The sequence below is a fragment of the Musa acuminata genome, chromosome BXJ1-1 (assembly GCF_036884655.1).
Source record: "Musa acuminata AAA Group cultivar baxijiao chromosome BXJ1-1, Cavendish_Baxijiao_AAA, whole genome shotgun sequence".
Classification (NCBI taxonomy): Eukaryota; Viridiplantae; Streptophyta; class Magnoliopsida; order Zingiberales; family Musaceae; genus Musa; species Musa acuminata.
In genome coordinates, this window is record NC_088327.1 from 33,488,041 (window position 1) to 33,550,000 (window position 61,960).

At 33.6% G+C, this 61,960-nt stretch overlaps 2 protein-coding genes and 1 long non-coding RNA gene across 4 annotated transcripts; 1 reads left to right on the forward strand and 2 right to left on the reverse strand.

Annotated features, from left to right (window-relative positions):
• Positions 1–24,651: 24,651 nt before the first annotated feature.
• Positions 24,652–31,985, reverse strand: LOC103972906 (protein DOUBLE-STRAND BREAK FORMATION). The gene is made up of 5 exons (XM_018821185.2): positions 31,923–31,985; positions 31,599–31,806; positions 30,579–30,722; positions 27,816–27,954; positions 24,652–25,180 (listed from the first exon to the last, which is right to left on the reverse strand). Exons 1-5 carry the CDS (start codon positions 31,979–31,981, stop codon positions 24,990–24,992), a joined length of 741 nt encoding a protein of 246 aa, XP_018676730.2. The 5' UTR covers positions 31,982–31,985; the 3' UTR covers positions 24,652–24,989.
• A 516-nt stretch (positions 31,986–32,501) lies between these two features.
• On the forward strand, positions 32,502–34,819 carry LOC135587622 (pyruvate decarboxylase 1-like). The gene is made up of 6 exons (XM_065079242.1): positions 32,502–33,094; positions 33,179–33,342; positions 33,462–34,112; positions 34,197–34,314; positions 34,394–34,582; positions 34,649–34,819. Exons 1-6 carry the CDS (start codon positions 32,576–32,578, stop codon positions 34,817–34,819), a joined length of 1,812 nt encoding a protein of 603 aa, XP_064935314.1. The 5' UTR covers positions 32,502–32,575.
• A 1,520-nt stretch (positions 34,820–36,339) lies between these two features.
• Positions 36,340–42,088, reverse strand: LOC135677868 (uncharacterized). 2 transcript variants are annotated; one of them, XR_010514764.1, is made up of 4 exons: positions 41,794–42,088; positions 37,062–37,125; positions 36,849–36,957; positions 36,340–36,676 (listed from the first exon to the last, which is right to left on the reverse strand). It is a non-coding gene; the product is annotated as an uncharacterized LOC135677868 (long non-coding RNA). The 2 variants fall into 2 exon arrangements; XR_010514762.1 differs by having other exon boundaries at positions 36,340–36,957.
• Between the last annotated feature and the right edge of the window lie 19,872 nt (positions 42,089–61,960).

Here is a 61,960-nt window from a genome sequence, read left to right on the forward strand (position 1 = left end):
TAATGCTATAAGATTATTTTATTATAGGTAACTTATAATGTATTGAAAGTTTCTTTTTATAGAAATATTTCGACTTGGTAAATGTTTGTGGCTTGAACTGAGAATTTGTTCATTTAACTAACAACTACGTTATTCATTATCAAAAACTAGTAGCTAATAATATAATTGTACTTTAATAGGGTTAGTGTTGTGTACATTAGTTTGCATTTGTAGAGGAAATTGAACATCTACCCTTATTACAAGAATTGTACATTTACAATAATAAACTATATATTAGAATAATATCGAAAAAAATATCCATCTTCTTGGAAAATTTCTGCAACATAATGATATAACTTGATTTTATGTGGTAATAGTGATGTCAAAACTTCTTTTCTTATAAACTTGGTCGTTTCTATTTCTAGAAATATAAAGATAGCATTCTTTGATATAATAATATTTGTCAAGATTGTAGACAATCTATAACCGCTCAAAATTGATATTTATAATTTCATTTGGGTCATTTTTTCCTCAAGTTGACATCTAACCATATCAATTTTATCGATAGTATTAGAGACTTTTATTTTATCATTTTTTATTCATCACATATTATGATAATGATAATGCATAATGCATTAAAATTTATTTTTTATGATATTAGAAAAAATTAGCTCAAGGAGATGTAAGGTGTACTAGATTATAAATGGGAGGTATGATTGAAGGTTTAATATCAATAGGTCTGATCTCATCCCCAACTATCGCCTCTTTGATAGCAATGGCTAAAAAATAAAAGTAATTCATGTTAGTAAAATATTTTGAAAGATGATCTAAATTTTAAAAATCATATGATATTATCTAAAATTTTGAATAATATAGCATAATTAGTTTTAAAAAAAAAGCTATCTTGATGGCATTAAAAAAAACTAGACAAATTTTCACAAACCACTTATTTTTATGGTCCATATTGAGGTGAACTTGGTGTTATTAATTATAAGTTTTAACATCGAAACATGCATAATGTGTGATCATATATTATTCCAAATATCTTAAGCAAGTGAAACTATATTATTACTAATATAAGATTTTATCCAACTATTCTAATTCTCAAGATGATGTTGGAGCAATCTCTTTATTTGCTAGTGCAAAAAATTTTAATGTCATTAAAATAAGGAAGATCGTTAGGCCAATAAGAAGTTGTCTTCGAAACGTGGTGGACTAACATTTTATTATTCGTAAAAAAAATAAATTTTGCATTATTGTAGTAATGTGTAGATGGATGAATTCTTCATCACAAGAGTGAGGTAATATAAAGATTAATATCAAATGAATTTTATGCATAGGCTATATTATTTTAACATTTTTCATGTAAATTGAAATCTCCATTGTATATAGCAAATTACGTATTATCTAATAATGTATAAAAAGGAAGAAGTTAAATGTATAAAAGTTAAATAAAGAATCTTGACATCATACAATTTATAACCTATGCTTGTTATATCCATAAAGTAAATATTTTATAAGAATATTATCATCTTTTGACATGATACTTATAGTTTATATAATACTATTAAGATTTAAATTTAAAAAAAAATTATTTCATATCTTTCAAATGCATAAAATTAACTAAAGCATGGAATTAAAGTTTACTTTGTGAATTACCAATAAATATCTCAGTAGTTTAATATGTTATTCTCTTCTTGAGATTAAGTTATATAAAGCATGGTGTAAAACTCTCTACGCATAGAATTCTTATTTGAAAAGAGACCCAGCTTAATTTTTTATGTTGTCAATTTAGTATTCTTATAATATGTAAAAATCTAAATGTGGATTGAAAATCCTCACTATTACAATTTTATATTTCAATAATATCTTGTTCACCTTGTTTAGGAATATAGTTGATGATCCTCTTCATACATGTTAAAAATATTAAAATACGGATGTATTGATTGTCAACTTGACTTGTTCGAGTCCTATGTTGATTATTTTATATCAGAAGAACTATTTTTTACAATAAACATCTATTATCTCATGATAATTTAAATCAAATTATGATGTTATCAATATTGTATTTATGGATAATAAACCTGAAAATATTTACAATTATTTATCTTTGCTTTTATGTTAATTATTATACTTAAATCCTAAAAAGATAAATTTTCATAATGTATTGTTAAAAGGAGTGAACTAAAAAGTCAAACATATTAAAAATTTAAAATGTCACAATTGTATAAAACTTTTACAAAACTTTAGTTTTGCCTACTCTAAGATTATAACTACTTAAATTCAAGATGAGTGTATTTTAATGGTCCAATGCTAGTTTATCATGGGCAACTAATAAGGTATTTATATTTTTTTTATAGCAATGTTTCAACTCATTACCAACTAGTGACTTGAAATTAAAATTTTTTCATTTAACTATCATGTAAGTTATTCATCATTCAAATATAAGAGCTTAGAATATTGTTATAATATAATGGAGTGAGGATTTTGTGTGTTGGTCTAATTTTGTAGTGGAAATTGGAACTCCAACCCACTCTCACGAATTGTTAATTTATGGCAATAGACTATATAATTAAATAATATTAAGAAACAATACATTATATTGGAATAATTATGTAATATAATGACATAACTATATTTTATGTGGTAATAATTATATCCAACCTTCTTTTCAAGAAATTATAGAACCGATTATTATAATAATGCTTTTCACAGATGAAAGTTAATATTTGAAATTTCATTTGAGTTATCTTTTCTACAAGCTCACATTTAACAATTTCAATTTTATCAATAATATTTGAGAGACACGTATTTTAATAATTTTTAGTTCATCTCGAAGTAAAATAATGACAACGCATAATGTATTACAGTTTATTGTTTATGATATTAAGACAATAAGCCTATAGATGTATAGGGACTATAGGATTATGTGGGGGAAGAATAATAAAAGATTTTATATCAAATGATTTGATGTCATCTCCAGCTATAGCCTCTTTGATAGCAATGACTAAAGAACAAAATTAATTCAATTAGTAAAATATTTTAAAAAAAGATTTAAATTTTAACAAGCATACGAAGCAATAAAAACTATTGTCGAATATAGCAAAATTAGTAAAAGAAACAAGCTTTTAGATTTACATGAAAAGAATTGAAGATAACTCTTCACGTAACATATTTCCTATATGGTCCACATTTAGTAGAACTTGGTGTTATTTATCATTAGTTTTAACATCAAAACTACAATAATGCTGGATCATACACTATTTCAAATACTATAAATAAATAAATATTAATTATTACTGACCTCTCTTCTAATGCTGAAGATGGTGTTGGAGCAAGCTCATCAAACGCTACTGGGAAAAATTGCATTGTCGTTAAGAGAAGGAAGACCATCAGGCTAATGAGAAGTTGTCTTAGAAATATGATAGGCCAACACTTGACTATTTGTAAAAAAAGTTTACAATATTGAAGTAATATATCTTGATGGATGGATTGTTCATTATAAGAGTGAGTTGCTTTAAAGATTAGGATCAATTAAACGTTAAGCATAAGGTTTTAATTTTTTGAAACTAACCATGGTCATCTAGAAATTGAAAACTTCATTGTATATTACAATTTTCTTTGTATGCAATAACATATCTCATGGTAGAAGTGAAATGTATAAAAATTAAATAAAGAATTGTGACCTATTACACTATGCTTGTTATATTTATTAATTAAATATTTTATAGAAATAATGTCATCTTTTAACATAATGCTTATACTTTATGTAACAATCTAAGATTATTGTATGGTAAGTTGACAAAAATCTATTCCATATCCTTTAAGGGCAAAAATATAATTGAGAGAGGTATAAGCATCTCTTTTGTAGATTGGCTAGTAATCCTTTGGTCATCCAATACTTTATGTTCCTATTGGGATCAAATACACGAGGCATGGTTCTAAACTCCAGAAATCTTATTTGAAAATAGTACCAACTTAATTTTTATGACGATCAACTTTCTTGTAATTTCTGAAAAACTAAACATGGTGCAAAAAATCTCAATCTTAGAAATTATGATTTGAATAATATTTAGTTCAACTTCTCCGTGAACCTAGTTGATGATCCTCTTTCATTTTGTGTTAATTTGTGTCCCTCATACTAAATAACAAAGATGAATTTTAATAATCAATTGTACAAAGGTGTGAACTAAAAAGTTAAATGTAATCAAAATCTAAGAAAACAAATTTGATATTTTATTAAAATATATTAAATATTTATTTTGCCAATATTGTCGTTATAATCACTTAACTTTCAAGATGAGCAAATAATAATGCTCTAAGATTATTTTATTATAGGTAACTTATAATGTATTGAGAGTTTCTTTTTATAGAAATGTTTCGGCTTGGTAAATCCTAATGACTTACCTAAGAATTTGTTCATTTAACTAACGACTATATTATTAATTATCAAAACCTAGTAGCTAATAATATAATTGTACTTTAATAGAGTTAGTATCGTGTACATTGGTTTGCATTTGTAGAGGAAATTGAAAATCTACCCCTATTACATGAATTACACATTTACAATAATAAACAATATAATTGAATAATATCAAAAAAAATATCCATCTTCTTGGAAAATTTCTGCAACATAATGATATAACTTGATTTCATGTGGTAATAGTGATGTCAAAACTTCTTTTCTTATAAACTTGGATATTTATATTTCTAGAAATAGAAAGATAGCATTCTTTGATATAATAATACTTGTCATTATTATGGACAATCTATAACTGCCCAAAATTGATATTTATAATTTTATTAGGGTCATTTTTTCCTCAAGTTGGCATCTAACCATATCAATTTTATCGATAGTATTAGAGACTTTTATTTTATCATTTTTTACTCATCACATATTATGATAATGATAATGCATAATGCATTAAAATTTATTTTTTTTATGATATTAGAAAAAATTAGCTTAAGGAGATGTAAGGTGTACTGGATTATAAAGGGGAGGTATGATTAAAGGTTTAATATTAATAGATCTGATCTCATCCCCAACTATCGTCTCTTTGATAGGAATGGCTAAAAAATAAAAGTAATTCATGTTAGTAAAATATTTTGAAAGAAGATCTAAATTTTAATAATCCTATGATATTATCTAAAATGTTGAATAATATAGCATAATTAGTTTTTTAAAAAAAAAGCTATCTTGATGGCATTAAAAAAATAGATAAATTTTCACAAACCACTTATTTTTATGGTCCATATTGAGGTGAACTTGGTGTTATTAATCATAAGTTTTAACATCGAAACATGCATAATGCGTGATCGTATAATATTCCAAATATCTTAAGCAAGTGAAACTATATTATTACTAATATAAGATTTTGGCCAAATATTCTAATTGTCAAGATGATGTTGGAGCAATCTCTTTATATGCTAGTGCAAAAAATTACATTGTCGTTAAAAAAGGAAGATCGTTTGGCCAATAAGAATTCATCTTCAAATCATGATGGACTAAAGAGATTGCTCTAGCATTTAAAGAGATTGCTCTAACATTATCTTGATAATTAGAATAGTTGCTGAAATCTTATATTAGTAATAATATAGTTTCACTTGCTTATGATATTTGGAATAATATACGATCAAGCATTATGCTTGTTTGAATATTAAAATCATATAACACCAAGTTCACCTCAATGTGGACCATACAGATAAGTGGTTTGTGAAAAATTTGTCTAGTTTTTCTAATGCCATCATGAAAGCTTTTTTTTTTTTACTAATTTTACTATATTATTCAACATTTTAGATAGTATCATATGATTGTTAAAATTTAGATCTTCTTTCAAAATATTTTACTAACATGAATTACTTTTATTTTTTAGCCATTGCTATCAAAGAGGTGATAGTTGGAAATGAGATCAGATCGATTGATATTAAACCTTTAATCATACCTCTCCTTTATAATCCAATACACATTATATCTCCATGTGCTAATTTTTCTAATATCATAAAAAATAAATTGTAACGCATTAGGCATTATCATTATCTTAATATGTGATGAATAAAAAATAATAAAATAAAAGTCTCTAGTACTATCGATAAAATTGATATGGTTCGATGTCAAATTTAGAAAAATATGACCTAAATGAAATTATAAATATCAACTTTAAGCAGTTATAGATTGTCAATAATCATGAGAAGTGTTATTATATCAAATAATGCTCTCTTTCGGTTTCTAGAAATAGAAACCTCCAAGTTTATAAGAAAAGAAGTTTTGACATTACTATTACCACATGAAATCAAGTTATATCATTTTGTTGCAGAAATATTCTAACAAGATGGATATTTTTTTCGATATATAGTTTATTATTTTAAATGTGCAATTCTTGAAATAAGGGTAGATTTTCAATTTCCTCTACAAATGCAAACCAATGTACATAACATTAACTCTATTAAAGTATAATTATATTATTACCTACCAGGTTTTGATAATGAATAACTAAGTAAAATAATCTTAGAGCATTAGAATTTGCTCATCTTGAAATTTAAGTGATTGTAATGTCAAAGTAGGCAAAATAAATATTTAAGATATTTTTAAAAAATATCAATTATGTCTTCTTAGATTTTTTATTATGTTTGACTTTTTTGTCCACTCCTTTATACAATTGATTATAAAAATCCATCTTTGTTATTTAGCATGAGGAAAACAAATTAACACAAAACGAAAGATTTTTTATACAAATATTTCTAACTTTGCCATGCTTGTATACAATCATGATAACATTATATTATGACTCAAATTATCATGACATTCTTGATGTTGATTGAAATGCTTTGTGCTTGTGATATAAAATAATGAACAAACATTTTGAATAAGTCAAATTGACAATAATTCCATCCACTTTTTAATATTTTTAACTTGTACGAAGAGGATCATCAACTAGGTTCATGAAGAATGTGAACTAGATATTATTCAAATCATAATTTCTATGAGTGAGAATTTTTGCACCATATTTAGATTTTTAGAAATTATAAGAGAGTTGATCGTCAAAAAAATTAAATTGGTTCTATTTTCAAATAAGATTTCTATATGTGGAGTTTAGAACCGTGCCTCGTGTAATTGATCCCAAAAAAAGCATAAAGTATTGGATGACTAAAGGATTACTAGCCAATTTACAAAAGAGATGCTTATTCCTCTCTCAATTATATTTATGCACTTGAAGGATATGGAATAGAATTTTTCCAACTTACCATACAACATCATCTTCAACATTAGAAGAGTTGGCAAAAATCTTAGATCAGTAACAATTATTATTTATTTGTTTATAGTTTTTGAAATAGCGTATGATCCAGCATTATGGTAGTTTTGATATTAAAACTAATGATAAATTACACTAAGTTTTACTAAATATGGACCATATAGGAAATATGTTATGTGAAGAGTTATCTTCAATTGTTTTCATGAAAATCTAAAAGCTTGTTTATTATTCTAATTTTGCTATATTAGACAATAGATTTTATTGCTTCGTATGCTTTTTAAAATTTAGATCTTGTTTCAAAATATTTTACTAACTTGAATTATTTGTGTTCGTTAGCCATTGCTATCAAAGAGGCTATAGTTGGAGATGACGTCAAATCATTCGATATAAAACCTTTTATCATTCCTCCTCTACATAATTCTATACACCCTATACATTTATATGATCATTGTCTTAATATCATAAACAATAAACGGTAATACATTATGCATTGTCATTATTTTACTTCGAGATTAACTAAAAATTATTAAAATACATGTCTCTCTAATATTATCGATAAAATTGAAATAGTTAAATGTGAACTTGTAGAAAAGATAACCCAAATGAAATTTCAAATACTAACTTTCATCCATGATAAGCATTATTATAACAATTGGTTCTATATTTTCTTGAAAAAAAAGTTGAATATAACTATTACCACATGAAATATAGTTATGTCATTATATTGTATAATTGTTCCAATATGATGTATTGTTCCTTAATATTATTTAATTATATAGTCTATTACCATAAATTGACAATTCGTGAGAGTGAGTTAGAGCTCCAATTTCCACTACAAAAGCAGAACAACACACAAAATCCTCACTCCAATATATTATAACAATATTCTAAGCTCTTATATTTTAATGATGAATAACTTACATGATATTTAAATGAAAAAATTTTAATTTCAAGTCATTAGTTGGTAATGAGTTGAAATATTGCTATAAAAAAAAGTATAAATACCTTATTATTTGCCCATGATAAACTAGCATTGGACCATTAAAATACACTCATCCTGAACTTTAAGTGTTTATAATCTTAGAGCAGGCAAAACTAAAGTTTTGTAAAATTTTTATACAATTGTGACATTTTAGATTTTTAATATGTTTGAATTTTTAGTTCACTCATTTTAACAATACATAATTAAAATTGATCTTTTTTAGGATATGAGTAAAAGAATTAACATAAAAGCAAAGATAAATAATTACAAATATTTTCAAGTTTACAATCCATAAATGCAATAATGATAACATCATATTTTGATTTAAATTATCATGTGATAAAAGATGTTTATTTTAAAATATTATTCTTGTGATATAAAATAATCAACAAAGGACTCGAACAAGTAAAGTCGACAATCAATACATCCATATTTTAATATTTTTAACTTGTACGAAGAGGATCATAAACTATATTCCTAGACAAGGTGAACAAAATATTATTCAAATATAAAATTTCAATAGTGAGAATTTTCAATCCACATTTAGATTTTTACATATTACAAGAATACTAAATTGACCACATAAAAAACTAAGTTGGGTCTCTTTTCAAATAAGAATTCTATGGGTGGACAGTTTTACACCATACTTTATATACTTAATCTCAAGAAGAACATAATATATTAAACTACTAAGGTATTAATTAGTAATTCACAAAGTAAACTCTAATTCCTCTCTTAGTTACTTTTATGCACTTGAAAGATATGAAATAATTTTTTTTTAATTTAAATTTTAATAATGTTATATAAACTATAAGTATTATGTCAAAAGATAATAATATTCTTATAAAATATTTATTTTATGGATATAACAAGCATAGTTTATAAATTGTATGATGTCATGATTTTTTATTCAATTTTTATACATTTCACCTCTTTCATTTTATACATTATTAGATACTATGGAAGATGCTATATACAATGAAAATTTCAGTTTGCATAAACAGTTTTAAAATAATATAGACTTATGCATAAAATTTAATTGACCCTAATCTTTATATTATCTCACTCTTATTATGAATAATTCATCCATCTAGACATTACTTTAGTAATGCAAAATTTATTTTTTCTACGAATAATCAAATGTTAGACCATCATTTTTCGAAGTCAACTTCTTATTGGCCTAATGATCTTCCTTCTTTTAACGACAATACAATTTTTTTCACTAGCATATAAAGAGATTGCTCCAACATCATCTTGAGAATTAGAATAGTTGGCTAAAATCTTATATTAGTAATATTATAGTTTCACTTGCTTAAGATATTTGGAATAATATACGATCACACTTTATGCATGTTTCAATGTTAAAACTTATGATTAATAATACTAAGTTTATATCAATGTGGACCATAAAAATAAGTGGTTTATGAAAATTTGTCTATTTTTTTAATGCCATCAAGATTGCCTTTTTTTTAATCTAATTATGCTATATCATTTAACATTTTAGATAATATCATATGATTATTAAAATTTAGATCTTCTTTCAAAATATTTTACTAACATGAATTACTTTTATTTTTTAGCCATTGCTATCAAAGAAGTGTTAGTTGGGGATAAGATCAGATCTATTGATATTAAACCATTAATCATACCATGCCTTTATTATCTAATACACCTTATATCTACTTGAGCTAATTTTTCTAATTTAATAAAAAAATAAATTATATTGCATTATACATTATCATTATCTTAATATGTGATGAATAAAAAATGATAAAATAAAAGCCTTTAATACTATTGATAAAATTGATATGGTTAGATGTCAACTTAAGGAAAAAATGACCTAAATGAAATTATAAATATAAATTTTGAATAGTTATAGATTATCCATAATCATGACAAGTATTATTATAAAAAAGAATGTTGTCTTTCTATTTCTCGAAATAGAAACATCCAAGTTTATAAGAAAAGAAGTTTCGACATCACTATTTGTAACATCCCTCATTTCTGAATTTTCGTATAAGTTTCTAGTTATAATGTAAGTATCTATTTTAAATTTGATAAAAGAGCCAAAGTATGAACCTGAGAACTTATTCATAAGATTTGGGGGATTTGTTCAAAAAAAAATATCTGAGGACCTATATGTAAACTCTGAGGACCTAATCATAAATATAATAATACAAGGACTAAACTGCAAAATATATAAAATTACAAATCCCACCATTTAAGCCTCTCTGCCTTCGTTCTTAAGAAACCAGAGAAGGCAGCTGCGTGGAAGAACAAAGAAAGAAAGAAAGAAGAAGAGAAAAAAAAGGGGGAAGAAGAAGAAGAAAAAAATTGGGGCTTTGAGGTTTCTTACTCAAATCTTCTCAATTGGGGTCATAATTCTCAAAGGCAAGTGTTTCGATCCTTTCTATTGCAAGTGTTTCGATCCTTTCTATTGCAAGTGTTCCGATCCTTTCTATTGCAAGCTTTATAATCTTTTCTTTTGCAAGTGTTCCGATCCTTCCTATTGCAAGCTTTCTAATCTTTCCTATTGCAAGTGTCCTGATCTTTCATTACTGTAATTTTATCTCTACATTTGCTTTGAATATAAGGAACTTTGAATTGTTCTAGCCTTGCATTTGATATATCTCCTGTTTAGACGTAACGATTTGAATCTGTGCAACTTCTGAGATTATGATCTTTCTACTCTGTTATGGTTATAACTTCATGTATTGACCTCTGATTTGGACAAAGCTTATTTGATCAAAATATAGACTCATAAGCATTTCTTTTGATAGCTTATTTTAAGAATTCGGAGTAAGTTTGCCTACCCAAACTTCTGTTTCAAATGAGCATACAGATTCTGCAAAACAGGGATCGTAATTTCTGACATTTTGATACTGAACTGCCTATAAGTCCCTGTTAGAAATGTTAATTTATTCAAAGCTTATTTCATTGGAAACTAGACTCGTAGATCTTTCTTTGATACCTGGATTGAAAGATTTAGAGTCTAAATGCCTGCCCAGTTTTCTGTTGAAATCGACCCTGTGAATTTTGTAAAATTGAGATTTGTTCTTTGATCTTGGGTTACTAAATCTATTGCAACTCTTTGTTGGAAACTTCGATTCATATGAGACTTATTTTATCTGAAAATAGATTGAAATATCTTTCCATAATAGTTTTCTTGAGTATATTGGAGCATGATTGATAGTTTGAATCATTTATTCAATGTGCCTCTTGAATTCTGCCAGAAATCGAGCTTTAGTCGATTTTGCATATTCTGGTTTCATTCCTTTGGAAATTGATATCCTTTAGCTTTCTTATTCAATTGAACTTTATATTACTGCTTTGAATTCTTGTATGCTCTTGTCCTTCAAATTATTTGCATTCTTGAAAACTATTATGTAACGTTTATGCTATATCGTATTGACTCATAGGCACATGTATATCCCATTGTTCTGTATTTGCTTTCGATATTTGCCTATTTCAGTTTCATTCCTTTGGATATTGAATTCATCTAACCTTCTTATTTGAATTGAGTTTTATGTGATTGCTTGGAATCCTTGAATGCTCTTGCTTTCATTTCCTTTCAAATCTGAATACAATTGTGAAATATTATTGCTTACTTCATATTGACTCGTAAAGGCACATGTATATTTTATTGTTCCGCGTGTGCTTCCGATATATGTTATTCATTATTCATACTATCCTTTTGTACTATAGTGTTTGTGAGATATTGTGAACCTTTGCCAGAAATGGTGAAGTGAGTTATGCATAGAGCCTGTGATGCTCTGCCGGCCCTTATGACTTCACTCAGACATGGGTGGATGAAGCTCCCAGACGTGGGAGACTTATATTTGGTGGTCATTCAGAAATGGTTGTACCATATTATGTTATGGTCCCACTTCACCTTCTGTATGTTTGATATGATATTCAGAGCTTTGGTTATGTGTTTCTATACATGCTTTGGATAAGAATGATATGAATGTAACATCAAATTCGACGTTTGAGCTTCTATTTCGTATTCGTTCTTTGATATGCTCCGAAATGGTCCATATGCCATTGATATGTTTCAAAATGTCCCATTTATCATTGATATGCTCTGAAACATTCCATATGCCTTTGATATGCTCCGAAATGTTTCATTTACTATTGTTATGCTTTGAAATGTTTCATATGTAGTTGATATGCTCCAGAACATTTCATACACTATTGATATGCTCCAATTACTCTATGCTCCATTTGTTATGAACCAAATATGTTATGAATGAAATGACATTTGCGATTCTGTATCTAATGAGATGATATCCTTGAATCTCTTGGATTCTGTCTTGCATTATGATATATTGTTTGTTTGAAACTGTCCTTTCTCGTGCTAGATATGCTTTATCACTTGCTGAGCTATTTTTAGCTCACTCCATTGTTATATAAATCTTTCAGGTCAGCTTGTCACTCTTTGAGATGTTTGAATTGGGCTGAGGCAGTGGAGAGCTATTCAGAATTATGGGCAAGTCTTGCTGGTTATTATGTTATTATTGTATAAGTATATTTTGTATATAATAAAATGTTGTCGATGAATCAATATGGATATACCGTGTAAAAGTGTTAGAAGATCTCTCTTATTTAGAATTTTGGAATGTTAAGTCTAGTTATGATGATATGAACTTGTGGTAAATGGTTGGAGTTATGATTGTATAAATTACTTAGCTTGTGGATTTATAAATATTATTCATGTTTGTTAAGTTGGCTTGGGTTATCATAAATATGAATTATCAAGTGACGTGATATATGATTATAAACTGCACAGGTTTTATAGATGTGAATTTGATAGAATGTTTTTTAGTGTCCTCAAATGTTAGTTTGGATCTTGGATTGGTTTGTGATGAAAATTTTAATATTATCGATATTTTTTTAGGGGCGTGACACTATTACCACATGAAATCAAGTTATATCATTATGTTGCAGAAATTTTCCAATAAGATGGATATTTTTTTTTTATTATTCAATTATATAGTTTATTATTATAAATGTGCAATTCTTGTAATAGGGGTAGATTTTCAATTTCCTCTACAAATGCAAACCAATGTACATAACACTAACTCTATTAAAGTATAATTATATTATTAGCTACTAGGTTTTGATAATGAATAACTTAGTCGCTAGTTAAATGAATAAATTCTTAGTTTAAGTCACCTAGCACGTACCAAGTCGAAACATTTCTATAAAAAGAAACTATCAATACATTATAAGTTACCTATAATAAAATAATTTTAGAGCATTAGAATTTGCTCATCTTAAAATTTAAGTGATTGTAATGTCAATGTTGGCAAAACAAATATTTAAGATATTTTAATAAAATATCAAATTTGTCTTCTTAGATTTTGATTATGTTTGACTTTTTAGTTCACACCTTTATATAATTGATTATTAAAATTCATCTTTGTTATTTAGCATTAGGGGAATAAATTAACACAAAATGAAAGATATTTTATTACAAATATTTCTAACTTTGCCATACTTGTTTAAAATCATGATAACAACATATTATGACTCAAATTATCATGATATACTTGATGTTTATTGAAATGTTTAGTGCTTTTGATATAAAATAATGAACAAACATCTCCAATAAGTCAAATTGATAATAATTTCATCTATATTTTGATATTTTTAACTTGTACGAAGAGGATTATCAACTAGGTTCATGGAGAAGGTGAACTTGTAAGAATTCTATATGTAGAGAGTTTTACACCATGCTTTATATACTTCATCTCAAGAAGAGCATAACATATTAAACTACTAAGGTATTAATTAGTAATTCATAAAGTAAATTTTAATTCCTCTCTTAGTTACTTTTATGCACTTGAAAGATATAAAATAATTTTTTTTAAATTTAAATCTTAATAGTGTTATATAAACTATAAGTATCATGTCAAAAGATGATAATATTCTTATTAAATATTTACTTTATGGATATAACAAGCATAGTTTATAAATTGAATGATGTCATAATTCTTTATTCAATTTTTATATATTTCATTTCTACCATTTTATACATTATTAGATACTAAGGAAGTTGCTATATACAATGAAATTTTCAATTTGTATGGAAAGTTTTAAAATAATAGAGCACTATGTATAAATTTTAATTGACCCTAATCTTTATATTACCTCACTCTTGTGATTAATAATTCATCCATCTAGACATTACTTCAATAATGCAAAATTTATTTTTTCTACGAATAATCAAATGTTAGTCCATCACGTTTCGAAGTCAATTTCTTATTAGCCTAACGATCTTCCTTCCCTTAATGACAATGTAATTTTTTGCACTAGCATATAAAGAGATTGCTCCAACATCGTCTTGAGAATTAGAATAGTTGGCTAAAATCTTATATTACTATTACCGCATGAAATCAAGTTATATCATTTTGTTGCAGAAATTTTCCAATAAGATGGATTTTTTTTATATTATTCAATTATATAGGTTATTATTGTAAATGTGCAATTCTTGTAATAGGGATAGATTTTCAATTTCCTCTACAAATGCAAACGAATGTACATAAACTAACTCTATTAAAGTATAATTATATTATTAGCTACTAGGTTTTGATAATGAATAACTTAGTTGCTAATTAAATTAACAAATTCTCGGTACAAGGAACTAGCATGTACCAAGTAGAAACATTTCTATAAAAAGAAACTATCAATACATTATAAGTTACCTATAATAAAATAATCTTAGAGCATTAGAATTTGCTCATCTTGAAATTTAAATGATTGTAATGTCAAAGTAGACAAAATAAATATTTAAGATATTTTAATAAAATATCAATTTTGTCTTCTTAGATTTTGATTATGTTTGACTTTTTAGTTCACTCCTTTATACAATTGTTTATTAAAATTCATCTTTGTTATTTAGCATGAGGGAAACAAATTAACACAAAACAAAAGATTTTTTTTTACAAATATTTCTAACTTTGCCATGCTTGTATACAATTATGATAACATCATATTATGACTCAAATTATCATGACACACTTGATGTTTATTGAAATGTTTTGTGCTTTTGATATAAAATAATGAACAAACATCTCAAATAATTCAAATTGACAATAATTTCATCCACATTTTGATATTTTTAACTTGTATGAGGAGGATCATCAACTAGGTTAATGGAGAAGGTGAACTAGATATTATTCAAATCATAATTTCTAAGAATGAGAATTTTTGCACTATATTTAGATTTTCAGAAATTACAAAAAAGTTGATCGTCAAAAAAATTAAGTTGGTTCTATTTTCAAATAAGATTTCTATGTGTGGAGTTTAGAACCATTCCTCGTATACTTGATCCCAAAAAGAGTATAAAGTATTGGATGACTAAAGGATTACTAGCCAATTTACAAAAGAGATACTTATTCCTCGCTCAATTATATTTATGCACTTGAAGGATATGGAATAGATTTTTTCCAACTTAACATACAATAATCTTAGAGTGTTACATAAAGTATAAGCATTATGTTAAAAGATGACATTATTTCTATAAAATATTTAATTAATAAATATAACAAGCATAATGTATAAGGTCACAATTCTTTATTTAATTTATGTACATTTCACTTCTACCATGAGATATGTTATTGCATATAAAGAAAGTTATAATATACAATGAAGATTTCAGTTTTTAGACGATCATGGTCAATTTCAAAAAACTAAAACCTTATGCATCAAACTCACTCTTGTGATGAACAATTCGTTCATCAAGATATATTACTTCAATATTATAAATTTTTTTACATTTAATCAAGTGTTAGACCATCATGTTTCTAAGACAACTTCTCATTTGCCTGATGGCCTTCATCCTCTTAACGATAATGTAATTTTTCCCGATAGCATCTGATGAGTTTACTCCAATATCATCTTCATTAGAAGAGTTGGTAAAAATCTAAGGTCAGTAATAATTATTATTTATTTATTTATAATATTTGAAATAGCATATAATCAAGTATTATGGTAGTTTTGATATTAAAACTAATGATAAATAACACCAAGTTCTACTAAATGTGGACCATATAGGAAATATGTAACGTAAAGAGTTATCTTCAATTCTTTTCATGCAAATATAAAAATTTGTTTCTTTTACTAATTTTGCTATATTAGACAATAGTTTTTATTGCTTCATATGCTTGTTAAAATTTAGATCATGTTTCAAAATATTTTATTAACTTTAATTAATTTTGTTCTTTAGATATTACTATCAAAGAGGTTATAGTTGGAGATGACATCAAATCATTTGATATAAAACCTTTTATCATTCCTCATTTACATAATCTTGTACACCCTACACACCTATAGGCTCATTGTCTTAATATCATAAATAATAAACTATAATGCATTATGCGTTGTTATTATTTTACTTTGAGATGAACTAAAAATTATTAAAATACATGTCTCTCTATTATTATCGATAAAATTGAAATGGTTAAATGTGAAATTATAGAAAAGTTAACCCAAATGAAATTTCAAATATTAACTTTCATCCGTGATAAGCATTATTATAATAATTGATTTGATGTTTTCTTTAAAAGAATGTTGGATATAACTATTAACACATGAAATATAGTTATGTCTTTATATTGCATAATTTTCCAATATGATGTATTATTTCTTAATATTATTTAATTATATAGTCTATTACCATAAATTGATAATTCGTGACAGTAGGTTAAAGTTCCAATTTCCACTACAAAAGCAGACCAACACACAAAATCCTCACTCCATTATATTATAATAATATTCTTATCTCTTATATTTTAATGATGAATAACTTACATGATAGTTAAATGAAAAAATTTTAATTTTAAGTCACTAGTTGGTAATGAGTTCAAACATTCCTATAAAAAGAAAGTATAAATTCCTTATTAGTTGCTCATGATAAACTAACATTGGACTATTAAAATACACTCATCCTAAACTTTAAGTGGTTATAATCTTAGAGTAGGCAAAACTAAAGTTTTGTAAATTTTTATACAATTGTGACATTTTAGATTTTTAATATGTTTGACTTTTTAATTCACTCCTTTTAACAATCCATTATTAAAATTTATCTTTTTTAGAATATGAGTAAAAGAATTAACATAAAAGCAAAGATAAATAATTACAAATATTTTCAGGTTTTCTATCCATAAATACAATAATGATAACATTGTATTTTGATTTAAATTACCATGAGATAATATATGTTTATTGTAAAATATTATTTTTCTGATATAAAATAATCAACAAAGGACTCGAATAAGTCAAGCTGACAATCAATACATCTAATTTTAATATGTTTAATTTGTACAAAGAGGATCATCAACTATATTCCTAGACAATGTGAACAAGATATTATTCAAATAAAAAATTATAATAGTGAGAATTTTCAATCCACATTTAGATTTTTACATATTACAAGAATACTAAACTGTCCACATAAAAAACTAAGTTAGTTCTCTTTTTAAATAAAAATTCTATGCGTTGAGAGTTTTACACAATGCATTATATACTTCATAGTAAGTAGAGCATAATATATTAAACAACTAAGGTATTTCTTGGTAATCCATAAAGTAAGCTCTAATTCTTCTCTTAGTTACTTTTATGCACTTGAAAGATATGAAATAAATTTTTTTAAATTTAAATCTTAATAGTGTTATATAAAGTATAAGTATCATATTAAAAGATGATAATATTCTTATAAAATATTTACTTTATGGATATAACAAGTATAGTTTATAAATTGTATGATGTCATAATTCTTTATTCAACTTTTATACATTTCACTTCTACCATTTTATACATTATTAGATATTAAGGAAGTTGCTATATACAATGAAGATTTCAGTTTGCATGGATAGTTTTAAAATAATATAGCCCTATGCATAAAATTCAATTGACCTTAATCTTTATATTACCTCACTCTTGTGAATAATTCATCCATCTAGACATTACTTTAATAATACAAAATTTATTTTTTCTATGAATAATCAAATGTTAGTCTATCACGTTTCGAAGTCAACTTCTTATTGGCCTAACGATCTTCCTTTCTCTTAACAACAATGTAATTTTTTACACTGGTATATAAAGATATTGCTCCAATATCATCTTGAGAATTAGAATAGCTGGCTAAAATCTTATATTAGCAGTAATATTGTTTCACTTGCTTATGATATTTGAAATAATATATGATCAAGCATTATGCTTATTTCGATGTTAAAACTTATGATCAATAACACCAAGTTCACCTTAATGTGGACCATACAGATAAGTGGTTTGTGAAAATTTGTCTAGTTTTTTTAATGCCATCTAGATATCTTTTTTTTTTACTAATTTTTCTCTATTATTCAACATTTTAGATAGTATCGTATGATTATTAAAATTTAGATATTTTTTAAAATATTTTACTAACATAAATTACTTTTATTTTTTAGTCATTGCTATCAAAGAGGTGATAGTTGGAAATGAGATCGGATCTATTGATATTAAACCTTTAATCATACCTCCCCTTTATAATCCAATACACCTTACATCACCTTGTGCTAATTTTTCTAATATCATAAAAAATAAATTTTAATGTATTATGCATTATCATTATCTTAATATGTGATGAATAAAAAATGATAAATTAAAAGTCTCTAGTATTATCGATAAAATTGATATGGTTAGATGTTAACTTGAGGAAAAAATGACCCAAATGAAATTATAAATATTAACTTTGAAGATTGTCTATAATCATGATAAGTATTATTATATTAAAGAATGCTCTCTTTCTATTTCTAGAAATAGAAACATCCAAGTTTATAAGAAAAGAAGTTTTGACATCACTATTATCACATGAAATCAAGTTATATCATTATATTTAAGAAATTTTTCAATAAGATGGATATTTTTTTCAATATTATTCAATTATATAGTTTATTATTGTAAATGTGTAATTCTTGTAATAGGGGTAGATTTTTAATTTCCTCTACAAATGCAAACCAATGTATATAACACTAATTTTATTAAAGTATAATTACATTATTAGTTATTAGGTTTTGATAATGAATAACTTAGTCGCTATTTAAATGAACAAATTCTCAGTTCAAGTCACTAGTATGTACCAAATCAAAATATTTCTATAAAAAGAAACTGTCAATACATTATAAGTTACCTATAATAAAATACTCTTAGAGCATTAGAATTTGCTCATCTTGAAATTTAAGTGATTGTAATGTCAAAGTAGGCAAACCAAATATTTAAGATATTTTAATGAAATATCAATTTTATCTTCTTAGATTTTGATTATATTTGACTTTTTAGTTTACTCATTTATACAATTGATTATTAAAATTCATCTTTGTTATTTAGTATGAGGGAAACAAATTAACACAAAACAAAATATTTTTTTTACAAATATTTCTAACTTTGCCATACTTGTTTAAAATCATGATAACATCATATTATGACTCAAATTATTATGACATACTTGATGTTTGTTGAAATGTTTTATGCTTTTGATATAAAATAATAAACAAAGAGGATCATCAACTAGGTTTCCAATTTTGGAAGATTGTTCTCAAGAGACAAATATTTTTCTCATGTTCTTTGGAAGGTTTTATACTATTGTTGAGTTAAGATATGCGTTCTTGATATTTTTGTAATCCTCTAGTTATTCTAGAAAAGACTTATCGTAAACATGTTATCATTATTTATGATAGTAGAAGTTTGAAGTGGACTACGGTCTAATGGTTTTTCTCACATTAAATTTTTATATAAAAATTCAATGTATCACTTTGTGATTGATTCATTGTTCTACACTTTGATTAATATTTGCTTTTAGTAACAAATTGATATTTTGATGAATAACCCATTTTGATACACAGGAAAAAAAATTATTCCACTATAATAATTTTTCCGCATAATAAGTTTGATAAATGTTAATTCGGATCAATTTGATTAAAACTCAATTTTAGCATGCCATGAGAGCTAAACGAGTGAGTAAAAAATATAAATGATATAAAGATATAAAGACGACCAACTCATTTCTACCCGCATCAATTCAATTCTCCTGCCTCGTCATTGATGCTGTCTCCTTGTGTGTCATGAAGCTCACATCTGAGGTTTCAAAATGATGGAGAGAAGTTAACTATCTCCGAGTGATTTCATTTGATGACCTAATATCCTACATCCAAATAGGTCAATAACTTGGATCAAACATGGCTTGCACCATGTAACCCAAAAGTTTAAGCTCAAGTTGTATGAATGAATAGCTGATTAATTATGAATTTTCAACATGTAATTCCTGAAGTTTTACAGTAGCAATCAACTAATCTCTTACTATTTGCAACCTCCGCAATCGATAAGAATTGTGCCCACAATGAGACTGCCTCCAGATTTCAGGTGAGCACCTGTGATGAGTGATACTCAGGGGGCATGGATTGCATTCTTGGTGATTCCACTATAAATGTGAACTTTTGTGGCAAATCAGAGATAGTTTCTCTATTGGTGTTTTATTTGTCAGTAGCTACAGGAAAATGGATTCTGCTACCATTTGACTTTTTTTGGTTGCTTCTTTATGTAATTTTGTTGTCTCATACTGTGTTACCATAATATGCATCCACTAAATAGCAGTGACCAACTTGGCCACGGTGAAGCACACGGACTACTGCAGACAAATTACTGAACAAAACAAGAGCTCAGCTATGGAGAAGCACATGGATTTCTGCAGACAATTTACTGAACAAAACAAGAGGCTGTTGGTATGTGGACAAACAATCCTGTGTTGAGAAAGAAACAAACACAGCACAGGAAGCAGATATAAGAGGATGCTTCCTCTCATCTGAGATAAGCACCGCATGAGCTCTTATCGATGTTATGAAGAACGAGACCCTAAAATGGACCTGGGAGCAATTATGTTGCAGCATAATGCAGAGGTATCGAAGAAGCAATGGGACAGCAGCAGCAGCACCACCTCGATGCTACTCCATATCTTGCATGTTTCAGGTACATATGCCTGGCCATCTCTCTGCTCACATGGAGATGCTGCTTTATGTATCTTTCAGGAATGCAGAGTCTGCTCTGCAACCAGGACATGGAGTTTTACAGTGTTTTGTGACAGTTCTTGCCACGGAATATTGGCATGTTAGTAGTGCCCTGACCCATTGGGATCCATGTGATGACAATAAAAGGATGGCAGTTCATTAATGTGCACTAGGGTCTGCCAAGTTCACAGGGTTTGTGCAGCAGGAGATAGCACAGCTATCTGCCTATGTGCAGACATTTGTGGCCCATCATTTAATGGCTGCCATCCACTGTGCTGATATCAATTCCAATTTGCAACCTCCTCATCGATCCCAGCAACAAGGCATGTGGCTTTCTTTTGTTCTTTATTCTGATATTCCTGTTCTTGGAGCTGCAGACAGTAACTTACTGGATGCACACTTTCTGAGTTGCACCAACTTAATCTCGTTGGTGTATGATTTTTCTCTCTCTTTTTTTTTTTTTATGTGACTGACATGAACAAAGTATAAATAGCAGAACCACAACTTCATCTGTATATGGGTGGATTAAGCGATGAAAAAATGCTGAGTCCATGACAGACAGACAGATAGACAGACAGACAGACAGATTACAAGTCCAATCACTAGTCTAGATCAAATATGCTCATATGTAACCAAGTCTAATTCCAACATCTCGAGTACCTCAAGAGGCTAAACCATGGAAAAGCTGCAACTTAGCTGTCTAAGAGTCAATAGGATAAAGTTTCAGTACATGCCTTGCATTAATTAATTATTTTCGTATCAGGGAATTAGATGAAGAATTTATGGAGACAATAAATGGAGCATCATGAAGGAAATACTAACAGTAGTGATGGAATATAATATGTCTTGAGCATAATATCTGAGCTAGCTTGCTACATTCATCCCAAAAGAAGATAAAAAAAAGGTTAGCTTGGTACCTTCCAACGAAGAACAGAGACTGACATGCTCTGGTGCCATAAGCCTAAAGTTTCACGAATGAGAAAATGGACCGTAGTCCCCAAAATTGAATAACAGCAGCAACAATGAGGATGAATTAAGAAAGTAGGAGACCAGAACAAAAAAAAAAAGAGAGAAACAAAAAAGGGGTAGAGAGATTCACTGCGACAGAATCAACAAGTGGAAGTTGCAGAGTAGACCGAAGGGAGAAGAAAGAAGCAAGACGAGAAGAGATCAACATATGGAATGCCGGTCTGTGAGAGCAGGAAGAGCCCATGGAACTCAGGATAGATAGCGCAGCAGATGAAAGAGCAATCCCAGGTCTTTCCTTGTCATCAATGGCGCTATCCCTCCTGAGCTTTATGGATGCTTCCATACTTTTGCCATCCTTAAGGTGCAAGTCAAAGTAGGGAGAGGGGGAAGGTGGATGAAGGCATGTGGAGAGTTGCTCAGCTGAGTTACACAAGTTGGCAAGGGTTTGAGGAAAGGTCGAGGAGAGGGGGTATTTATACAAGAATGGATAGAGGTCACAACTATTAGGCCATGAGGAGCCTTTGACATGAGAAATATTTCAATTGATTTATGTATGTGACTTATGCACATCGATCCTTCCCAAATTCTACATTGACGGAGCCTTACAAATGAACTAACTAATTAGATTGTTGCATAAATATAAATCAAATAACAAAAAATGGATTACTCTAATCCATTAGGTTTCCCTATGCACCATAAATGATTGCTATTTCGATATCATTTTCATCATAATCTAAATATAAAATTATTATTATTATTATTATTATTATTTGGAAGAGTCTACCTAATCTTCTTTGAACGTCAGCATTCTCAAAAGAAAGACATGATTAATACCAAAGGAGAGCTAAGATGCATTACGACTACATTATAATATGTATGACCTTCTTACAGAATTTGATGACGAAACAGATCCAATTTGGGAGGTAAATTTATGGTTGATAATTTGAAACAACATTCATAACATTAAAATTTTTTTTTTTTTGTCATGGGTTAAAGAGTTGAGGATCAAGAAAAGGATGCTATCATGTGGACTTGAAATATATATATATATATATATATATATATATATATATATATATATATATATATATATATATATATATATATATATATATATATTACAAGATTGCCTTCTCAACTAATAAATCATCATTTCGGTTCTGCGATTAAATTCCACAAGAAATCATTTATAAAGAAGAACGAAGTTAAAAGCTGCAAGGATGGCGTGCTTGTAGGAAGACCATTAATACATTAGCAGCGTTGGAATGAAGATTACAAGGCACATATATATATGGGTAGGGAAACTCACAAGATAGGGTATTAGCCTTCAATTGATCCTTTCTTTCTTTGTGCGATATCAATCTGAGAGACTCTCGACACCACAAACTCCTGCAGAATAATCATCAGCAGAATACTTTAAAATTTCTTTTTATTTTTCTACAAATCATATGTGGTAAACACAAGATTAAATTCTACAACTTCCTAATGAATTATCATGAATCAAAATCAAATCGAGTCAGTGGTTCAATCAAGTCAAAATCGAATTATGATAGTTCAGTTTTGAACTGATAAAAAAAAAATCTAAATGATCAAATGCCCCTGCAAATGAAGAATGTGTCCCTTCTAATAATTTAATAAATATTTAATTGAAGGAGCATTTTAAGAAAATAAAAATTAAAAATTAAAATTAAAATATATGAAGTTCGAAACCAGAACCGTTCGGAGCCGATTTGATTCTGATTTCAAATTTTACTGAATCAAAACCTCAATTCTGAAACCTAGATAGACTTCTTCATCAACTAAAATAACTTATGATTTATGAGCCAGGATGAGCATGAAGCAAACATCAATGATTGAACCTTCCCTTTTTTTTTTCTTTTGACAAAGCAAAGCCACAATCCCTATGGAGGTTAGGTAAAGAGAGGAGGAGGTAAAGTTCTCAGTGCAGTAATTATAAGGAGAAAAAATAAAAGGAATGGGTCTTTGAAATTTTGAACAGGTAATGAAAAAGATATTGCTTTCTAAGACCAGAGAAGTCCAAAATAGAAATCCATATGATACTAACCATCAGTCAGTTCGATCTCAATCACTAACATCAATAGGAAATTGAGAGCTCCACAGCATAAGTTTGCCTAATTCAGCCATCTGATCAGCTGCTATACTAAGATCTACCAGAGGGTCAGAGTGGATCATTATCATCAAAAATTGCAACAAATTACCACCCTTATATATATCATTAGAACCCCAGCATGTCGCAAGCCGAAAATGTAGGCCACAGTCATAGATGAGTCCAGTAAGTAGCTGCAACGGCTAAGATTATCAACATACATATATGATGCCCACTCTGAATCAAGAGGATTAGATACACTGCAGACAAATACCACTACAGTAATATCACCAAGCCATCCATCTTACTAGCAGCAGTGGCCATTTCCCGAGGGAATAGACTCAAGCACAATAAAACTATCAGTAAGTGGCCACTTCCCCTTCGGAATCCAGAAAACATAGCAACTTGGTCCCTTTGTGAATCTTCAAGCAACGATACAGACTGTTGTACAATGCCAATTTCAACAGCAATGAAGTCCACATAAAGCAAAGACAAAGAACTAACATGCCATCCTACTCCGAATGATTTCTGACCAAGTTAACCTAGAACTAAATGCCTTTACAATGCAAAGAAGTTTTTATCAAATTCTACTGAAAACATGCAAAATGTTGGTCAAAACGCGCTGACGTTGAGCTTCAGAACTTTGCTTTAAAAGGCAATCAAAACTTTTTACCAGTTAACCCTATTTCCTTGGGCAGACCTTGACTTCTTTGCAGCTTTTGCATGTTCCTTTTCTTTATACCGCATCTGAACATCGAACTGGCTACATGATTTGTCCTACTTGAGCACGAAATGCATATATTTTCTTGTGTGCCTTTTCTTTTCAAATATTCTGCAGACTGCGTCTGAACTGGTTTGCCCCAAAATTCAGATATTAGCAGAAATATCTTTCACCTAAATCTACAAAACCAGCTAGAAATTTAAGACATTAAGCTTTATGAAAAGTAGAACTATATGACTGCAGAATCATAGAAGCATTCACACTCTACTGCAACACCCATTTGTATCAATTTTAAATATATAAGTAGATTGCATAAAGCCAATTAGATAATAACCATCCCTGAATAATTACTATACAATAGGATCCTGTTATTTACAAATTGATACAGAAATTCTATCCAAAAATATGATCTTATAATTAATCATAAATTGAGTTTGCATAATCATGTTCATTCATTGCTAGTAATTTAATTATATTACTCATCCACATTTTGTTGAGAACTAAAATATGATTTTGAAGATTGACTAGATGATGCACAAAACTTAGTATAACTAGCACAATGATTATTGTTGTTAATTTAAGCAACTTACACCAGATAATACAAAGATTTCCCTTGACCAACACAAGCTATTTATCTCAGTAGGCACCATAATTTTATCATTGCAAGGACACATAGTAGTTTATAAGGTTAAAAATAGGATGAATTCCCTAGAAAAGCCTATAATATAGCGCTTTTTAAATATTCATCCTAATCCAATGTTGCTAATGTTCCGGTCTTAAAACTAGAACTAGGGGGCTCGTTCGACCTGACACTGGTTAGGCGTGAGGTCAAACATGTCCCGCTTCGCCCTATAGCACTAAATGGAGTGTCCATATATTGTAGCGAGGAAAAGGCGCTCAGCTGCACTTACTGTCTTATTACTGTATCCCACCAGAGGACTTCGAAGGGGCGGATACTAAGACACAAGCTGGAAAGAGCAAAGGAGAAGGCAGGCTCCATGTGAGTTTAGATGCGCCCTAAAGCATCAAGCAGCCTCAATCGCAATAGTAGAATCAATCCAATATCCAATTGGATTGGATATATGACTGAAAAAATAAAAAAATTAATGTTTCTCCAACAGAAACATTAATTTTTATTTCTCACAGAGTACTCTGCTTTAATAAATGAAAAAACAAATAATCCTAAAAATGCAAAGGCAAGATTCCCACTCATATTTTGGTCCTCTCTCCAACAGAATTAGTTTCTCCCCTAAATTAATGTTTTCAGATTGGTTCAGAATAATATAATTTTTTTTTGTAATAATTACTATTGTTAAAAAATATATAAGTGCTTTTAGATATCTAGTTACAACATTAGGTATTTGATCAAGGCACCAATCTTGAACGGACAAGATACTCCTTTTAAAATTAACTGATTGTGATCGATGATATACTTTTGTTGAGTGTCCCTCATCACGCAATGACCAAGTTGTTGGATTACGTTATCACATGTGTGTGTTTGCGTCCGTGTGTTCCTTTTATATCTCATGCTGACTTTAATCAACAATAAACTAATATTCATCACTCTGATGTCCAGGAGTTGCTTAAGCACATTTGATCAACTTTTTTTTGCCATAAGAAATCCACATTGTTTTATTCGTAACTAGATCAAAAAATTCAATTTGCAAGAAATATAATATAAATACTGTTAACTTAAATAATTAGTCCTAGCGGACCCTTCTCTTTCAAAGTTTTGTTTTATTTGTCCTTCTCTGGAAGCTTCTGCATGATATGTTGGGACTCTGTTATGATTATTGATAGAATGTAAAGCCACACATCGAGTGTCTTGTTTCCTCTAGGAAAAAGACACCTCAAAGGAGTAGAAAGAAGAGAGATGAGGATGACCAAGATAGAGAAAAATTAGAGAGAATATTAAGAACTAGAATGAATATTATTGATACAACTCATGAAACAGTAAGTAATCACATTATTGAATCTTTGATTGACACCACCATGAAGTAACACTGAAAGCTCTCCTTATTGCCTATTTGCTCATTAAAGATTGTTTTGTTGGCCCTTGACCTAGCCTATTTTCTCCATATTTTTGAATGATTATCATGCCTTCTTCCCTACTTCATAGTAAAGTGGGTCAAATGCCACTGGTCTTTATGAATTTGCTCTAGCTCCAATAAGTTGCTCAATCTTTCTCATTATATTGCCATGTCATCAAAAAAATGCTTATTGTACAAGGCTCCCGCCAATGCAGGCCTTGAGAAGGACTGATCTACGTAGCCTGATCCTGCTCATATCTGTTAGATAGACCACAATGCAGTAACCTTATCATGACACAAAGTTTCACCCTCTATTTAGGCCTAGTTCATCACAAGCATAATTTTATAAGCTTGTATATCTGTGCCAAGAGGTATAAGATAATTATTTTATAAGCTTGTATATCTGCACTGAGGTTATAGGTTAATGACTGATTTAAGGCATGCGTTCTAGTGGCATGCCTTATGCCAAAAATGTAATTGCACTTGCTTGGCTGTTTAGCTCCTATTGTTTTATTCAGTATACACACAAATTTATCATGTACAATATCAATCTGATGCTACAGGTGACAGTATCTGTTCCAGCTTCTGTATGACTGTATTATAAAACTAATATTCTTGAAGCCACTTCAATTACTTTTTCATCTTTTTCATTTTCATAGAGTTTTAATGATGGTTAAGCAAGAATATGCTAATCTCTTTCAAGTAGTTCAGTTCTAGCCAAATAAGACACATACCAGAACATGATGCAATTAATGATGCTGCAACATCTTTCAGTTTTTTTATATACTTGATAATATGTGCATCCTCGGATGACATAAACTCTGGATCTTCAATTTTTTCGGTTTGGAAGCAATGAAGTGCCCTTTCAAAACCCTATGAAATGAGATGAGAAAAGATGATGTTTCAGACTACTTATGATAATCCTATAATGTGTACTCAGATAATTAGAGATCAATATTATTAAATGGAATTAACAAGGTAATTGTTGGAAAAAAAAATGAACCCACTTTAGCACCCATGTGGATCATTCATAAGCATGGTGAAGCAACAACTTTGAGCTAAAAGAAGTCCTCATATACATTAAGCCTTATACACAAATGACAACTCAGTAAAATAATAGAAAAAACAATCATAATGTTCTCTGAATTGGTTGGTGTGAACCTTGATACCTTTAGAGTGACATAATTAAACTAGTTATTCATTCCATATCAGAGTATACTAAAGAATGATTCATAACGACGAGTCCTTAAAAGCAGGAGTGTATTAGGAGAAAGAAAGAATTAAAACAACTAACACATTCAAGTTCTAAAAATTGATGAATGGATGTATTTTCTGATATAAGTTCTTGGATGCTAAAGAAAATTCTTAAGTTCCAGTGAAGCATTAGATTCTAGGATCTAGATTGAATCTATTTTCTAAAAGTAGTTTAACATTATACAGAAAATCATCTTAGAATTTTCATAACAAAATTGTATTTTTCTTTACTTTGTCTACTCTAACCTGCAAGCAGGATGGCCACTCAAGTTCTGAGCAGGGTGTCAAGCCCATAACTATTAGGACTTTATTTTTGCAAGGTATCAATTTAACAACTGCTAAGGGCTTCGCGAAGAACTGATTTCTTTTTTTTTCCAAAGAAACACATAAATTTACTACTTCACAGTTCTGTAACAACCGATGCCTTGCCTATCAAAAAGTAAGGAGTGAGCACAAGCCCTTGGACCAATGGTCTTTCCAGCAAAAAAATTAAACTTATTAACTCTAGCAAAGTTGGCTAACTGGTTAGCGTACTAGTTCCCCTCCCTATATGTGCACACAAAATGATATTGTGTGAAATAATACAACATATATATGACATCTCTTGTTATATTGAGTAACTTCTACGGTGGATCAGTTGCCACATGACATATCTTGTTATATTGACTATTGAGTAACTTCTAAGGTGGATCAATTGCCAACTTGCCACAACCTAACTTAAATTCTTCGACTTATTTAAGTGCCCTGAACAATACATGCTGATTTCAGAAAAGCGAGCACTGAATACAACCTGATTTGTCAATACTAGAACTCATAACAATCAATTGACTTCCATTTTTGTAATCAAAAGTCTAAGCTACATTTTTAATGGAATCATGAACACGAGACCAAATAGTTATAGCATGTGTAACATCAGAATATGCATAATAGTAATCCAACCCAATATCACGTGAAATTGGGAATAGCATGATTTGCCAAAAGGTGTTACACTCGATAGTTATACCAAGGGAATTTGCTTGGTAATAAAAACTCTGACATCATTTTTTTATGTACCGTGTGAACTCAAACATCAAATCAACTTAAAGGAAATTTAGTTGTGTAAGAAACTGAAAATGATGTAACATCAAGGATTAGTCTGCCAATCATTTTCATAAGTAGCTGCTAACTCCTGATATATGCATTCTGAGAAAGAAACTACTAAAAAATCATACTAAGTAGGTAGACATTTCTCATTTGAGAACTTAATTAAATTCCATGAACATCCTCCAATAAACCAGTATTGTACAAATGAATAGCCATCATATGTTAATAAAGAATTGCATTACATTAATAGTCAAAATTAGTTACACTAAGACCATTTTCCAAAAAAAGATAAGTAAAATGAAGTGACTTAAACTTAAGAATTGTTTTATACATTCAAATTCCAAGAATCATTGTGCTGATCCAAACCAACATATATTGCGTTTAGCGAAAATATCTTTTGAACTTCTCACTGAAGCATCATTTGATGCAAACTAGGAAAGAATAGACTAGCTTATGTTTATTATCAAAGACAAGCATCCATGCACATCTTTTACACTCCTATTGCTGTAATTTTGTTTATAGTAGTCATTTAAGATATAGAAAACAAAATAAAAACGCATCAAGCTATAGTGGATGCCATACAGAATAATTAATGAATCAAATATATTCTACACATCTTACTTGGTAGAAAGTATATCTACACATTTTATATCCTGAGACACCTAAGAATTTAAAGTGTACGAGCGGCACAATCAGTTAGAACAATCAAGGAGGAATAAAGTAAAGAAAGAAAAACTCAAATAACTAAGAGCATGATTATGGTAGCTAGTAACTAGGAGTCAAAAAATAAAACAATGAATTTTCTAGGGAGAGTGCAGTTGTAGCTACGACCACTGCAGAAAGTCAGGAAGATCAAAAGATCTAGAGCACATACATTAAGCAATGAAAGAAACCAACATCCAAGAACACAAATGTGACCATGACTGATTTTTGATGAAAATCAAGAACCCTTTATCTTCCAGATGATGGGGATCCAAAATAAACTATAGCAGTAAAATTTCATCAGCATTTCAGAATTATGAATGGTAGTCTGAAATTAGAGGGCTAAAGGTGGGGGTGACAAATTGTGAATCTAGAAGATGCACATTGGCACATAGAAAGAATCACACAAGAAAATAAAAAGATGGTAATTACTAATGAGAAAAGACAAGCTGTGGTACCTGTATGGCAACTGGGTAAAATCCATTATCAAGTGAGTCCTTGGCAAAAGTCAACCATTCCTCATATGAAACTTCTAGACCATGAATTTTAAGATGCTTTGACTCCCGTAGAACCAGAGCTTCATATTTGAGCAACAAACAACTCTGAGAAAAGCAAACATTTAGTTAATAGTTACTTTATCTTCAAATTTTAGTGAAATAAAGCTCAGAAAAAAATGCCGATAATTAGTTCAATTCTGCAGCCAAAGATGCAATATTAAATGTTAAAATGAGTTCTGCAGGTTCCAAATTGAACGTTGATTCTGCAGATAAAGCTGCAATAGTGAATGATCAAATGAGTCCAGCAGGTTCAAACATGAACCCACGATTCCACAATTATTTATACATGTACAAAAAACTAAGGACCCTAGATTTATTCATTAGCTCCCTGTCACAACATCCAATATCATCTAACATTGGTCCTTATGAATACATAATCTGCATGACAACAGACAAGATCAATGTGATAGCCATCATACTAGTATGCCAGATTGCATATCTGTAAATTACCTAATTGAAACTTTGTCAGCCAATCAGGTTAATAAGAAATTGGTAGGACGACTCAAATTTGGATGAAACTTTGTCATCCAACAGGCAAGTGGCCTTCTCTCATGACTTCAACCAACGCAAAATGGAATTTTGCAGTCGAATCAAATCAAGAACTACTCAAACTTGATACAATTCTATCAAATCCTATTCTAAAAAGTCTGGTAGTTAAACTAACACATCCAGCTGATGACAAGTTTAAACTTACATCATTCAAGATCAGAAGCAAAGAGATTCAGTTCTCCACAATAAAATGCAAAATTATTATTTCGATTTAATTCACTGGAATCAACGAAACTTAACAGAACTAGATCTTCGTCATCCCAAAAGCTTTTTTACTAATAGGAAACTACCCAAAGCATTTGAAGAAAAGGACACGAGGCAACATCAAAATTGAATCACCCAAACCAAATAAACAACAAGATCAAGGCTCACCTCGACATCCCCGACAAGAGCAAAGGCCCAGACGAAGAACTGAACGGTGCTGAGCTTCCGATCCACCGTCATGCCCGAGATTCCTCCCATCACCGACAAGGCCTCGGATCGAAAGAGCTGCCGCAAGGCCGACCTGGTTTCGAGAAGCGACTGCACATCACGCGCGACCAGAACCGATTCCAAGATCTGAAGGGTTCGTCCGTCGAGTCTGGCGGAGAAAAGAAGTCATCGAGATCATAGGCGTCGGGATAAGAGGCGATCGAGGCGGCGGAGGCCAAGCGGAGGAACAGCTGAGGCCGAGGAGAGGGTCTACGAAAGGCGCACCTTCGTTTCTCGAGCTGAGAGCGGACGAGAGCGACGCTCTCTGAGATCGAGTCGGACATTGGAACGCAGCGATCGAGCAAAATGGCGGCATGAGTTGAGCGCGTATTTATAGGACGAGTGAGCAACCACGGTGTGCCACGATGCTTACCTGATCCACCGGTTCAGATTCATTGGACCGAACCCTATCCAGGCCGGGTCGGATTCCGGCCTATTCAAATAAGACGCTATCCTTTCACTGGCCCATCAATATTATATATATATATATATATATATATATATATATATAAGCCTATCGTTGATTCCAATTACATGTAGGGTTGAGACGGCTGCAGGGATTCTAATTTTCTGTAGTTTGCGTTCCAGTATGCATTCCTCGTAAAGAGAGAAGCATTCAAGATAGCCTGTTCCTCACGACCCGGAGGAATCACCACATAGCTAGCGGAATGCCACGCACTCTTTCCTCCCTTTGATGCGGGAACACAAGACCAAAGCTACGGCAAGAGAGTTCCTACTTCCATCACACTCGTCCGAGGTGCGTATGGCGGCGACTTGATCGATGCCTTTAAGGTCGGAGGCAGATACATCAACCTCTATAAGTAGGTCTTCCGCTTCCTCTTCGGCAGCAAGGATTGTTCCGCCTCTGAGACATCTTTATGGAGACCAAAGTGGGATCCGTGGACGGGGTGGCGAAGCCAGTGAGCAACGACGTGGGCGGGCTGCCGTCGGCGACGTGCCACACCCTCTCGCCGTCTGCGGTGGCCTGTTCCTCGGATGCCACCCTCGGGCGCCACCTCGCCCGTCGCCTCGTCCAGTTGGGCGTCACCGACGTCTTCGCCGTGCCCGGGGACTTCAACCTCACCCTCCTCGACCACCTCATCGCGGAGCCCGGCCTCCGCCTCATCGGCTGCTGCAACGAGCTCAACGCCGGCTACGCCGCCGATGGCTACGCCCGCTCCCGTGGCGTCGGCGCCTGCGTCGTCACCTTCACCGTCGGCGGCCTCAGCGTCCTCAACGCCATCGCCGGCGCGTACAGCGAGAACCTTCCCCTGATCTGCATCGTCGGCGGGCCCAACACCAACGACTACGGCACCAACAGGATCCTGCACCACACCATTGGCCTCCCCGACTTCTCCCAGGAGGTGCGCTGCTTCCAGACCGTCACTTGTTACCAGGTACTTCCTCCGTCTCCATCTTCCCCGAGTCTCACCTTTCGCCATTCGGAGCCCCGGAGTTGACCTTTCGGGTGGGCGAAGCAGGCGGTGGTGAACAATCTCGAAAACTCTCACGAGCTCCTCGACACCGCCATCTCCACCGCCATGAAGGACAGCAAGCCCGTCTATATCAGCATCAGCTGTAACCTTCCCGCCATTCCGCATCCCACGTTCAGCCGGGATCCCGTTCCCTTCTTTCTCTCCCCCAGGTCTAGTATCTCTATTGCTCCAGTGTTCCGCATCAATCACTGGAGTGGTAACCTTCTTAGTTTGGACATGTCATCACTTTTGTGCTCTGTGAATGATCTGGTGTCGTTGAGCTCTCCAGGTTGAGCAATCAGATGGGCTTAGATGCGGCCGTGGAAGCCGCAGCGGAGTTCCTCAACAAGGCTGTGAAGCCGGTCATGGTCGGAGGCCCCAAGATCAGGGTAGCCAAGGCAGGCAAGGCGTTCGTGGAATTAGCCGACGCGTGCGGCTACGCGATCGCCGTCATGCCGGCGGCGAAGGGGCTCGTGCCAGAGCACCACCCGAGGTTCATCGGCACCTATTGGGGCGCCGTCAGCACTGCCTTCTGCGCCGAGATAGTGGAGTCCGCAGATGCCTACGTCTTCGCCGGGCCTATCTTCAATGACTACAGCTCCGTGGGATACTCCCTCCTCCTCAAGAAGGAGAAGTCGATCATCGTGCAGCCTGACCGGGTGGTGGTGGCCAACGGGCCGGCGTTCGGGTGCATCCTTATGAAGGATTTCCTTCGGGCGCTGGCCAAACGCCTCAACTGCAACAAGACGGCCTACGAAAACTATAGCCGGATCTTCGTGCCCAGGGGGGCACCACCCGAATGCCAACCCGACGAGCCACTAAGGGTGAACATTCTGTTCAAGCACATCCAAAACATGCTGTCGAGCGCTACGGCCGTGATCGCGGAGACCGGCGACTCATGGTTCAACTGCCAGAAGCTGAATCTGCCACAGGGATGTGGGTGAGTCCCCCCTCCTACCCGCTCTCATCTTTTATGCGCTCAAGTAACAGCAAACCCCACGGATTAATGTTTCCATCGTCGTAGATATGAATTCCAAATGCAGTACGGTTCCATCGGATGGTCGGTGGGAGCAACACTAGGATACGCGCAGGCGGCCAAGGATAAGCGTGTCATTGCCTGCATCGGTGACGGAAGCTTTCAGGTACGATAAATGCACGCGAAACACTGATGCTGATGAAACTTGGGATTACGAAGAGCTCGGTCTTCTGCATTGGACCCAGGTAACAGCGCAGGACATTTCCACCATGCTGCGGTGCGAGCAGAAGAGCATCATATTCCTCATAAACAACGGAGGGTACACCATCGAGGTCGAAATACATGATGGCCCATACAACGTTATCAAGAACTGGAACTACACCGCCTTGGTCGATTCCATCCACAACGGCGAAGGCAAATGTTGGACGACAAAGGTAAATTCGTTGGCGTCTGATCGATTGCATGATCTCTCCAGAAGAGAACCGACTGTTCCGTTTTAGGTGCAACGCGAGGAGGAGCTGAAGAAGGCAATCGAGACGGCAACCAACGAGAAGAGTGATTGCTTGTGCTTCATTGACGTCGTCGTGCACAAGGATGACACGAGCAAAGAACTGCTGGAGTGGGGCTCGAGGGTTTCTGCTGCCAACAGTAGGCCACCAAATCCCCAGTGATCTATTGGCAATCGTCATGAACGCTTTCTAATAATGCTTCTTCTCCTCCACTATTATTCTTGTGCTTTTAGGGATTTCATGTATAAGTTGGTAGCCAAATGTTGCACAGACTAGTTTTAACCATTTTGTGCTGCTACTTCAATTCAAATCCAGCAGGAATAAGAAAAACATTTTGCAGATTTATTGTGAATAAGCAAATGTCTCTTTTAGCATATAAATTATTATGTGTTTCTGAAATGGTTTCTTGCATTCATTCAGCCCCTCCCTCTAGTTGAGGAACCGGAGGATTGAAGCAGACCGGAGGCTTCCTGTTTGGTGCCTCATCCATGGAGGCGTAGGGAACGAAACCTTCGACCTGTCCATAAAATAGTATCCAGATAAAGATTGGAGAGTTTCTTCTGAGCATTTGATTTTGAAGATTTCTGGGAGAGTGAGTTTGGAACAAGTTGGACATCAATTTGCTGCACAAAATGGTGGAGATGTCACACAAGTAATTTATAGAAAATATTAAAAATGTTCGGAAGGTAATTGTAATTTTCCTGCGTCGATCTTTTTTATTTTTATTTTTATTTTAATGTTTTTTGAGTGATTGATTGAATTCATTATAGGCTTATTTCTACAGATCTTTCATAATGTATATGTAATTGTAGTTCTTCTACACATCGAGCGGTCATTTACCGATAAAAACGATATTTTATTTGCAAACATGGTGATTACTGAAATTCTAAAATGGTCAAATTTTTTAGCTCGCAGAAATTTTGTGGGGTGTGAAAAATGAAGGTTATGTAAAACCATATAAATCTAAAGATTCTCCATGGAAAAGAATCTAAAATGAAAATATATTCACACTGAGATAATTCTTCTTATGGAATGAACATGTATCAAAGAACTTATGAAAGTATATTGGGCCCAATAAGATAATTGCAATTTCGTTTACGACTATAATTTTTAAGATTAAGTTTAGAATAGTATCCTTACCATATATTTATAAATCAATTTTAATCTTACTCATACTCATTTTTGACATGAGACTAATTAGGATATTATAATTTCTCCTTCTTGATTTAGATTAAACCCTAATTTATACCAAATTATCATGATAAGTTAATTGGTCCATCAACCTCCCAAATCACTAGTAAAACACTTAAATTAATCTTTATAAGAATTTATAAGTCAATCTTATATTTAAGTTAATCTTAAAATAATGTGGGATCAATCCAAGTGTATTATTCTCTTTTTTTTCTCTCTCCACTCTTTTTTAATGTATTTCTTTTATTTTTTAAATATCTTAAAATAATAATACAGATTCATATTTCTCAAAGGTATTTCATAATCAAGATAATTAGTTGATTCCATAAATCTATTTCATAGAAGTTTCCTTTTTTTTTTATAAAATAAATCAAGTCAATTATTCGACTATCCAAATCACTTTTTTATTTTACTAGAAAAAAAGATTTATGTTAATAATTATTTATTTTTTATTTGAAAAAACATTTGTATTGCAAGCTTTCTCTTGTAATTTTTCTTCCAATAAAAAGTAGAGCTTGTATTAAGGAGGATTAAGCATGTCTACTACACGTATCTCCATTCGCATCACTACAAACCGGATGACCAAGTACAAAAATTGACGACAGCTCGTGTGGTTTGTAAGCTAGTTAGCAGGACAATTACCCTCACGAAAGATGGATAACCTAACGTTGATAACATTTGCAGCAGTGTATTTGAGAAGGCTCCTTTTGTAAAGACAATCCACCATAGCCATGGAATCAGGCTCAACGTGGAATAGCACTTGAATCCCAATTCCAAAAGCAGCCTGAATGCCCTCTTTAATACCTCATATTGTGGTTGCTTAATCTCCTGCAACCACATAAAACACAGCCTCCATTAACTTGGCCCAACCGAGTGGAGAATTCCATTTAACCAAGAATCTAATGCACTCCCGGACTGCTCCTCAGAAATAGCACTCATCATGCAAAGGAGAGGAAGTGGTAGAGACACAAGCATTGTCGAATAGCTTATTGTTTCGCACCTTCCGAAGAAACCAAAAAACAATGGCAATAAAAAGCCCCAACAGCCCTTGCAGGAGGAGGAAATCATCCATATAGAAAAGTGGTCAAGATGCACCCCCCTACTTTAAGCTGGACAAAATTCCAAAAGCAAGTAGCAACAAAATTAGATGAGCAATAGTTTCAATAAGTTAGGAGGATCATGAACCTAGAATTTCTAAGGAAAAAAATTTTACCTGAGGAACGATGAAAAGTCTCCAAGCACAGTGCCATCCGTGCCAACTGATGGAAGGCTTGAACCTGCAAAGGGTGGAAGAAATTTGAAGGCAGATATGATAGAAGATTTGTCATGCACATTATGCCTCCAATGCCATGTATCTTCCTTGGGGACTTAGGGAACCAAATAGTGTCATGAATGATTCAAAATCCATGCCAGAAGAGATATCGATGGAAGTAGGCTTGAATAAAAGGGCATTTCGAATATCCAGGAGTCAGAATAAATGTCAGTGGAAGTCCCAGGTCTAATCAATAAAAAAAAACCATTCTTAAGATGCTCAAAAGCTTTAGGAAATAACTGCCTGATCCAACTGGAGTTATTGGATGGAATTACTCTAAGGGATAACCTTATATTTGATTCTTACTACTACAACTTTGATATTATTATTATTGTGAAGAAAGAGAGGATCACATATAATTATAATCCTTTCTTATATAATACTAATAAAGTACTATTAGTCCAAGATTAAACCAAAAAAAAAAGAAGAAATCAAGATGAAAATAAAAAAAAATACTCACAAGATCTTGATCTAACTCTAGACTTGAGTCCTATATGCTTGGATACTTAAGACTTGAATAAATCTACACATCTATGGTATCATCTATTTATAAGTGTAAAATAACACCTTAAACTAAGAGAATATTATCACATCTTTTATTTTAATCAATTAAAACTCTATCTAATCAATTTATCTAAAAGATATAACTTTAAACTTTAGTCCTCCCCTTAAAGTATACTTTTGAACATAAATTTCAACTTGCTCATTGGTAATGGATGAAAATTATCACCAAAAGTTAAAAAAATATCACTAAAAGAATTAGTGACAATGCGAGCTATCACCAACTTCAGTCGACCTAAGTATCATGATTGAAAGTTTTAGCGAACACAATAGGCACACTTATCACAAAATTATAAATTTTAATGACTTATTTTTTTTTATTAATATACTCAAATTCTATCATTAAAAATAAATAAATAAATTGACAAGGTAATGTATGTGACAATATTTGGTGAAGGATGATTCTGTCATTAAATGTCATGACAAAAAATTTTAGTGACAGCTTGATCTGTCACTAATTTCTAATTAATGAAAATAATGATGATAATTCAATGATAACTAATCTGTCACTAAAATTTTAGATAAAAAGCTTCAGTGACAATTACTTGGATCTATCACTAGTATTTATTTTGACAAAAATAATATTAGTGAGGTAGTTCATTAGCGACAAGCTATTAACAAAAACAACATTAGTGATAAAGTACACTAGTGACATATTATCAACAAAAACTGTCAATAATAATTTTCTTGACAACCTCTGAATTTTTAATAATTTTAAAATCATATCAGAATTTTTTATAACGAAAACATCCACATGAATATTAAAGATAATACAATCACAAAATCCACATCATTTTGTCTAAGAGTCAATATTAAAGTTCATACAATCACAAAGTCCATGTCATATCAAAAACAAAATTACTACATTGTCTTTTGCATCCTATATTAAGGATAAAAAAAGATATGCTTCTATGTTCTTTTTTCTTCATTCCTAGGCACTCTCTTCTACATTATCTTTTGCATCTAAATGAGGTCATAGTTACATACTTACATAAAAATAAGTCGTTAGATTGACAATAAAAAAAAATATAAAATAGGATGCACAAGAATGAACACTGCTATACCTTCTTCAATTTGATTACCATAAGCATCAAACATATAACAATTTTAATTATTTAACCACACAATTTGAAGGGATAAGATAACAGAAAAAGCCTCAAATTCAAAAGTAAAATAAATCAAGACTACATTGGAATCAAATTGCTAAACATGAAATAATCAGCAAGTGCAAATCAAGATTATTTGAGTTTGTCACTTGTTTTGATATTCTTGCACTGTGCCAACCACCAAAACTTACCAACAATCTACCACATGCAGCATGGAGACTACCATGAGTACTCCCCCACATCAAGTTAACATATACTACTTTAAATGGATAATCATGAAGTTCTTACAAAATGAACCACATAACAATTAGAAAAGAAACCATTAAATACTTAAAACCATGAAAATTTGCATATATTCTCCTCTTAAACATACCAGATTAATGATTTTTAAATAAATTCATCACAACTTAAAATAATGTCAAAGTTATAGCATGGTGACTAATATACATATCATGACATGGGATTTGGGGAATTATGATGAATAAATAAAGAGAGAAATGAGGTACTAAGAAGTAAATTTTAAATGAGTAATTTTTTTTACCATTTCAAGACATTCAAGGTATCAAATAAGAGAGAAATGAAGTACTAAGAAGTAAATTATAATTTCAAGGCATTCATGAATCATTACCATTTTAAGGTATTAAAAAACAATGATGGTTCTAGTGATCAAGGTCATTGTAGCTATGTTGCAGTCATAGATTTATATGGAAGCTTTTTTTTTTTAAGAAAAAAAAAGAATTAGAAAACATAATACATGCACGCTAAGATACAAAACCCAAGTATTTCATTTAAATGACAAGGGAACATGTATATATTGTTCAAATAAAATTTGCATATGGAGAAGTTATCATCCATTTTAGAAAATAAAGAAAGCAATTTAAAAAGGATCTTTTATTTTAATTTATGCCCCCACGTTTCAAATGTTATAAAAGTTAACAATGCAACTATATATGTCAATCAAGATATAATTTTATCATTCAGATGTTTCTTTCATTACTTTGCACTTCATCTGCAGATAGATAAAAAAAATTACTTTGAAAGGAAAAACGACAAATATAAAATATATCACTCATAACGTTTAATACCAATCATGATCACATACTTACATGATAAGAGTAGAGCAAAAACTTATAATAATATGTTGACCAAAACTCTACATATACTTATAATACAAGAGAAACATATCATCATGTGTCTTTTTATGAATTGATCAAATTTTATAGTAATATAGTAATGGCTATACTTGCTTATTGTAATTTTTGTTACATCAGCCATAGGTCAACAGAAATTAGACATAAAAATGTGTCATTTAATTTAAAACATGACAGAAAATCATGATTAATGAATTTACACATATATTCACATGTATTGGAAAAAAAATGTTTGATTGATAACATCATTTTCATTGCAGAATTATTGCTAGAAAACCTAAGTAGACCACAAGAAAAAATTTTATTAATACTTTTTTATTAGTTAGGTACCATCTAAGAAAGGTGGCAAGTTGACTTACCATATCTAACGATCATTTGAGGAAAAATTTAGGGGTATCTGGTAAGTCAATCCCATTAGTCTCTTTCATGTCACATCTCCACAAATAAAATAACTTATTGATATTTCAGTGGGTCCTCAATGTTATGTCATCCATTGAAGTACCAAGGAAGTAAGGATGAAAGACTTTAAAACGCTTGTGACCACTTGTCAATGCTGAAACTGATCCACCAGAACCAGACTAAAGCTTCAGTCTCCAGATCCACATTCAAAGTTCCAGGAAAGATAAGCAAAATGTGACCCTTAAGGAGTTTACCCATGGATATATTTTATAGTGTATATAGAACAATAATAATCCCTTCACCCAGTGTTCCTTTCTGCCAATTATAGACAAATAAAACCAACTATCCATTACATCAAAAACAAAGTTAAATGAATCATGAAAGTATGCTAATATAATTTGGAAGTGTTCTATGTAGTAGTCAGTTCATTTCTACCAGAGATTGAATTAATAACTTATAATTACAGAGTCTAAGAAATCATGGAATGTTACCACACCTTAACTAAAGGAAAATATGACAATTGTAATGAGTATAAAAGATCATTATAAACAATGTGGGCTATTTAATTGTCTTATTAAAATTTGACTCCAACAATACATGACCACCGTACACCAATTGACAATGTAACCTTTATAGGGAAATCTTAAATAGAAAAAACAATCATTCTGGAATCATATCATAACACTACATTCATGTTAGAGGAGAGTAGCATCAATATATTTATAACTAAAGGAGAATCGCATCATCGAACTATGTAATTGCAAAACTAATTTAAAATGATTCCAGCAGAATATAAAAAAAATTAAGAGCATGGTAAATAACACCGAAAATATAAGTATAATATGAATAAATTATCCAAATATGTAGATGAACAGGCATATCTTGAACATCTTCAAGATTTCAGATGTAACAATTTGGCCATCAGGTAGGACCAACTTCGTTTCCCTAATACAAGAGCTATTCTCATACAATAGTGACTCAAAAGGTTTATAGAGTAAAATTTTAACACCACCAGTTTATCAACTATGTTGTGATACATACTTGACCATCGTTACTCTAGTAAGTGGAGGGAAAAAGCGTGTTAAACATCCATTAAATCTCATCAATAAACTACATATTCCCCACCATACCCATCAGCTAAGAAATTTAGCTTGTGGGGCTTCAATATAATTGGAATGGAGAAATACAACATATCTTCGGGCATGAAGAATAGTACCAAAGGGAGGTACACAAGATTTTGCAAGCAATAGTTTTGTTTAGGCATCTAAAATTCCTAGCCTGATAAACAATAGTTGCCAGGAAAACAAAATATATAGTTGAGCAATAAAAGTAAGAAATGCTTGGTGAAGAAAAGTCAAAATCCAGCATGCACTAAATTTGGTTATTCAGTATGTTAAGAATAACTTTTCCACTAACATTTATATCCCTACTATATCAGAAAGGCTTGCAGGTGCATGGTTTGGCTCCTCGCCCTTGCTCTGGCACCTATAGGGAACCCCGATGAAATCACCATCTGATGCCGGTCAGGAGGCGAGATTCCTGCCTCCCGCGTTGTCTCTAGCAGCAGCACTGAGCCTCCCGGCGATGCGTGGTCGGCCGAGATCCAGATCCAGGTGGCCTTGCCACCGATTTGGAGCGGCAGCTTCTCCTGTGATTCCACCGAAATCTCGGGCTCCGACGCAATGCCTTGCCTACTCCCCCCCTCCGTAGTAGTAAAATGAGAACCGATAAAATATATGTTAGAGAATACAAATATATTGTCTTGGATTTACTTGCTTGAGTCGACTCCGCAAACTCGAGTTGACTCGCTTGAGTTGATCGAGTTTAGCGAGTCGACTCGTATGATTTTTCATGATAACATATATTATCGGTCGCTAATATTAGTTTTAATGATAATAATAATTATATTCGTCAATAAAAATATTATTTGTGATAGTTATAATATTTTTATCATAGATAAAAATATTTGTGACGGTATTAGTGACAATGACTAATATGTATATATGAAAATTTTAATGAGAATATATATTAGTGACAAATGATAGTTTATCACTAAAAATTGGTATAGGGATAATCACGTGCACAAATTATCTTGTAGTGATAAACTTAAATGCTTGGAGCATATAGCCCATGGTGAATAATAAGTTTTCTGGTAGTATTAACTCAAAGATTTTAAACTAAGTTTTAGAGATACATAAGTTTAGTAATTTTACTTTTCTTGAGATATATAATATAGTAAAATTTTTACATCTTCTTGAAATGTATAAGTTAGCAAGCTTTGCTTCTATTTTGAAACGAGCAAGCTAGCAAGTTTTTTCTTTCTTTGTAAGCTAGAAATTTTTACAAGTTTACAAGTTTTCTTTTTTCTTGAATTATACAAACTAGTAAATCTTTCTCCCTCTTAGTCATTGTAAAAAAGAAGGAAATATTACAATAGTGCAAAACTTTTCTCTTTACATTATTTTTTAAATCATCACATGAAATATATCAAGAAAAATTAATTTGATAATGAGATATAATACAAATTTCAAGTTGTGAATATCAAAAGAGAAATTATGATTCTTTTGGATAAATCAAATAGTGAAAAGATGAATTATAGTAAACGATCTTGATTCAAATGAAAAATGCAAGTCATTGAAAATCAACAAATCAAGATAAACCATGATTCATATGGATAATTCTCCTCTTTAGTAAACGGTGAAATGAAATCTTAGGAGATTAAATAGTCAATGATCTTCAAAGGTAATTTTATGTTATAAATTCTGAAAAATCAAGAGAAAAATTTGAATAAAAATTCTATTTAGTAAAACAAAAGAATCATAGTGAATGATATTGATTTATATAAAAATCTCAAGTTATAATTATCAAGATCATGGTTTGTTTGCATAATTCTCCTCTTTAGTAAAAGAATGAATCATAAAAAAATCGTGATTCATAAACAAATTCAAGTTATGATTCCGAGAAATCAAAAGAGAAATCGTGATTCATTTGGATAAATCTCAATTAGAAGAAATCTCAATAAGAAGAAATGATACAGAACATATAATAAGAGATCTTGATTCATAAATTATTTCAAGTTATAAATATCAAGAAATCAAGTTCATGATTTTGATAAAACTCATTAAATTCAAATCATCAAAATCATCAAAATCACTTTCTTAATTCAAGAGATAACATAAAGTAGATTCATAATTAAGAATTACTTGTTAAAAAATAAAAAATCTTTAGAGATATTTTTAAGAAAAATACATTCTTCCCTTTTTTATTTCAATTTTAGTGATTGATTTGATACAAGCATATCCTTGTTTTCTATGCCAAATCCATGCATTATTGATTAAAACAAAAAATAAAAATAAAAAAATCATCACAAAAAAAAATCATCAAGATCAATAAGCCATAAATCACAAAAATCATCATGCATAACTTCAAAATATAAACTCATTAATCATGAGCATATTCAATCAAAATAATTTTGTTTCGGCTAATGAGCTTTGTGAAGTTTATTAGATCTCCGGTTATAAGCCTTAAGCATCCACAATCAAAAAATCATTTTTGGCTCCTAGCTTTCAATTTTGGAGATGTCTACAAGAAGGACGAGTTTATTCTAGGTACCCATTTAGCTTTGGGTTCCTCACGATTAGATTTATCTATCTTGCTTTTTGGCATAAGGTCATTTATGGTTCAAACCCAAACTAATTTATACATGCTTCTTGAATGGACATTTATACGTAAAATATTCACACTTACCATAAAAAATATATTTATTTTTATGAAAAATATATAATATATGTCATTTAATAAATAAATTCAGTTTTTGTTGAGTGTTGCTACCCACAAAACTGATTCTTACTTTTCTATGTACATGACCTTATTGGCAAGAATCATATTTAATGATTTGCTACTAATTTTAAATTTTTCTAACATTTGTTTTAGTAATATATTTTCATTCTGAACTAAGTCTAACTCTTCACATTTAGTGTAATGAGTTAACATATAATTATCATACTCATTTTTTAATTTTTTTAAATTCACTAGCAAGAGAAGCATGCTTTTTTTTGACAATTTATACTTTTTACTAACTAATTTAAAATCATCAAAAAAATCATTAAATGCATTGAATAATTTATTATAAGATAAAAAAGATTTATTTGAGTTGTTTACCTCATTGTTGAGAGCCATCAAAACGAAGTTCACCACTTCGTCTTCATCGGTTTACTCGTCTTCGGATACACTCGTTTTGTCCCAAGTCACCTTGAGTGCTTTCTTGTTCTTTGGCAGCTTCTTCTTTTTAAGTTCATTTTTATTCTTTGATTCTTATTTTATGAGTTTTCTAAATTTATTTGTGAGGAGTTCAAAGTCATTATCACTTGAGCTTTCGCTCGAGTGGTCTTCTTTTGTTCTAAGTGATAAATCATTTATGTTTTTTGGAAGGTTGTTCTCATGTTTATCAAGTTCATCATATGCCTTGCACGTCATTTCATAGGTCATCAAAGGCCCGATAAGTTTTTCAAGTGGAAAGTTATTTAGGTCCTTTGCCTCTTGTATTGCAGTTACTTTCAAATCCCAATTTTTAGAAATAGATCGTAAGACTTCATTAATAAGTTCAAGATTCGAAAAATATTTGCTAAGAGCTTTTAGACTATTGATGACGTCCGTAAAACGGGTGTACATGTCAATAATAGTTTCATTTGGCTTCATTCGAAATACCTCAAAATCATATATCAAAAGATTTATTTTAGACTCTTTTACTTTATTCGTGCCTTCATAAGTTACTTCTAGTGTGTGCCAAATCTTATGTTCAGTTTTGCATAAAGAAATATAATTAAACTCATTTTTATTCAAAGCACAAAATAGAACATTCATAGCTTTAGCATTCAAAGAAAATATTTTCTTCTCCAAATTATTCTATTTGTTCATTGGATTAGAAGACTTTTAAAAACCACTTTCGATAATATTCCATAAATTCAAATCCATAGAAAGCAAGGACATTCTCATTCGAGTTTTTCAATAAGTGTAATCTATTTCATTGAACATAAGAGGACGAACAATAGAAAAACCCTCTTGATTAAGGAGGAGGGGGAGGGGCGAGGGTGAATTAGTGCTTTCATAAAAATAATAGTTTAAAAATCTTCGTTCGATGAAAATCGATATCAAAAAAGAGTTTAACTTGAAAGCACATTCGTAAGCATAATGAGAGTAATAAGCAAGTAAATTAGTTTGCAATATGAGAATGAAAAGTAGAACAGAAATGCAAATCGAGTACACTGGATTTATAGTGGTTCGGTCATTATGACCTACGTCAACTCTTGATTCCTCTTCACTCGAGACCACCAGCTTCCATTACCGATCTTCTTTCTAACGAGTGAAGATCAACTACTCTTACAACTCTTTCTCCTTTTGATAGGCTTAGGAGAGAACCTTTACAACCTCTCTTTCTTAGATCTCACTTCCTCCTTTAGAAGAACTTTTAAATATTAGGAAGAAGTGACCCTACACTTCAAGAGAGATTATAACTTTTCTTTTTTAATTATATTTTCTCTCTTTTTACTTTATTTCTTGTTTATCCATGCAGAAATAATTGGGGTATTTATAGACCCCAAATGGCTTCAAAATGGAGCAAAAAAAGGTCCCATCTTGGGTTTCTTGGGTCCTAGCAATACCATCGCCATTATTAGGTGGTACCAACTCCTGATAGACTGACTGCTAGCAGTACCACTACATGTCTGATACTGACACTGATCAGTACCATTACTGTTGAATCTCGTATTTTGATGATGAAACCAATTGATAATTATGTTTATGTTTAATTGCATTTTGAGTGATGCAGGTCTACTCGATCAGGATTAGACAGTTAACGCAGGAGGAATTGACGTTGCGCTAGAGGATATCACGTCAGGATATTGGACGGTAGAAGGCTTCGGACGTCGGGCATCGGGCCAAGGAGAGCGAAATTGCGCCAAGGATATCGGGGTTGCGGAGGTCAACCGCCGATTGGGTAACAAGCCCTAAGAGAGGACGATGCACTGAAGAATCGGACGAAGCGCCAACCAATGACGTGCCGGGCAACAGAATGTCAATTCGCGTTGTAATAATTTTCTAGATCGGAGTAGAGTTTTAGCTTGTGTGTGCAGGATTAACTACGATAACGATGAAGACATAAAGCGAAACAAAGTGTCAGAGTCAAGCGCGAAGGATTTGTTGCGAGTTCGAGAGTTCGACGGAAGTCCGAAGGTTCGTCGGGAATGCTGCCGGAACTAGCCGAGAATGAGTAGGGAGCTTGCCGAAGGGTTTTTCGGAAGCTTGCCGGAAGGTTCGTTGGAAGTTCGCGGAGCTTGCTGAGAAAGATCGGAGCTTGCCGAAGAAGCTCATCGGAACTCGCCAAGATCAAATCGTGAAGTCTAGGAGCTTGCCGGGAGTCCGCAGAATGGTTTCCGAAAGTTTATCGGAAGACCGCCGGAAGTTCGCCGGAAGCTCGCTGGAAGAAGTCTTGACTTACGGACTTTGTAATAGCTTAGAAAATATCTTTAAATTTGTAGTTATCACGTTAATTAGGGTTAGGATTAGGTGTTAATCTTATAACCCAAGTAGGGGCCAATTGGGCCCGAGTTCGGACTGGTTTGGGCCAAGTTTGGAGCCCAACCAGTGAGCTGAATTGGCCTAGGCGGTGGCACCGCCTAGGCTGGGCGGTGGCACCGCCCAGCACCCGAGAGCTGGGCGGTGACACCTCCTGGGCTGGGCGGTGGCATCGCTTGGCTGGGCGGTGGCACCGCCAGCATTGGGAACATAAGAGAATTCAAATTTTTTGGAGCCCAAATTTGAATCCTCTTGAGGCCTATAAATACCCCTCAAGTCTCAGCTGAGAATACAACTTTTTGAGCAGCAATTGTTTGAGAGAAAGGTCTTAGAAAAGTCTTTGCTAGTCTTGTTTTCAATTTGCTAGTGTTCACCTCCTTCTTTCTTGATAAAAATCTGTAAGAGAGTGAACCGCTTGTAAAAGGTTGTAAGAGGGGTATTTACCCTTCCCTTTCAAGAGATTTGCTAGTGGAAGGTAGGAGCCTCATCGAAGAGGGGCCTCACAAGTGGATGTAGGTCACTTGACCGAACCACTTTAAAAACGGCGTAATCTCTGGTTTGCATTTCATTACTGCTATTTACATTACTGCAAACCCTCTTACTTGCTTTATTTCCTCATTACATTTACTACACAACTTTGCGAATACGCTTTCAAGTTAAGCACTTCCGATTCCGATTTTTATCGTACGAAAGATTTGTCGAAACCAACGTTTTAAGCCGCTGCACTAATTCACCCCCCCCCCCCCTCTTAGTGCCACTCCGATCCTAACAATTACCCAGTCTAACAGTACCATCACCTAACATAGTCTTGAAGACTGTGTTTGGACAGTACCACCGCCCAGACAACCTGGGAGGCTAAGTCCTAGGTGGTGCCATCGCCAGCCCTAGTGGTGCCATCGCTTAGGCTTGCTAAGGGTTGTTTGTTAGGACTCTAGCTAGAAGAGTCCTAATTGATAGAGACATTCATGTAAAACCTACCTAAGCCGACTCCTATTAAAGAGATGAAGAGGCCGACTAGGGTTAGGAGGTTTTTTCTTAGAGAAGAATTAGAAGTTGTAAGGGAATAGGAGTCTTGAGTAGGAGTCCTATTAGGAGTTGGTTAGAAGTAAGAGTCTTAAGTAGGAGTCCTATTAGGAGTTAGGGTTTAGAAGCCCTATAAATAGCCATGTATTCCTCCTCTTTTCTTAAGCAATAGATGAATCTTTTCTGCAGCCTTTAAGTAGCAACTTGGAGGGAGGAACCCCTATAGAGTTCCAAGGAGGCCGATCCCCTAAAGAGATCAACCATAAGTTTAGAATTTATAAGGGTTCTAACACCTGGTATTAGAGCAGAGTTCTTGGCATCTCGCTGCCCTTCTATAGCCATCCATCAACCCTCCACAGCCGCCCAAAGCAATTCCCACAATTGCTTAAAAGATTGTCGCTAAATTCTACCATCATCTCCACCACTACGGATCATCCCGTGAATTGCAATAGGTTCTGGTTTCCTACCTTACTGCTGCTACAATTTAGTTATCCCCATCCGAAAATCCAAAAAAAAAAAAAATTGTTCCTATATTGCTGCATAAACTTTTCGTCACAAAGTTTTCATCTCTACAACGAAAGATACATTGCAGAATTTCAGCCGCATAGCACTGTTTGTTTGATCTTGATACTATATTTTCTCTGTCATATAAACTAAGATATTACTATCAATTCCCTCCTCAAATCTCTCAAATTTTTGGTGGAGATTTCATCGAGAAACCGTTGTTTCTTCGACGATAATTCTGCTCTTACAAGACAACACAATTCTGCAGCAAACTTTCACTGATTTCTATCAAACCTTTGCTGCCATCCACCACAGATCGAAAACTTTCATCCACAGCCCTAAAACTCCACCAAACCACACCCTCAAACTGCACCCAAAAAAGCCACAAAACAAACCTAAACCGTAGCCTACATCTACCAATCCACCAACCCTTTCAACCATCACTTCTCTCAACCTATACATGCCTTTAACCCATCAACAAAAGAGAGATCTTAATATCACAGATTTGGAGTCATATACTATGGCATCTGAGGAGGCAATCAATGCTAAATTTGAAGCCTTTGAGGCACGAATGGAGGATAAGATTCGGACTCTCCTTACCAAATTCAGTTTGGGCCGACCACCAAGCCCGAAGAAATCACATCAAGGAGAGAGCTCTAACCAATCACATCATGCCCAAAGAGATGACTTCCAAGAGAGGGGAGGCTCTATGACCGACCCCAACTATTCACGCATGAGAGTGGACTTCCCTAGATGGGAAGAAGGAGACCCAATTGGTTGGACCTCGCGCGCGGAGCAATATTTTCGGTACCATAAAACTGCGGATGCATCCATGGTGGAAATTGCAGCTATACATCTTGAAGGGGATGCCATACAATGGTTTGACTAGTTTGAACACACTTATGGAGTCCTTTCATAGTGACAATTCAAAGAAGGACTACTGATCCGCTTCGGACCAACTTATTACGAGAACATTGACGGACAACTAGCAAAGATCCGACAAACCTCCACCATTCAGGAGTACCAAACCAGGTTTGAAAGGTTATCTAATCAAACTCGTGATTGGTCTGAAAAATAGCTATTGGGGACCTTTATTGAGGGCTTAAAGCTGGAGATCCGAGGAGAAGTTAAGGCGCGACAACCATACACGCTTATGGCAGCCATCTCTTTCGCATGACTTCAAGAGGAGCGATTGAACCATGAAGCTCGGAGGACTAGGATCACTCCTCGACCTATAATACTAAAGCCCTCAGCCCCCCTACTATCAACCGAGTCCCTGCACCGAAAAGGTTAACAAGAGAAGAACTTCGGGAGCGATCTGCGAAGGGGTTATGTTGGCATTGCGACGAGCCGTGAAGCCACGAGCATCGCTGTAGAAAAGGGAGACTTCTTATGATTGAACCAGTAGAAGAAGAGGTCATTGAACATCTAGAAGAGAGCCTTGAATATAAAATAGAAGATATGGAAGAAGAGCCACAACCGACAAACATTACGGTACACGCACTAGCCGGCTATTCAAACCCGCAAACGATGAAAGTTGGAGGCCTTCTCAAACAACAGCCGATTACTGTTCTCATTGACATGGCTAGCACTAATAACTTCCTAAATAGTAAGGTTGCTGCTCGGATGGCACTGCATATTGAAGGTTGCAGCAAGTTCGATGTAAAGGTGACCGACGACAGAATCCTAAAGTGCGACCAAAGATGCTTGCAGGTGAAACTATTACTGCAAGACCAAGAAATTATCACCGATTTCTTCCTCCTACCACTTGATGACTATGAGGCAGTGCTTGGTATAGAATGGCTGACTACACTAGGTGATGTCTCTTGGAACTTTTCTAAATTAATTATGAAATTCTATTGTAAGGGCAAACAGATCATCCTACGCGGGAAGCGCGGAAGCAACATTACCACTGTTTCGACCCAACGAATGGAGAAAGTTTTACAAAAGGTAAATGGTGGTTTTTTGATGCACCTCCAGCAGCAACCAAAGGGGAAGAAAATAGAAATTGAAGATCAAAATCTTGCCCAATTGATTACTGAATTTGCCGATATTTTTGTTGAACCATGCGGTCTTCCTCCTTCTCGACAACATGACCATCGAATTCCAATCCTTTCGGGCAAGCCACCAGCGAACAGGGGTGATTCAGCCAAGTTGTAGCCCCTATTCCACACCAATGCTACTTGTACGCAAGAAGGACGGAACTTGGCGGATATGCATCAACTACCGAGCTTTAAATTGCATCACCGTCAAGGACAAGTATCCAATACTAGTAGTGGATGAACTTCTTGATGAATTAAAAGGAGCTCGAGTCTTCACGAAGTTGGACCTCCGATCCAGTTACCACCAAATTCGGGTATGTGAAGATGACATTCCAAAAACTGCATTCCGCACACATGATGGTCATTATGAATTCTTGGTAATGCCTTTTGGACTCACTAATGCTCCTTCAACCTTTCAAAGTCTCATGAACGATATTTTTCGAAGCTTTCTTCGCAAATTTGTGCTAGTATTTTTTGATGATATTCTCATTTACAACCCTTCTCTTGAGACTCACTTTCAGCATTTACGGATTGTTCTGACGATCCTTTGGGAGAATACTCTTTTTGTTAAGCAACTAAAGTATAGCTTTCTCCAGCAAAAAGTAGAGTACCTTGGGCACATAATATCAGAAGAAGGAGTGGCAGTAGACCCAACAAAAATTGAGACAATGCAAGGCTGGCCGAAACCTACAAACGTGAAATTGCTACGCGGGTTCCTTGGACTAACAGGCTACTACCGAAAATTTGTTAAGGACTATGGGAAGATCAGTTCACCACTCACTTCTCTACTGAAAAAAGATACTTTCCAATGGTCGGACAAAGCCTCTACTGCCTTCGACAAACTTAAGGTAGCCATGACAACGATGCCAGTTCTAGCGCTACCAGATTTCAGCCGACTCTTCATCATTGAGACCGACACATTTGGAGTCAGAATCGGAGCCATTCTCATGCAAGATGGTTGACCACTCGCATACACTAGCAGGGCATTATCTCCCTCCCATCAAAATATGTCAGCATATGATAAGGAGATGCTCGCCATTGTACACGCAGTAATGAGGTGGAGACCCTATCTGATCGACCAACGATTTCAAATTAAAACTGACCATAAAAGCCTCAAGTATTTTTTAGAGTAAAAGATATCATTCCCTGAGCAACAAAAATGGGTAACCAAACTTCTTGGATTTGATTATGAAATTATTTACAAAAAGGGGAAAGAAAACATTGTTGCAGATGCACTCTCACAGCTACCTGAGCAAGCTAAGGTTTCAGCCATCTCCCTTCCTACCACTAGTCTCCTCATGGACATTAGGGAAGAATGGAAGAAGGATCTAGAGATCAGCAACATTATAAAAAAATTGGAGGAGGATCCAAGTGCAATAGCCCACTACACTTGGGATTCGAGGGATCTATGCTACAAAGGTCGTATTGTGCTTATACCTGACTCCCCCCTTGTATCACAATCATCCTGCATGAAATGCACTCCATACCTTCAGTAGGGCACTCTGGATTCCTAAGAACCTACAAAAGAGTGAAGCAAAATTTTTATTGGAGAGGGATGAAAAAAATTATTGCTGAATATGTGGCACAATGTGATGTATGTCAACAGCACAAGGGTGAAACTGTGGCAAATCCAGGGAAACTATAACCACTACCTATACCGGACTCGGTGTGGACTGACATCTCCATGGACTTCATTGAACGGCTGCCACCTGCCAAAGGTAAAGGTAAAAGCACAATTCTCGTGGTGGTTGATCGACTTACGAAATATGCTCATTTTTATGCTGTGAGAAGTCCCGACACTACTGCTAGTATTGCCCAAGTTTTCATAGAAAATATTATTAAACTACACGGGATGCCAAGGTCCATTGTAAGTGATCGTGATAGGATCTTCACTAGTAAATTTTGGACCGAGTTATTCCAGTTACAAGGCACCAAACTCAAGATAAGCACAGCGTATCATCCACAAACTAACGGCCAAACAGAAGTGGCAAACAGGTGTTTAGAGACGTACCTTCGGTATTTCTCTAGCGACCGACCAAAAGAGTGGGCAAAAAGGCTTCCCTGGGTCGAATGGTGGTATAATACTACATATCATTCATCTACAAAATGTGCCCCTTATGAAGCATTGTATGGTCGACCGACCCCTGTGATTCCAAAGTATGTAATTGGCTCGGCCAAGGTAGATCAGGTTGAACAAGAATTGATTGATAGGGACAAACTCCTACAACTGTTAAAAGATAATCTATCTACAGCTCAAGCCAGAATGAAGCAGCAAGCCGACACACGACGAAGCGAAAGAGAATTTTCAGTAGGAGATTAGGTTTATCTTCGCCTACAACCATACAAGCAACTCTCCATCAACACTCGAACATCCATGAAGCTATCTCCACGATTTTTTAGGCCCTATCAGATCATAGAGCGTATTGGAACAGTGGCGTATAGACTTAAATTACCTAAGGATGCCAAACTTCATCTTGTCTTCCACGTGTCATGCTTGAAGCCCAAATTGGGAGAACACGAGTCACCCCAGATCCAACTACCCAACACCATTGAGGATGGAGTTATTTATGCTCAACCACAAGCCATCCTCGATCGCAGGATCGTGATGCGTCGCCGACGTCCCTCTACTGTGTTGAATCTCGGATTTTGATGATGAAGTCAATTGTCATTTGTTATCTAATCTACATGTTGAGATAAGTGTGCAGGATTAACTACGATGAAAGTAAGATATGCAGCAGGAGTTACGTCGGAATCAAGACAATGATCATGTTGGGAGTTCGAGAGTTCGACGGAAGTTCAGATAGTCGTCGGAGGTTCTGCGGGAACAAATCCGAGAAGTCCATGAGCTTGCCAAAGAAGCTCGTCGGAACTCGCCAAGTGGATCGTCGCAAGTCCAGGAGTTTGCCGGAAGTCCGTAGGAGCATCACCGAGGGTTCATCGGATGATGACGGAAGTTCACCGGAAGCTCGCCGGAAGAAGCGATTGACGCACCGGAGCAAGTTGCAGTAAATGTCTTAGGAAATATCATAGTTAGCACAACGATTAAGTTGGAAATGGGAGGTGATCCCATTAACTTAATCTTGGGGCAATTGGGCCCCTGAAAAACCCAAATTGGGCCGAATGGATCAACCCATTCGGACCCTGATTTCTGCCAGGCGGTTGAACCACCCCAGCCAGGAGGTGGCACCGCCTGAGCTCGGTCTTCGAGCTCTGGTAGGAGGTGCAACCACCTCAGTCAGGCGGTGGCACTGCCTGAGCTCGGTCTTCGAGCTCTGGCAGGAGGTGCAACCGCCCCTGACAGGAGGTGGCACCGCCTAGAGGCTCAGTCTTCGAGCTCTGCCAGGCGATGCAACCGCCTCAGTCAGGAGGTGCAACCGCCAAATCCTGGAATTCCGGGAATTGACAGTTTTGAGCTCAAAATTCAAACTGGGTAGGGGCCTATAAATACCCCACCCTTTCAGCACTAAAAGAGCACAAAAAACACACCGAAATCCTGATCTTATTATATGATGTTTAGAGCTTAAAATTGTTGTAAAGGCCAAAAGTTCTTCTCCCTCTTTTCTTCCAAGTTCTAATTTTTAAAGAGAGGAGAGAAAATTCTGTAAGGGTTGTCTCCTAAGCCTATCAAAAGGAGTGAAACTGTAAAAGGGTGGTTGGCCTTCGCCTATTGAAGGAAGGCCTCTAGTAGACGTCGGTGGAGGAAGCCAAAAGTGGATGTAGGTCAAGATTGACCGAACCACTCTAAATCTCGGTTTGCATTTACTTTGAGCATCTTATCCTTACTGCAAACCTCCTCAATAGCTTACTACCTTCTGCACATTTACGATCGTGTTTTAAAGTTCAGTATTTTCCGAATCGACGTTTATACGTAAATCAGTTTTATCATACGAACATCATATTTCAGTTTGCACTTACATTTTAACTTTCATCATAACTGCAAACTGCCTTCATAGATTTCCTTTAACTACATCTCACTTGATTACAAGTTAAAGAGATTTACGAATCAACTTTTCTACCAAAATCGTTTTTATCGTACGAACACCTTTTTAATCGTCGAAAGTTTTCCGCTGCACTAATTCACCCCCCCCTCTTAGTGCTCTTGATCCTAACAATTGGTATCAGAGCGGGGTTAACTCTCAAGTGGATTAAAACCCAAGAGAGATGGCATACGCCGGAAACCAAGAGAGTCATTCTATTACACGTCCACCCATGTTCAATGGGATGGACTACACCTATTGGAAGACCCGAATGAGGATCTTTCTTATTTCTATGGATTTTAAACTTTGGAATCTTGTCAAAAATGGATTTTCGAAGTCTTCTCTTCCAATGATAGATTGGAATGAATTGGAGAAGAAGGCTTTCTCTCTTAATGCAAAGGCTATGAATGCCTTATTTTGTGCGCTTGATAAAAACGAGTTCAACCGTGTTTCGATTTGTGAAACCACATTTGATATTTGGCACACACTCGAAGTGACTCACGAAGGCACAAGTAGAGTGAAAGAGTCAAAAATCAATCTTTTGATACATTCTTTCGAACTTTTCCGGATGAAACCGAGTGAGACTATTGGCGACATGTTTACCCGTTTCACGGATATCGTCAACGGTCTAAAAGGACTTGGAAAAAGTTTTTCGGATTTTGAGCTCGTAAATAAGATTCTAAGATCCCTTCCTAAGAGTTGGGATCCTAAAGTCACTGCTATTCAAGAGGCGAAAGATCTAAACAACTTCCCTCTTGAAGAACTAATCGGGTCATTAATGACCTACGAGATGACTTGCAAAGCTCATGAAGAGCAAGAAGACATCCTTCCAAAGAACAGGAAGGATATGGCACTTAGAACTTCAGAAGACCACTTGAGAGAAAACTCAAGTGATGAGGACTGTGACGTTGACTTGGCACTTCTAACAAGAAAATTTAAAAAATTTATTAAAAGAAACAAGTTTAAGAATGAAACAAAAAATAAATTTGAACCCAAGAAGGACCAAGTTATTTGCTATGAGTGCAAAAAGCCAAGACACTACAAGAGTAATTGTCCCCAAGTCAAAATTAGAACATCAAAGAAGAAGGCGCTCAAAGCAACGTGGGATGACTCGAGCGCGTCCGAAGAAGAGGAGTCCAACACCGAGCAAGTTGCTCATTACGCCTTAATGGCCATCGGGGAGGAGGTAACGAATTTAATAGATGCAGATTTATCATTTGACGAATTATTAAATATCTTTCATGACTTATTTGATGAATGCAAGATTATTAGTAGAAAATATAAATTGCTAAAAAAGGAGCATGATAGTCTTACTTATAATTTTGATAAGTTAAAAACTGAATATCATGATAGTTTAGGTTCATGCATAAAATGCCATGATCTAGAAACTCTTCAAAAGGAAAACTTGCTACTTAAAGACACCTTGAAGAAATTCGAGGTTGGTAGCAAGTCTTTGAATATGATCCTTGCAAACAAGGGTCACGTTCCCAAAAGAAGTGGAATCGGATTTGTGAGAAGTCCTCACCAAAATCCAACCACCTTCATAAAAGGCCCCATCTTACATGTTCGACACCAAAGCAAATGCAACTTTTGTTGCAAACTTGGACACAAAACACATTATTGTCCATTCAAGAAAATTAGTCCGAACAAATTAATTTGGGTTCCTAAAGAAACCATGATAAATTCTATGCAACATGATAAACAATGTAGATCTATTTTTGAGGCACCCAAAAGCAAATGGGTACCTAAAGATCATCCTTTCTTGTAGAAACCTATACCATCGCAAGCTAGGAGCAATAGATGGTACCTTGATAGTGGATGCTCAAGGCATATGACTGGAGATCCATATCAATTCTCTAAGCTCACTAGCATAGACGAAGGCTATGTCACCTTCGGAGACAACAACAAGGGTAAAATCATTGGCAAAGGAACCATATGTAACAAATCCAACTTCTTTATTGAAGATGTTTTGTTAGCTGATGGTTTAAAACATAACCTCTTGAGCATTAGTCAATTATGTGATAAAGGATATATTGTCATATTCGAATCTAATGCTTACATCATTGAAAAACCACACAAAAACACATCTATGATTGCATTAAAACAAAATAACGTATACACTATTGACATCAATGATTTGTGTAATGAAATGTGTTTTTCGATTTTGAATGAGGATGCTTGGCTATGGCATAGAAGATTAGGCCATACTAGTATGAAACTAATCACTCAAATATCATCTAAAGAACTTGTAAGAGGAATTCCTCATATCAAGTTCATCAAAGATAATGTGTGTGATGCTTGCCAATTAGGTAAACAAATTAAGGGTAGTTTCAAATCTAAGAATCAAATAAGCACCTCTAGGCCCTTACAATTGATCCATATGGACTTGTTCGGACCAATCTCTACATCAAGCCTAGGAGGTAGCAAATACGCCTTTGTCATTGTGGATGACTATAGCAGATACACATGGACTTACTTCTTAAAACAGAAAAATGAATGTTTTAGATATTTTACCAAGTTTTGTAAACTTGTTCAAAATGAGAAGGGTTCTATGATTTCGTCAATTAGAAGTGATCACAATGGTGAATTTCAAAACCATGATTTCCAAGAATTTTGTGAACTCAATGGATACAACCATAATTTCTCTACTCCTAGAAATCCTCAACAAAATGGAGTAGTAGAAAGAAAAAATTGAAATTTACAAGAAATGGCAAGAACCATGTTGAATGAACATAGCCTACCCAAATATTTTTGGGCCGAAGCCGTAAACACTGCATGCTATATTTTGAATAGAGTTCTAGTAAGACCCTTACTCACCAAAACTCCCTATGAGTTATAGAACAACAAAAAACCCAATGTTTCATATTTTAAAGTCTTTGGGTGTAAGTGTTTTATCTTGAATGAAAAAGATAACTTAGGAAAATTTGATGCTAAATCCGATGAAGGAATCTTTCTTGGTTATTCTTCGGTTTCTAAAGCTTTTTGTATCTTCAATAAAAGAACTTTAATTATTGAAGAATCCATTCATGTTGTTTTCAATGAGATTTCCGAAATCAGGAAACACGATTTTGATGATGATGTTAATTTTGATTCCTTGAATTTAAATGAAACCCCGTCTCCAACTAGCAACTTAGATGCATCCACTTCCGAAACATCCTTACCCAAGGATTGGAAGTATGAAGATGCTCATCCTAAGGAGCTAATCTTAGGAGAAACATCAAAGGGGGTTCAAACACGTTCTTCTCTTAAAAATTTTGGTGCCAACGCCGCTTTTCTCTCCCAAATTGAACCCAAATGTGTTGACGAAGCCATGAAAGATGATTCATGGATTATCGCAATGCAAGATAAATTAAATCAATTTGAGAGAAATGAGGTGTGGAAGCTTGTTCCTAGGCTAACTGACCATTTAGTTATTGGTACTAAATGGGTTTTTAGAAACAAGCAAGATGAATATGGTATCGTGGTTAGAAACAAGGCTAGATTAGTGGCCAAAGGTTTCAACCAAGAAGAAGGTATTGATTACGAAGAAACATTCGCTCCTGTGGCTCGATTAGACTCCATAAGGATGCTCCTTGCCTACGCTAATAGTATTAATTTTAAGTTGTTTCAAATGGATGTTAAAAGCGCTTTTCTTAATGGCTTTATTTCCGAAGAAGTCTATGTTGAACAACCTCCTGGATTTGAAAATAATAGCCTCCCTAATCATGTGTTTAGATTAACTAAAGCTCTCTATGGTTTAAAACAAGCTCCGAGGGCTTAGTATGAGAGACTTAGTTCTTTTCTTATTGAAAATAATTTCACAAAAGGCAAGGTTGATACTACATTGTTCATCAAGAATTTTAAAAATAATTTTCTCATTGTTCAGATTTATGTTGATGATATTATCTTTGGTTCTACGAATAAATCTCTTTGTGAATCTTTTGCTAAAACTATGAGTCTTGAATTCGAAATGAGTTTAATGAGAGAATTAACATTCTTCTTAGGCTTACAAATCAAACAACTAAGCAATGATATCTTTATTAGTCAAACTAAATATGCTATGAATTTGCTAAAAAGGTTTAATATGAATAGCTCAAAAGCTATTAACACTCCTATGAGCACCTCCACTAAGTTAGAAATTGATGAAAGTGGAGAAAGCTTCGATCAAAAAACTTATAGGGGCATGATAGGAAGTTTACTTTACCTCACTGCAACTAGACCAGATATCATATTCAGTGTAGGACTTTGTGCTAGATTTCAATCAAACACTAAGATATCTCATCTCAAAGCAGTTAAAAGAATACTTAGATATCTTAATGGTACCACAAATCTAGGATTATGGTACCCAAAATCAGAGAATCTTGAGTTAATTGCTTATGCTGATGCGGACTTTGCTAGCTATAGACTAGATAGAAAAAGCACGTCAGGAACATGTCAATTTTTAGGACATGCCCTTGTTTCCTGGTCATCTAAGAAACAAAACTCAGTTGCACTATCAACAACCGAAGCCGAATATATTATAGCAAGTGCATGCTGTGCACAAGTTGTATGGATGAAAAACACCTTAGAAGATTATAAAGTTCATCTTAAAAATATTCTCATTAAATGTGATAACACAAGTGCAATATGCTTAACAAAGAATCCTATACAACACTCAAGAACAAAACATATTGATATTAGACATCACTTTATACGAGATCATGTTACTAATCATGATGTAATCATAGAGTTCATTGATACTAAACATCAACTAGCTGATATTTTTACAAAACCTCTAAGTGAAGAACAATTTGATTTCATAAGAAGAGAATTAGGAATGTTGATGTGTCCGAATATATAAACTAGTTAAAATTATTTTTCGGACTTTATTGAATGATCAAATCACTTGATTGTCATTACATGCCTAAATAACATGTTGGAAATTATGTGTTGAATACAAAAATTTCCATAACAATAAGCATGTTTTGTCTTCATGATTGTATTTGAAAATCTATAGCATAGTCTTGTCCGACTGCATGAAAGTGTTAATTTCATTTTCGGATTCGCTTAACAATTGGTATCATAACAATCGGATTTTCTCATACATTTATTATATGAAAAATATTTTTCTGAAATGGATTTGATGAAATGATTCCTGCTTATAAATTCTATCTTGAAATATGGATGATAATGTTTTTACTTGCAAAGATTTGTTTCACAGACATATCTTGATCCTTGTAAAAATGAAGCATGATTTAATCTCTCATCGATTTTAACTTCACTCAAAGTAAACTCACAAATAGCCTTCCTCCTTCATGCAAAAAGATTATAACAAATAAAAAGGAAGAAATACTCAAAGCGATCTACATATCATGCTTTCCTTTATATGCTTGTATAATTGATTTCCTATCACTCACTATTGGAAAATAACATGAACCTAGTAAAGGCATGAACAATTATCACACTTATGCTCAAAATTTGCTTATATTATTCTCTTGGTATCACAATTATCACACTTTTTGTTGATGACAAAGGGAGAGAAATATATGAGTATTAATGCTATGCTATGCCTTGTTTGTATCGTGTCAAGATATCAAACAAAAACTTGCATCATAATTTTACGTATTGATATCTTACCATGTGATGAAATGCAATAATTGCTAAAACATTTGAAATGTGTGCATCATGTAATGATATCAAAATCTTACTTCGCAGTTTTACAGGTTGACATCTTACAATATGATGAATTGCTACTATTAACATCATTTAAACTTGTAATGTAAAATTTGAAAATGAATGTCAAGCCTTGACATCATCTTCAGAGAGAAACATCATGATGGGAATCATGATGGGAGTATTGATAAGTTTAAATTATTTTAACTTATCAATATGTCTCTTGAATTCAAAGGTTTTGAATTCAAGAATGACTTATCTCAAGTATGGCATATAGACAGGGGGAGTTAAGGTTAACTCCATTATCAATTGATTGTCATCATCAAAAAGGGGGAGATTGTTGAATCTCGGATTTTGATGATGAAGTCAATTGTCATTTGTTATCTAATCTATATGTTGAGATAAGTGTGCATGATTAACTACGATGAAAGTAAGATATGCAGCAGGAGTTGCGCCGGAATCAAGACAATGATCGCGTTGGGAGTTCGAGAGTTCGACGAAAGTTCGGACAATCGTCGGAGGTTCTGCCGGAACAAATCTTAGAAGTCCATGAGCTTGCCAAAGAAGCTCGTCGGAACTCACCAAGTGGATCGTCGCAAGTCTAGGAGTTTGCCGGAAGTCCACAAGAGCATCACCGAGGGTTCATCGGATGATCGACGGAAGTTCGCCAGAAGCTCGCCGGAAGAAGCGATTGACGCACCGGAGCAAGTTGCAGTAAATATCTTAGGAAATATTGTAGTTAGCACAATGATTAAGTTGGAAATGGGATGTGATCCCATTAACTTAATCTTGGGGCAATTGGGCCCCTGAAAAACCCAAATTGGACCGAATGGATCAACCCATTCGGACCCTGATTTCTGCCAGGCGATTGAACTGCCCTAGCCAGGAGGTGGCACCGCCTGAGCTCGGTCTTCGAGCTTTGGCAGGAGGTGCAACCGCCTCAGTCAGGCGGTGGCACCACCTGAGCTCGGTCTACGAGCTTTGACAGGAGGTGCAACCACCCCTGACAGGAGGTGGCACCGCCTAGAGGCTCAATCTTCGAGCTCTACCAGGCGGTGCAACCGCCTCAGTCAGGAGGTGCAACCGCCAGATCCCGGAATTCCGGGAATTGACAGTTTTGAGCTCGAAATTCAAACTAGGTTGGGGCCTATAAATACCCCACCCTTTCAGCACTGAAAGAGCACCAAAAACACACCGAAATCCTGATCTTATTCTGTGATTTTTAGAGCTCAAAATTGTTGTAAAGGCCAAAAGTTCTTCTCCCTCTTTTCTTCCAAGTTCTGATCTTTAAAGAGAGGAGAGAAAATTCTGTAAGGGTTGTCTCCTAAGCCCGTCAAAAGGAGTGAAACTGTAAAATGGTGGTTGGCCTTCGCTTATTGTAGGAAGGCCTCTAGTAGACGTCGGTGACCTCGTCGGTGGAGGAAGCCAAAAGTGGATGTAGGTCAAGATTGACCGAACCACTCTAAATCTCGGTTTGCATTTACTTTGAGCATCTTATCCTTACTGCAAACCTCCTCAATAGCTTACTACCTTCTGCACATTTACGATCGTGTTTTAAAGTTCAGTATTTTTCGAATCAGCGTTTAGACATAAATCAGTTTTATCGTACGAACATCATATTTCAGTTTGCACTTACATTTTAACTTTCATCATAACTGCAAACTGCCTTCATAGATTTCCTTTAACTACATCTCGCTTGATTACAAGTTAAAGAGATTTACGAATCGGCTTTTCTACCAAAATAACTTTTATCGTACGAACACCTTTTTAATCGTCGAAAGTTTTCCGCTGCACTAATTCACCCCCTCCCCCCTCTTAGTGCTCTTGATCCTA

Excerpts from the sequence above, each read along its gene's own strand:
- LOC103972906 (XM_018821185.2), bottom strand. The coding sequence starts at position 31,981 with ATGTCCGACTCGATCTCAGAGAGCGTCGCTCTCGTCCGCTCTCAGCTC. Across the intron at positions 27,955-30,578 it reads TTTACCCAGTTGCCATACAG|GGTTTTGAAAGGGCACTTCA; the intron begins GTACCACAGCTT and ends CTCATTTCATAG. Across the intron at positions 25,181-27,815 it reads ATTAATTGCATCATGTTCTG|TTCAGACGCAGTCTGCAGAA; the intron begins GTATGTGTCTTA and ends GGGGCAAACCAG.
- LOC135587622 (XM_065079242.1), top strand. The coding sequence starts at position 32,576 with ATGGAGACCAAAGTGGGATCCGTGGACGGGGTGGCGAAGCCAGTGAGC. Across the intron at positions 33,095-33,178 it reads AGACCGTCACTTGTTACCAG|GCGGTGGTGAACAATCTCGA; the intron begins GTACTTCCTCCG and ends TGGGCGAAGCAG. Across the intron at positions 34,113-34,196 it reads AATCTGCCACAGGGATGTGG|ATATGAATTCCAAATGCAGT; the intron begins GTGAGTCCCCCC and ends CCATCGTCGTAG.